At 42.1% G+C, this 72,089-nt stretch overlaps 4 protein-coding genes and 2 long non-coding RNA genes across 8 annotated transcripts in view; 3 read left to right on the plus strand and 3 right to left on the minus strand.

Annotated features, from left to right (window-relative positions):
* Positions 1-1,705: 1,705 nt before the first annotated feature.
* Positions 1,706-16,016, minus strand: LOC131687494 (uncharacterized). The gene is made up of 4 exons (XM_058971586.1): positions 15,638-16,016; positions 14,660-14,857; positions 2,429-3,907; positions 1,706-1,809 (listed from the first exon to the last, which is right to left on the minus strand). The coding sequence occupies exons 1-4, from the start codon at positions 16,014-16,016 to the stop codon at positions 1,706-1,708; spliced, it is 2,160 nt and encodes a 719-aa protein (XP_058827569.1).
* Positions 16,017-16,214: 198 nt separating this feature from the next.
* LOC131687495 (uncharacterized) lies at positions 16,215-18,594 on the minus strand. Its single transcript, XM_058971588.1, has 3 exons — positions 18,234-18,594; positions 16,578-18,169; positions 16,215-16,523 (listed from the first exon to the last, which is right to left on the minus strand). The coding sequence occupies exons 1-3, from the start codon at positions 18,592-18,594 to the stop codon at positions 16,215-16,217; spliced, it is 2,262 nt and encodes a 753-aa protein (XP_058827571.1).
* Positions 18,595-19,264: 670 nt separating this feature from the next.
* Positions 19,265-21,568, plus strand: LOC131691109 (uncharacterized). The gene is made up of 4 exons (XR_009305702.1): positions 19,265-19,841; positions 19,922-20,047; positions 20,109-20,518; positions 20,581-21,568. It is a non-coding gene; the product is annotated as an uncharacterized LOC131691109 (long non-coding RNA).
* A 14,265-nt stretch (positions 21,569-35,833) lies between these two features.
* On the minus strand, positions 35,834-36,532 carry LOC131691120 (uncharacterized). Its single transcript, XR_009305714.1, has 2 exons — positions 36,333-36,532; positions 35,834-36,131 (listed from the first exon to the last, which is right to left on the minus strand). It is a non-coding gene; the product is annotated as an uncharacterized LOC131691120 (long non-coding RNA).
* Positions 36,533-45,437: 8,905 nt separating this feature from the next.
* On the plus strand, positions 45,438-46,901 carry LOC131687496 (uncharacterized protein K02A2.6-like). Its single transcript, XM_058971589.1, has one exon. It carries the CDS (start codon positions 45,438-45,440, stop codon positions 46,899-46,901), a length of 1,464 nt encoding a protein of 487 aa, XP_058827572.1.
* Positions 46,902-54,495: 7,594 nt separating this feature from the next.
* Positions 54,496-72,089, plus strand: part of LOC131691081 (uncharacterized) — a 251,201-nt gene continuing 233,607 nt past the window's right edge. The window contains exons 1-4 of one of the 3 annotated variants that reach the window (XM_058977269.1): positions 54,496-54,707; positions 54,810-54,878; positions 54,981-55,103; positions 55,350-55,509. In XM_058977269.1, the coding sequence (XP_058833252.1) occupies positions 54,611-54,707; positions 54,810-54,878; positions 54,981-55,103; positions 55,350-55,509 (449 nt within the window). In that variant the 5' untranslated portion in view covers positions 54,496-54,610. Of the gene's footprint in view, positions 54,708-54,809; positions 54,879-54,967; positions 55,104-55,257; positions 55,510-72,089 lie in introns of all 3 variants that reach the window. The other 2 variants (XM_058977271.1, XM_058977270.1) reach the window with 2 other exon arrangements.

The following is a 72,089-nucleotide window of genomic DNA, read 5'->3' on the forward strand; positions in this document are numbered from 1 at the left end:
ACCGGCTGATACCTAGCATATCGAGCTGGGTGGGAAGACCCCATGGGGAAGTTCACTTCCACCTGACACAATTCCTGTCAGGCCATGGCTGTTTCCGTCAGTACCTCCACAGGTTCGGACACGCGGAGGTCCCAGTATGCCCGGACTGCCCAGGTGTAGATGAAACTGCCGAGCACATACTGTTCGTATGTCATCGGTTCGACGTCGAAAGAAGAGCAATGCTTGACGTCTGTGGCTGGGACACAACCCCGGATACCCTTATTCAGCGGATGTGTCAAACGGTGGAGAAGTGGAACGCAGTCTCGGCTGCTACCATCCAGATTGCCAGTAGGCTACAGGTAATCTGGCGAACCGAGCAACAGACGGCGGGCACGGCTAACTAGTGATTGGTTAGTTGGAGCGAAAAAGGCCAAGCGCAAAATAAGAGAGTGAATGGTCTGTTCATGCCGAGGTAGGTTGGCGCAGCGAATGGCAACCGCGTAAGGGGTAAACCCAGCCACCCCGAAGCAAGACAGAAGAGTGAGTGTATAGGCGTATAAGTGGACTGCCTCATGCCAAGACGGGAGGGTCGTAGCGTAGTATGTTGGAACTAAGCTATCGATGCCTCATGGCGTGGCAGAGGAGTGAAAGGGTGAGCATCCAAGTCAGTCTCACACTGCATGTTAAGGGTGAGCATAAAAGTCAGCCTCACAGGTTGGTAGAGGCTAGCACAAAAGTCAGCCTAGCAAGGAATGAAAAAGGTGAGCACAAAAGTCAGCCTCGCATGGTATGTCAGAAGTGGGGCCTAAGAAAAATGTCCCACATGGGATGCCAGAGGGAGTGACAAAGGTACAATAGAGTGGCACGATTGAGAGTGAATCAGGTGATAGGGTGAGCACCCAAGTCAGCCTCACATGGATGGGTAGGGCGAGCACAAAAGTAAGCCTAGCAAGGAATGAGTAAGGTGAGCACACAAGTCAGCCTCGCATGGAACGTAAAAGGTGAGCACAAAAGTCAGCCTCATGTGGGAGTGTTTGAGAGTGAATCAAAGTGTGATTGAGAGAGCACCCAAGTAAGCCTCATACAGGATGTATGATCGCGCGAGTGAGAGTGAATGAGTACATTCAGTACAGCCATCCCCCCAGAAGTAATACCGAGAGGTAGTTCCTGGGAGGAATGATGGCGGAGCCCAATGGAGTTTAGTCGGTATTAATGGCTGGTCACCATTTGAGTCCGACACGCCCCCAGTGCACCCCGTGTGGTAGATTGGACCCTACCGTTAGCACGTGTACTGGGCTAGGACATAAAGGTCTTCTCCATTGTAAAAAAAAAAAAAGTGTGTTGCGAGAGTGAGTTCCTCTGGCGATCATGTCTGAGAGCTATGATCATTGCAGGGTGGGTTCGCTAGTCGAACATATCAGATTAAATTAATCAAAGTATTTTACACCGGCCGCCTTGAAATACAACCGGGATTTCAAACTATTTGTCGAGTAATTGCTATGCCTTAATTACTATTATAGAATAATGTGTACATTGGAATTTTAAATTTGGTATAATCTGCTGCATTCGGCTTCCCTGGGTTGAAGCGACTCCAGCGCTGGCTTGTTGCAAATAATGTCCGATTGGTGGATGTCGACGGCTTGACTCCCTGGTGAAATGCTGCTATACGTGAACTCGTTGCTGATGCTGTATTTCGGATAATCTTGTGGGCATGTCCTAAATCGTGTTAATCGGCCTTGTACCGATATTCGTGTGTGGTCTTGAAGTAACGTGTCGAAGAGGCGATCCTTATGGGGGTGCACTCCCCGGCCGCCGTGGTGGGATTCATTACTGAAATAAAGAAGGGCGATTTTTTACATGAATTTAACAATTTAACAATTGCTTCCCTGGAGCGGAGGCTAGCGCGCCTCCGCGGGCGCCTTCACGCCGATGATGATAACGGTGGCTTCATTTCTCTTGACGTAAGTGATGATGTGACAGGAGCTGTCCTATGCCTTACATGGCTGGTTGATGTTTGTGATTCTTTTGATGACATGATGACGAATTTCGGATTTTCATGTGACGATGCACGTGCTGATGAGAATTTCGGATTCGCGAATGCGTAACGGTGCGGTCTGCTGATCCCAATCAAGCAGCATGGAAGCACGTAGTGACGACAGCGAGTTCCTCGTGTAGATGATTCTGTCCTGACGATTATGAATAGCAAACCAAACGCAGTAATTCGGCTAGACCCAGTGATGTGGCCATCATCACAAGGACGATCCGAGGTGAACCGGAGGGATGGTAATTGCTGAGTTGAATGAAGGACAGTCATCTAGACATTCGGAACAGGGATGAGCAGCAGCCTTTCTGGTAGTGTCCAAGGGAGCCAGCGGCTACCCAGGGACGGACGACAACTATGGGAGACGAACATTCCATGATATTTTTGATAATTTAGTACAAAACAAACACTTCACTGGTTCGCGGGAGCCAGATGGCTCGTTGTCGCAGATGGGCAGGATGCAAATTTTTGATATTCCCCGAGTAAAGCTACCATCCTTTGTTTTTACCGTAACAACACGGATATTTCCGTCGCTGCCCGATGTGATATGCGTTATACGTCCAAGTGCCCACTTGAGTGGGGGAAGGTTATCTTCCTTAACCAAAACCATCGTCCCCACGAACAAATTGTTTCGTTGCCTTGTCCATTTGGTTCTGTTATGTAGATTGGACAAGTATTCCGTTGACCATTTGGCCCAGATGTGCTGTAGAAACTCTTGTGCTTGTTGCCATCGAGATAGCCGGGTTGCTGGAACCTCCTTCAGTGCTGGCTCGGGTACTGCCGTCAGCGGCCGTTGTATTAAAAAATGCCCCGGTGTTAATGCCTCGAAATCTGACGGGTCGTTGCTCAGCGGAGTGAGAGGCCTTGAGTTTAAACATGACTCTATTTGCACAAATACCGTTTGCAGTTCATCCGGAGTCAAAATCATCAATCCGATCGTCCTTCGGAGATGCTGTTTCATCGATTTGACGGCAGCCTCCCACAAGCCGCCAAAGTTAGGAGTTTTTGCTGGAATGAACCGGAATTCCATGCCGGAATCTGCAGCTTCGGAGATGATCGACTGTTGTGATTGTTGCGACAGAAAGGTTTGGCGGAGCTCGTCTAGTTCACGTTTTGCCCCCACGAAGTTACTGCCGTTATCACACATGATGATCGTTGGTTTGCCACGTCTGCCAACAAATCGTTTCAGAGCGGCTAAAAATCCTGGCGTCGTCAGATCTGCGACCATTTCGATATGGACCGCCTTGGTCACCAAACACACAAATATGGCAGCGTAATATTTCACAGGAACTCGTTGGCGATTAGGGTATTTGATGAAGAACGGACCACAGTAGTCTACCCCCACACGGAGAAAAGGCGGTGCTGGGGTCACACGTTCAGAAGGCAGGTCTGCCATCAGTTGTTCGTGAACCGTCGGTTTGTTGCGAAAGCAGGTTACACAACGGTGTATTGTCTGCCGGGCAAGACTACGTATGCTGAGCGGCCAAAATCGGTCACGAACGCTGCCAATGAGCAGTTGCTGACCGGCATGTAACAATTTGTAGTGATAATGAAGCATTACTAGTGACGTGAACGGATGATTTTTATCCAACACTATCGGATGCTTTCTCTCGGTTGAAACTAGAGCATTCACCAGTCTACCACCGACGCGAACTATACCATCCAGCATTATCGGATGAAGAGTGTTAATGCGAGACGTCGATTTGACTTGGCCCTTTCGTTGCAAATCCAGTAGTTCCTGTTCGAAGCACTCCCGTTGAGCGAGTCTCACAAGATGAAGTAGAGCTGATTCTCGTTCTGCATAGGTTAGAATCCCAGACCTTCGATTGTTGTGAGTCCTCTGTTGCGCGTTGTGCTTCCATCTGAGAAGCCAGGCAGTGATTCTCACTAGACTTTGTAACCCGTCAGGGTAACAATTTAGCACTGGGTGGAAATATACCTATTTGTGCGTACTCTCTCCGTAGAGTGTATTGTTATTGCAACATAACTCACCGCTGTTCCTTATGATCGTTCACTTTTTCTCGTAAATTTTGTTTGTTTTAGCTTTTGTGAACGATTTTGTTGGTCTAGATAGGTGTAGAAAATTTTGTTTCATATTTCTGTATAAATAACATAGGGCTTAGGTAGGCCACCGCTCTCCTCTTGCTGCAATAAGTGTGCTGGATATGCTGCACATAGCGATGACAGCTATGCGGCGGTACTGTTTTTTGGTGCTGGTTTTGGTGTTTGTTTTGGGTGAGTGAAAAAGGCGGCCATCGAGCTAGTTAGAAAGTGACGGACCACGGCGATATACAGACATCTGCCAGATTACGTTTTTTTGTTTTCGGGACAGTTTCCCGCCACGATAGCAAGTGTAGCGAAGTGCGCGAGTGCGACGGTAAAATCACCCGTCGAGATTGCCGGCCTGTGGTTCGGGCACAGTGAAACCTACGGTGTCGGTTCGCCAACAGGGGTAAGCTAACAGCAAAGGAGTTCTTTCGCTACCCCGGCTAATTCACAAGGAACCGAACATCGACCGTTCTCGCTATAGAGGATAAGTCGAACGAGCCAAGCTCTCCTCTATAGCTAATAGCTAAGGAGAACGAAGCAGGGCGGACAAAGGTTCCCCCTGGGAAGTTTACTGCGGTAACTTCCGGGATCGTTTACGGCGAGTAGACGATCCGGCGATTCGTCGCCAACGTCGCTAGGGAGGTTCCAACAAAGGAGCCAAGCTCACCTCCCTAGCTAAACGCCAAGGACCGCTGCCGGAGCAGCCAGCTGGGATACCAGTAGACAGACCAGGCCGTTGTTGTCCCGGCCGTACGGAGAAACCCGTCCGCCAGCAGTTACAAACGAAGCAGCGTAGTATGCAGTGAAGGGGATCGGTGGAATAAAAATTGGTAAATTTAGTTTGTTTACTTTTTTTCTTGTGAAACGAAAATCCGAAATTCTGTAGGAGCACCTAGGCCGCCCTGAAAAGAAGGGTTCGCCGGGCAAACAAGAACCCGAGTAGTGGGCAAACCCCTACTTACATTTGACGCCCAACGTGGGGCACACTGAAAAAAATATTTTCCTATTTTGGAAAATATTTTTTTCTTCCGGAGTGTGGGGTGCTTCTACTAAATAGAGGATTTTCGTAGAACAGTGGTGAGGTTTCTTCCGCAATATTGTTCCGCGGTCGTATTATTTATTTATTTACATTTTTGGTATTGTTTTTTGATTTTTGCATTTTCTTTTTTGTCCGAATTTGTGGATTGCGTTGTTTGTGTTTGGTCTGCCGGACGAGTAGTTTGAAGGTTGTTGTTATTATTCGGTTGCGGTGGCCAATCGCCTTGAATTCTCAATCCGGTTTGAGACATTTTTGGAACAGCTTGATTTCCTGAAATTTTAAGGGAATCGTTAGTGGGCGAAAAATCGAAAATAATACCGTGTCAGTACTTACATGCTTTGTGTCTTGGTGATTTCTTCCAATATAGCGCAAGTTATGATGGCGTTGGAGAAATTCAACCAAGCGTGTGTGCTCATGCGCGTCGATCATTTGCATTTCGATGAGCTGGATTTTGAGTTGCTATCTCGAAGCATTTTTATCTCTCCTGATTCGGATCTTTCGGGTGTCCAGCGGCAGCGGCGTCTTCGGGGAATTTTGTCGCATGAGCGGTTGTCTCGGAGGGAATTAGTACGCAATTTCCGGGGTGACGTGGGTGAAGAAAAGGAGATCTGCCTTGGTAAATTACTAACAATCAAGGAAGATCTCCAGTACCGGTGCCCAAACAAGGAGATTTACCGAACACGGTTGCTTCATTTGGGATCTAGGCTCCAGGTTATCCGAAATTATGCGGCAGGGGAGGTCAACTAGGAAATTTCGGGGTTGCTGGGGGAAGTTCTAGCAGTTTATGCCAGTCATTTTAACGACGAACAGGCAGCACTTCCTCCCGACAACCAAGAAGGGGAGGATGGAGAAATTTTGGGAGATTTGCTGAGTACAGACGTACCTGCAATTCCACAGGGATCCAATCCTTCCGATAACGAAGGATCTCTTTCTAAACAGCTCGTAGGAGACGACCTGTTGCGTGTCTTGTGCGAGATGAGGGACGAGATTCGACAATTGCGACAGCAATCCGACGATAATAGAGCCCTAGCGTCTCAGGGGTCTGATGCTTTTTCAAAAGCTACTGAAACGCTAATGGGTGGGATTGCTTCACTGACAACAATTTTGTCAGTTTTGAGAAAGACGGTTCAAGAAGTTGTCTCACTTCGTGAATCCGTCAGTGAACTTCGGGCACTAGTACATCAGAAGGAAAGTGCTTCCGAGAAGGATCTGCAGACCGATCTGGAAGATTTGCGTTTGATGGACGTACCCGATTCATTTGATGCACCAGAGATTCCTCGCCCAACACTGGCGCCCAGTCCCGATCAATTTGTGTTGAAGCGAGGATTCTCGGGTCAACAAAATCTATGTCCATCACTTCCTATCGAGAAACCGAAACAGAATACTGGATTCACAGCCCCGTACCAAACGCAGAACCAGCCTTACGTTCCTGAATTGACCGAACAGCTGGCGGGACCATCATATCCGAACTTTTCGATATCCACCCATGCGGGAAACGGATCGATGGTGGCCCCCAGGAATTACTCGCGAAACCCGCAACGCGTCGCTGATTGGAAGATTCGGAAGTATGCTGGAACTGATGAAGGAGCTGGACTTGCGGACTGGAGTTTTTGGACACCGTAGCAAATTACGCTGCGTGTGAACAAATGTGCGAAGAAGAACTTTTCAATTCTGCGATGCATCTGTTCACTGGCAATGCTTTGACCTGGTATCAGGCTATGCGTGCGCAAAACCGGTTGTTTAACTGGAACCATCTTGTTTGCGAGCTCAAGGTAAATTTCGTACATCCTGAACTTGATGCTACGCTCAAAATGAAGGCTCTCCAGCGCCGGCAGATGCGTAACGAATCTTTCCAGGAATACTTCCTGGAAATGGAAAAAATATTTCGTGCTATGACGGTTCCAATGGCACCGAGCGAAAAACTCGACGTGCTCAAGCGGAACCTGAAAGCCGATTATAAACAAATGCTGATTCTCAGGCCAGTGAACACGCTTTCAGAATTGATGAGTCTTGGTAAATCGATCGACGCCTCCAAGACGCCGATTTATCAGAAAGTTTTCGGTTCTTCTCGGGACGTTGCTGCTTATTCTGATAATCCACCACAAAACAAACAAAAACAAAATAATCAAAACCAAAAGGGAGGTGGACAGAATAACGGCAACGCAAAATCCAAAACGTTTTGGAACAAGAATGCCAAACCGGCAGGTCTTGATTCAAGCATGCCTCCTGACAACCAGAAAAAGAAACAGCAAGGGAATCAGGACGGCAAGAATCTCGAAGGAAACAATCAAAAACCGATCGAACCACCGCAGAAACCTATAATGTGTCTGGAGTATTTGGTGGAAAAGCATCGTCCTCCCGTGCTCGGCGTCTGCTACAACTGTGGAGACAAAGGACATGAATTTGAGGAATGCCGGAAACCAAATCGGGTCTTCTGCATCGTGTGTGGTTTTAAAGGATTTGATGTTTCTCGTTGCCCTTACTGCCTAAAAAACGGGATCAGAACCAACTGAAGTCGCAGTTGGCAGTAAAGCAGCGCTCCAAAGAACAACTAACAATCCAGCCCCAGATTTACGACAGTTTTCGACCGGCTCGTGATGAGGACTATGATAATTCGTTGTCTGTCGAAACCATCGTCCTTGACGACCCGTTCGATAACCGTCCATTTGCAATAGTCGCTGTGTACGGCAAATCCTTCAAAGCCTTGCTCGACAGTGGTAGTAACGCCACAATTATAACTAAAAAGCTATACCGAAAGTTTTCGAAAAGTCCCTTGAAAAGGTTGGAACGACCATTCGAACTACGTTCTGCAAATGGTCAATCCTTACCAATCATTGGACAAGCGTATCTCCCGTATACTTTTCAAAATTTGACAAAGGTCCTATGCACTCTTGTAGTAGAGCATCTGACCGTCAACTCCATTCTAGGTATGGACTTTTGGCGCGCCTTTGGGATTTCTCCTGAGATACAAAACTGTGCTCTGTTGAACTCAGGTCAGGAATCAGAAGACGATGAAGAAGATGAAGTACCGCGTGAGTCGATACTCACTTCGGAACAGTTAGCGCGCGTAGAAGAAGTAAAGAAGTGTTTCCAGGCAGTAGAGCCCGGAAAGCTAAGCCCAACCTCATTCACAGAGCACAGGATTGTCATCAAAGATGAATTCCAAGGTGCGGCACCCGTTTGCCGATATCCTTATCACATGAGCCCAAAGAAACTGTCAAAGGTCTGGGAAGAGGTTGACCGATGGCGGTCTATGGGAATTATCGAGGAGTCTGATTCGGATTGGTCGCTTAATATTGTGGCGGTCACGAAACCAGACGACTCAATCCGCCTTTGTCTAGACGCTAGGCCTCTCAATGAGCGTACTGTACGGGATGCATACCCTCTGCCCCACCCTGGGCGAATATTGGGCGGCTTACCCAAGGCGAAGTACCTGTCTACCATAGACTTGAAGGAGGCCTTTCTCCAGGTACCCCTGGCTAAGGATAGTCGCAAATATACCGCTTTCAGTGTTCCCGGCAGGGGTATGTTCCAATTTACCCGTCTACCATTTGGTCTCGTCAACAGCCCCGCTACTCTGGCGCGACTGATGGACCAGGTTCTAGGACGAGGTAAATGGGAACCTTACGTTTTCGTCTACCTAGATGACATCATCGTGGTAAGCGAAACGTTCGAGCATCACATACAGTTGCTCAAAGCAGTGGCCGATTGTCTAGCAAGAGCCAATCTAACCATCAATTTGGAAAAATCCCGTTTTGGAGTCCCCGAACTAAAGTTTCTTGGTTATTTGTTGAATCGGGACGGACTCAAGGTCAATCCTGACAAAATTCAGCCGATTCTCGACTACGAGAGACCGGTTACCGTGACGAAACTTCGTCGTTTTCTCGGGATGTGCGGTTATTACCGCCGTTTCATTGATCGGTTCAGTGAGGTCACTGCTCCCTTGACCGATCTGCTCAAAACGAAAACCAAGAGCTTAGTTTGGAACTCCGAGGCAGAACTCGCGTTCCTTAAAATTAAGGAACTTCTAGTCACTCCTCCAGTTTTAGTCCCACCAGACTTCTCCAAAGAATTCATTCTTCAGACAGACGCTAGTGACGTAGCAGTCGCTGCTGTTCTGGTGCAGGAGTATCCCGAGGGTGAGAAAGTAGTTGCTTACTTTTCGCACAAACTGACCACTCCCCAAAGGAACTATCATGCAACTGAAAAGGAAGGTCTGGCGGTGATAATGGCGGTTGAACACTTTCGAGGTTACTTGGAAGGTTATCATTTTCGACTGGTCACTGATTCGTCAGCGATTACATGGATACTGAAGACTAAATGGAAAACCAGTTCACGTTTGAGTCGTTGGAGTTTAGAATTGCAACTCTACGACATGTCTATTGAGCACCGGAAAGGCAAGGACAATGTCGTTCCAGATGCGTTATCCCGGGACGTAGCAGCCGTTTCCGCTTTGTCCACCTCAGACTGGTACTGTTCCATGAAGTCCAAAGTTATCCAAAATCCTGACGACTATGCCGACTTCAAAGTAGAAAATGATCAACTTTTCAAGTATGTAAACTCGAAAGTTGTTCCGTGCGACTCGCGGTTCAGTTGGAAACTCGTCCCAGCACCCGAGTTCCGTCAAGATTTGATTCAACGTACCCACGAAAATTTGCTTCACGTGGGATACGATAAAACGATCCACGAAGTGCAGTTACGATATTACTGGCCTCGTATGGGATCTGAAGTACGAAAGTTTATTCGAGAATGTGGGACGTGCAAGGAAATCAAAGCTCCTTTCGTCCCAGTCCAGCCCGAAATGGGTAAGTCGCGTGCGACTAATGCACCATGGCGAATGGTTTCTGTGGACTATATTGGTCCTCTTCCAAAAAGCAAACGTGGCAATCAACACTTGCTTGTCGTCCTCGACGTCTTCAGTAAGTACGTCATGTTAACCCCCGTTCGCAAAATCGCTGGTACGTCACTCTGTACGATACTGCGCGAACAGTGGTTCAATCGCCATGGCAGCCCGGAAATTCTGCTAAGCGACAATGCCTCCACTTTCACCTCGAAGGAGTTCAGTCAATTCATAAAAGAAACCAACGTCAAACATTGGCTGAACTCCCGCTATCATTCGCAGGCTAACCCAGTGGAGCGAACAAATCGCTCGATAAACACCGCAATCCGGGTATATGCTCGAACCGAGCAGCGCAACTGGGATGTCCACATCAGTGATGTGGAGCGCATCCTAAATACTACCGTTCATTCCTCCACTGGGTTTAGTCCACATTTCATTATACACGGGTGTGAAATGGCATCTGCCGATGACTTCAGCAGGATTTCCGGTGAGGGTGACCTAGAAACAAGACACCAACAGATAGACAAAATCCGGGAGATTGTGGTCAAAAATTTGGCAAAGGCAAGCGAGGGCATTCGACATCAGTACAACTTGCGTCATCGAAAGTTCTCCAAACCTTTTGAAACAGGACAAATGGTATACCGTCGAAACATGAAGTTGTCGAATGCACTCGAGTCTTACAATGCTAAACTTGGACCACAATACTTACCGGCAAAAATTGTCTCAAAAAAAGGTGTATCCTCCTACGAGCTGAAGGATTTAGCAGGTAAAAATCTCGGAGTTTGGCCAGCAAATCTCCTTAAACCAGCATAAAAACTTTTCCGTGCCGTCTGTGGACTGACGGTATGCTTTTATATGGATTACTCACTTGGGAGTTTTCCAAAAGCAGCCGTCAGTTCCCGACGGCAACAACACGGACTTTGGTCCGAATAAAAAAAAAACAATAAACATTTCTCCGTCTTCTCTATTTTTATTGTGGAAGACCAACTCTGCCGCGAGAAGGTTCTTCAACACCTTCTTGCAATTTTTCAGAGCCACACTCTCGCAGTGTGGTAAACAAACACTCGCACGAAATATATGCTCCGGCCCCGATGACGACTACGGTAGGGTGGAATACTCTATTAAAAAAAACACTAATCTTATACCGTGCCGTTCTCCCGGGCACCGGACGCATCTAAATACACTACCTGCCGTGTTCGGCAAACAAATCGATCGTGAACCGACAAATGGGCGAAACTAACAAATGTACACAAACAGAGATTTGATTAATATCTGAAAGAGGAGTAAAAATACTTTATAAAAAATATAAAAACTCATTTATAAATATTTCACACTTCATAAAAATCAATGAAAAACAAAACGGCGGATCCGACTTTCGACTGTAAACAAAAAGCCAGGCGGGTTACGCCTCTGCATTTCTAAGGTAGTGTATACAGGCGAAATTGACAGCATCATTGTTTACAAGGTCCGTAAACAGAATCGCCCTAAACAAAAACCAAGTGCTTGTTACGCCCAGGAAGAATAACAAATTTTCCCCTCCAGCGAGCACGGCGAAAGCCACATTTGATTTTTGTTTTTTGGCGACACTGCAGGGCGAAATTGAGAGTCGTCAAAACAAGAGGGCGACTCAAAAATGGCCTAATCAACATTTCATAACAACACTCGGCGAAATAATCAATTATTTTAATTTTCAATTTTATCAACGAAAACGTTATTATATAAAACATTTTAGTTATGCTTCCGAAAACTAGTATTGTTTCAAAGTGTTTCAATACATTTGAAGGCGCAGTATGCAAACACTGTTAAAATACGATTTAATTTTCTGAACCGAATTTTCAAAGCTATTTTTCTCGATTCGATATCATTGCGACTTCGGCCCTTTGGTCGATTCATGATCGAAATACAAAAAAATTCTTTTGCGCCCCACTCGCGCAGTGAGGTAACCAAATTATCCACTAATTTGCTTTGCTCCGGCGGTCGAGACGGTTACGGTAAACAAAACTTTCTTACCAAACCAGTACCAGTGTTTGGAAGAAACAAAACGAACCTATCGTACCGTCTTTTCACCGCCGGATGCATACACATCATTCTTCTGCCGTGTTCGGCAACATAAAATTTTTCAAAAACCCCTTTCTGTGGGGAACACTCGCACCTACGGGTGCACTAAATTATATAAAATTTCTCCTTATTTGGGTCACTATATAAAAAAAACCACCTTTCCCCTCTTCGCCGGGGACACTTCGTTCGCGTGAGTGGTTCCACTACTCCGGGACCGACCGTAAACGGAATAATAAAAACAGTTTGCGAACCGATTTCGCGAACTGTTTTGTTTTTATTTATATTTTGAGGATGATTCATTCATCCATTCAGATTAGGTTCTTTACTGGCACAGTTAACCTCACTTTTCTTGACAGTTCGCTTGTACTGTTTACATGGACTTAGAAAAATTTGTGGACGACTAGATTCGCTCGAAGAAAATCGTAAAGATTTTTTCTAAGTCCATGTAAACAGTACAAGCGAACTGTCAAAAATGAACACTGAGTTCATTTGTGACGTCAGCGTAAAGTATACAATGGATGAAAATATCATCATCAATTTTGACAGTTTCCCCGATGTTCGCATCAATGCTCTGCATCATGCAGGTGTAGCCCGATTTGGATCAGAGTAGTGTGAGTGGAAGAGCGAATGGGGTAAAACGATACCGCGTCTTCGATTTCGAATCAAATAATAAAATTTTATTTCGCATAATTTTGGGTTTGTGGTTAAACCTGGGATGGTTCGTTTGATTCCAGCGGGAATCATTTCGAGATTTTTAAATTATGCGAAAGACATTCTTTGGTCCCTCTCAAACGTTTCTTTTCCAATGTACGAAGCGTTTTGAGGCGAAAAGGGACGAATATACAAACTTTTGTCCGGAATGTCTGTGAGTGGGAGAAATGATGACGTGTTAAGCGGTATTGTATGAGTGAATGTATGAGTGTGGAATCGAACAGAGTGAATGAGTGCATGTGTGATCAATAAGATAACATTGCTTTGGGGTTAATTCGAAGTGCTTATCGGAATGTGAATGATCGCCAGTGATTGAGGATGAATGAATGGGATAATTGTATGAATGTATTTGGATTGAAACCCCAACACAAGCGTGTAGTACTGGTACCGTAAGAACACGAGGCATTTCTGGACAGTCGAGGAAAAAAAACGAACAAAATAATGCCGACAACCGTTCCCCTGCAAGTTGGAAGATTGAAAATTGTCAATGTCACTTGCAGAATTTTAGGAATATCGAGTTGTTACCGATCTTGTATTCGGATTGGATTTAGGGTTCAACCCATAACCGAATAATGACGATGGCTGATAGCCTCTCGCTTCGCGTATGCTGTCAGTATTATCAGACCAAACACAGGCAAACTTTTCACCAATGAGGACATCCGGTCGATTATTTTTTTGATGAATTTTGATAAATTGCGGAAGAAATAATTAGGTGTAGTTAGTTTTTCTTTGTTTATTGATTTATTTATTCATTGCGTATTATTATTGTATCGGTGTTAGGTTAGAAAAAAATTGTCAATTTTTTTCCACCCGGTGTGGGCGAGATTGTAACCCGTCAGGGTAACAATTTAGCACTGGGTGGAAATATACTTATTTGTGCGTACTCTCTCCGTAGAGTGTATTGTTATTGCAACATAACTCACCGCTGTTCCTTATGATCGTTCACTTTTTCTCGTAAATTTTGTTTGTTTTAGCTTTTGTGAACGATTTTGTTGGTCTAGATAGGTGTAGAAAATTTTGTTTCATATTTCTGTATAAATAACATAGGGCTTAGGTAGGCCACCGCTCTCCTCTTGCTGCAATAAGTGTGCTGGATATGCTGCACACAGCGATGACAGCTATGCGGCGGTACTGTTTTTTGGTGCTGGTTTTGGTGTTTGTTTTGGGTGAGTGAAAAAGGCGGCCATCGAGCTAGTTAGAAAGTGACGGACCACGGCGATATACAGACGTCTGCCAGATTACGTTTTTTTGTTTTCGGGACAGTTTCCCGCCACGATAGCAAGTGTAGCGAAGTGCGCGAGTGCGACGGTAAAATCACCCGTCGAGATTGCCGGCCTGTGGTTCGGGCACAGTGAAACCTACGGTGTCGGTTCGCCAACAGGGGTAAGCTAACAGCAAAGGAGTTCTTTCGCTACCCCGGCTAATTCACAAGGAACCGAACATCGACCGTTCTCGCTATAGAGGATAAGTCGAACGAGCCAAGCTCTCCTCTATAGCTAATAGCCAAGGAGAACGAAGCAGGGCGGACAAAGGTTCCCCCTGGGAAGTTTACTGCGGTAACTTCCGGGATCGTTTACGGTGAGTAGACGATCCGGCGATTCGTCGCCAACGTCGCTAGGGAGGTTCCAACAAAGGAGCCAAGCTCACCTCCCTAGCTAAACGCCAAGGACCGCTGCCGGAGCAGCCAGCTGGGATACCAGTAGACAGACCAGGCCGTTGTTGTCCCGGCCGTACGGAGAAACCCGTCCGCCAGCAGTTACAAACGAAGCAGCGTAGTATGCAGTGAAGGGGATCGGTGGAATAAAAATTGGTAAATTTAGTTTGTTTACTTTTTTTCTTGTGAAACGAAAATCCGAAATTCTGTAGGAGCACCTAGGCCGCCCTGAAAAGAAGGGTTCGCCGGGCAAACAAGAACCCGAGTAGTGGGCAAACCCCTACTTACAACTTGTCAGCGATGATCTGAGGCTGAAGATTTCGTTCGGCGGAGACATATTGACTACCACGGACACAGCCGAATTTTCTTCCAGCACAGTTGGGTCGACACCTGCCACGGTTAGGTGAACATTTTCTGGCCAATTGTCTTCGTTTCCTCGCATCCACGGTGCTCCATTCCACCGTAGGGGATCTTCGTTCAGCTGATCTGCAGTAATGCCACGAGATAGTACATCTGCTGGGTTTTCTGTGCCTGGTACATGACTCCACACGCCACCTCTAGTAGCATGTTGTATTTCCGATACTCTGTTCGCAATGAATTGCTGCCACCGTGATGGACTCGATGACAACCAATATCGGACTATCATAGAGTCGGTCCAGAAGTATGGTCGAGCAGTTATTTTCAGACTGGTAACCATCTTTTCATAAAGATGAGCGAGTAATAGTGCGGACGACAGTTCTAATCGCGGAATCGACTGTTTCCTTTTCCGTTTCTTTAAGTCTTCAAGCGGTGCAACCCTTGATTTTGCCACTAGCAAGTGGGACGTGACACTTTCGTCAAAATGCTTGCAGTTCAGGTATATACATGCTCCGTACGCCTTAATAGAGGCATCACAAAACCCGTGCAATTGCAATGACAGACAATCCTTGCTGAAAGCGACCCAACGTGGAACTTGCAGATTCACTAAGCTATCCAGACTTCTCCGAAAGTTGCTCCATTGCTTTTGCAAGTCTTCAGCAAGAGCATCGTCCCAAGATGCCTTCTGTCTCTAGGGGGATTGGACGAATATTTTTGCTGTGGTGACTACTGGGCTGACTAGTCCAAGCGGGTCGAATATTCGGGCCAAATCTGATAGAACAGTTCGTTTACAAATTTCAGAGTGATTCCAGGTAGGAACCTTGAATTTGAAGCTGTCTACCCTAGGCTCCCATACAAGCCCTAATGTCTTTATTGTAGCACTGGAGTCGTCTAACTCGAATGATGTACGATCATCTTTACAGTCGTCGGGTATTTGCTGCAGAATGACAGCACAGTTTGAGCTCCACTTTCGAAGCGCCAATCCACCTCCGCTGAGAAGCGTTTGAATATCAGCACACAGTTGAACACCTTCATCGATGCTGTCAACGCCAGACATCATGTCGTCGACATAAAAATCTTCTGCCAACACCTTTGACGCCTCCGGGAACCTATCTCCATCAAGTTCCGCAAATGGTCGCAAACACTTCGTTGCGAGGTAGGGAGCAGATGCTGTCCCATAAGTAACGGTTTGTAGCTCAAAAACACGAATGAACTCATTCGGAGTGTTTCTCGAGAAGATGCGTTGTAACTGACAGTCGTTGGGTTGGACTTGTACCATTCGATACATTTTCTCAATGTCTGCGACTACTGCATATCGGTGAAGCCGGAACCGCATGACTATTGAAACGAGATCATCCTGTACAGTCGGTCCTACCATTAGCGCATCGTTTAAGGAAATTCCGCTACTAGTCGAGCCCGACGCATCGAACACCACGCGCAACTTGGTGGTCGTAGTGTCAGGTTTGAGTACACAATGATGTGGAATTTAGTACTGCTGCGTTGTAGACTCCTCGTCGTCTAGTACTTCCCTCATGTGGCCGAGGCGATGATACTCCTCGATGAACTGGGTATACATCAATTTGGTATCAGCATCACCTACTAGGCGCCTTTCCAAAGCAAGGAAACGCTTGAGCGCTGTGTTTTTTGAATCACCAAGCCGAGCAATAAGGTAATCTTTCTTGGGCAACGAAACGGCGAACCGCCCGCTAGAATCACGCACAGTTGTGCGGTCGAAGTAGACTTCACAGGCGGATTCCTCAACGGAATGGATACTATTAGAACGGCAGGTTTCTAGCTACCAGAATTTGGTTAACAAGTCATCAACTCGTTCGCTACATGCACTTGCTACCACTGGCCTGAAATGGTTCGATAGATTTGGAATTCTACCACAGATTATCCATCCGAATCCATGCATAGCAGGACCGTCTTCTCCGAGCTTAAATTTATCCGCTGTCAACACGTCGAATAATAATCCAACCCCGATTATTATATCGATTGATCCTGGCTCAAAGTAATTCGGATCGGCTAAAATCACTCCTTGGGGAAGTGCCAAACTGCTAGTATTGATCTTCGTGGTTGGAAGGTCCTGAGTGACTTGTGGTAGCACGTAGAAAGTCTCCTCCTCCACAAAAGCAGATACTCGGGATCGAATACGAGCAACGACAGACTGTTTACATTTCTTCGTGGCTTGTCCAATTCCACTTATCGAAAGAATTTCTCGAGACCGTCTGAACCTAAGCTGCTGCGACAGATTTTCTGATATGAAACATAACTGAGAGCCGCTATCAAGCAAAGCTCTAGCTAGGGTAGAATTTCCATAATGGTCTTCAAGTATCACGAGTGCGGTTGCAAGCAAGACCGTTCGTGATGCCTTGGTTTCACTAGCGGAGAGGACAGCGTTGTGGCTTGTGGTTGTGTCTGTATTGGGTGGCGTTTGAACTTGTCTACTTGAAGTAGCAACTGAGAAGGAATTTGTGTTGGGTTGATTGGATGGTTGTTGAAGAGTTTGTGTTGGTTTCTGTGTGTATGAGGTTGAGGGTGTCTGGGTCGAATGTGGGTTTTGCGAGTTCGGCTGCGATTGCGGTAGCTTATTCGATTGTGCAGTTGATGAATTGCTTCCAGTCTGGGTTGAACCTTGATGCAGCATCGTGTGGTGTCGTTGTCCACACAATCGACAGGAACTGCGAGAGCATGATTTGGAAATGTGACCTCGAGATAGACAGTTAAAGCACAGTCGACCAGTTTTCACCGCGTTTCTTCTCTCCTCCATCTTCATGGATTTGAACTTCTTACACTGGAAACTTTGATGTTGAGGCTCGCCGCAGAATGGACACGTTGTTTGAGTTGACCCCGCATAGCTATTGAACGCCCGTGATGTCTTCTTGGAATCATGTTGCTGGGAACTGAATCGTTCGGGAGTAACGGATTGTAGAACAATACAGTGGTTTTTAAGAAATTCCAACATGGCGGTATATCTGGGCACTTCTCGTGATCGGTGTTCTGTTTCCCACAAGCGTAGTGTTGTTGTGTCCAGCTTACTCGCTAGTATATGTGCCAATATTGTACTCCATTCAAAGGTATTTTCACCCAACTTGTGCAGCATCTGCAAATGCTTATCGAAATCATTTATCACATGGTTCAAGGATTCAAAACTCTCCCTTTTCATAGGTTCGATCGATAACAGCGCGTCGAGATGAGATTTTACAAGAAGTTTTTTGTTTTCATACCGGGACTCCAACGACTTCCAAGCTATCGAATAGTTCGCCGCTGACAGTTTTATCGATCCAATTTCTTGCAGAGCTTCCCCTGACAACGACGTACGAAGGTAGGTGAACTTGTCAATCTCAGTGAGCTGTGCGTTGTCTGAAATCAGATTCTTAAAGGTGTCCCTGAAGGTGATCCAATCTCTCAAGTGTCCACCGAATGTTGGAAGCTTCAGCTCTGGGAGTTTTACACGCATCATTGATAGAGAAGAGCCCTGCTGGTTGGTTGATTTGACAGGCACCACACTGGAACTCGATCCGGAGGGAATCATTTATTGCGAAGTACTCGTTGATGAAGTCTTTTAGAACCTTTTCATTCTCCTTCTTTGCCTTCGTTCTCGCCGTCCTAACCGCATGATCTTCTTCAGATTCATCAGGATCCACGAAATCTTCGTCAAAGTCTGTATCCTCCAATATCAGGTCGATGCGCATTCGAACTTCACAGAATAAATCGTAGATTTCATCCAGTTTCTGAATTCGTGCTGCCAAAGATCCCTTATCGAGGTGTTCTTGGTAGTTTCGAACGAAGTCCTTCATCACGTCCATCACATTTCGCAATTGCCGTTCTTGCTTGGACAGTCGTCGCAGCTCGTCATTAGACATTTTGCACCTTTCTAATCACACCGCACTATTCACAATTTGACCGACCGACTGATATAACCGAAAACCGCTCGCAAATTGACAGAACCCACCGACTGACAGACAATCACAGAATTGAAAAAAACTCTCAAAATAATCCAACCAACAATAGAAACTTAACTCAGATAATCATCACACCCAATATTTCCTTTCATCAATGAAACGCATAACGTGCAATTTACATTCATTTATTTGTCACAAGAGCAAATTATCACCATGTGTGAATCTCACCTTTGCAATGGCGGACGTCTGACCATGCTTTCAGGACGCCACCCAGACAAACCTTTTTCCCTTGCTACTTATCTGCAGTTTTAGGTGATGATGATCCTCTTCATGCGACGAAGTTCGAATTGTCAATTCCCGATGATGAATGTCCTCAGCAACTTGCCCTTCAACGATACATGCACTTAACCGTCGATCAGCAACAGTAGCACAATAAGCCGTATGAATAAAAACTAGCATTTGCTCAGAACAAGTTTACTCTGCTCGATTCTGAGCAAAGTAAACTCTCAGAGTATTTGCTCAACTTGGTATGAATAAAAGCTTACTTTGCTCAGTTTAGACTGAAGCAAGTTCGAAATTCGAACATACCTTTTACTCCATCATTCACCTGTCACAAACGTGGTGAATTCAAGATTAAAAACAGTCTTGGTGCAATGAAAATATAGGAAAATAAATAAATTAACGAATATTCAATAGTGCTTTTTTACTAATAAAACGTCTAATATACGTAGAGCTCTATCATGACTCTACCAGTCGTAGTGTGATAAGAACAAATCTAAAGTGATTAGAACAAATCTAAAGTTTATCAAAGAAGAAACACAACTACCTATCCTCTAATGGTAGTAACCAGTCACATCGCAAGGACTGTTAACTATGAAGTTTTAAGCAAAAGTTTGCGTTACTAGTAACAATTCCTGTTGTAAGACGAGCCCGCTTGATTTTACCAATTCGCCTTATGATGATGCCGCCGTATTGATTTTTTCACACGTCAAGAAGCGTCACGTAAAAATGCTTAAATGGATTCATCTATTCTTCCTCTGATGATGCCGTCGATGCAATGCAACACTGTTGTTGATCTCTAAAAAAGCGGATTCTCCGGTTTCGCAAGCAGTTATGTGGAAGTGGTACCAATGAACAAACAGGGTAAAGAAGGCAATCCGAAATAACATAGTACAGGAATGTAAACAAAAAACTGTCTAGAGACAAAGGTATGTATTTACTGTTAGGTTATCAATGGAGGAAATAATGCTGAATTACATTTGTTTTGCATATTCTAAATAACCCACAGGTAAAATGTCAGTGATCGAGCCAGTTACTCTTAAGCAACCCATTGAACATGATTGTCCCCTATCGCACCGTCATAGTAAAACCGAGATTCTGGTTACTCAGCCATCGTTGATTAAAAATGGCACCGGTAAGTACCAGTGCATTATTTGCAATCTTAAAAAACATGTAGCTTTGAACCGTTTTAACAGGGATACTGGTTACATAGAAGTATAAAAGGATGATGTAACAGTGATTAGGAAACTAAGCCGCTCTTGGAATTTGGCAGTTCAAACAAAGAAGATGTATGATGATTAAGTGCTACTTAGAAACGAGCTAACCGCTTATATGTGACTGTGCATCGAACTTTTCCATCCTGTACACACTATTCCAAAAATTTCGTCGCTATACATGATACTGTGGTCGTATTCACCTTAGAGTTGTAAGCCACGGCACTAATTAAAAAACGAACATGTTACTGTATCGCGGACAAGTATTGAAAAGTTCGAATACTTCGCATGACATCCGGATTGAAGTCGTCTTCAGATGCGAGATGCCTGTCTCAATTCCTCACGCTTGAGTACGAATTAATCAGACGCCGGAGCCTGCTTTCCATACTGTAGTAATATTACTGCCATATAGCAGAAACGATAAAATATTCAAAAGATTTTTTAAAATTTTCAGATGGCAACGGCATTTATACCACGGATGATAACAGGAAATGAAAGGAATTCGTCGGAGTTCGAGTGTTATGGATCCTGCTGCTAGTTTGCATAAATTTGCTCGTTACGACTTTGTTGCTGACAAATATATGAAAACTACAATTTCATACTGAGAGACTAAATGTGAAAGAATAATGAACTGTAACACAATTTGCATGCTTAGTCAAATTTGGCCAAAGGTAGTATCTGTGGTAGTAGTATAACTTGAACTCGTAAAATAGGTACAGAAACATTTTTATGTGCTTCTATACGTTAAGAAGATTACAGCCCATAATCGCAAGGGAGTCTCACGTAGACAGGAAATCCCATAGGAAATAAATATGCGATTATGGGCAGATTAGAGATCTATTTAAAAGGTGATGATTTTATGTTAATTTTCAGATAGGGCAGATAAAAAATATAGTAATAATGTAGCATGAGTTGCACTAATGGGTTATGTACCTATTTTCGATGCCAACCGTAATTTTTGCTTAGTAGTTAGTTGAAATTTTCTCAATAAATAATTGAAGTAATTATTTTTTCTAAACTTGAATAGTTCTTTTCCGCCCATAATCGCAGGTCTGTTCCATGCGATTATAGGATTATCTATCTACATATGACTGACTTACGTTTATGGGCAGTTTTATACCGGTACAGTTTAAACGGGGAGCACTGCGTTTGGCACAAGTTCCTATGGTATAAGTTCATTTGGCATAAACTGCCGTTAATTGACATTTCCATGGGATTCCCTATGTACATGGGACAATTATGCGTAGAACGGCAGTAAACTAGTTTGGCACAATTATCACTTGGTATAACAACGAGTGACAAATGCTTTCACATAATGGACGTTTGACATGAACAATACATTTGTTTTGAAACTGAAAACAATATTGTAAAATTAACTAGTTTTTAAAGCAGGAATAATTTGTACTTTTGAAAATAAATGCGCCGCTTCGGTTCCTTCACCATGGTTACGCGTTTAAGTCGTGTCACACTACTTTCGTCACACAATAAATCTAACTAACGGTTGATAATCATCTAGAGCAACCGTACCGGAGCGTAACTAAACCTGATTTGGCAACGCATCACCATAACATAATCCCACACCGGTCGCTACTAAACGCGCTCTTAAAATAGCCACTGATCGCTCGGGAAGCATCGTGTGCATAAATATAACAACGCGATAGCAGCGCGAGAGAAGGTTGCTATTCTCGAGAAATTGCCTCGACTTGTTTAATTGCCTTGACTGTGCTTGTTGTTTCGACTGCGTTGAAAATAAAACAGGTCCGTTTTCTCCTGTTTCCGGTAGTTAAAAGTGTTCGGATTGCGGAAGTGCCCGAGTTGTATTGACTTTTTCAACACAGTGTTTTGAATCTGGAAACGAATGAACATAGGTGAGTCATTGTCCATTTTAAATTATTCTATGCATCGTCTGACTGAGCATTAATAGCGAATGAAAAACATTTACTTGGGACTTGAATTTGAATATTTTTGACCAACTGTTATTGACGTAAAGTTAATTTCGTTTTCCAATCCAGCTCAGGGTAGTTTCTCCAGAAACGGTCATTTTGTGCCGCAGAGGAAACGTGGAGAAAATTGGAGTGGTTATATTAATCCTCATTAGTTTTCAAAAAAAAAAATCAAAATTTTCTCATAATTCGTATTCATTTTGGAAATTTTGACTCATTATAGCTAAATATCTGTATTTCATGGGTTTTTCATTAGTTTTATTTTTTTATTTTTCATATAGAACATGAGTGTTTCCAAAGCTAGAGGCAGAAATTGGACTGCTGAGGAAGATAAGGCTTTATGCAATGCTTGGCTCAATACATCTCAAGATCCGGTCACAGGGATAAACCAAAAGATTGACTCACTGTACGATCGCGTATACGAATCCTTTATAGAGATTTGCACGGAGAAAAATTTGAGCTGTAACCCAGAGCTCCGCGCACCAAGCGGATTAAAAGCCAGGTGGTTGTTGATAAGCAAGGCTTGCAGTAAGTTCGCAGGCTGTCTCGCTCAAATTTTGGGTCGCCAGCAAAGTGGAGCGTCGCCTGCAGATTTTTTTAAACAGGCTCTGACATTGTACAACACATCCACAAAAACGCCGTTCACGCTTGTACATGCTTATAAGCTTTTGGAGAATGCACCAAAATGGAAATTATACCAGGATGGAAAGGTAATAAGTCCAAACCCTCTATTAACTATCACCCCAATCGTAAACGAAGCAAATAAACATTTATGCAAAACATTATACATTTATTGTTTTGATTACTAACTTTTTTTTTGTTTTGATATCAAATTTCAGGTCTTGCCATGTAAACGTAGGCGGTCTGTGGATGAAACTTCCACAGAAGAAAGTGAACCCACAACTTCAACCCCATCTGTACGTCCAAAAGGTCAAAAAAGCTGCAAGCTGGAACAGCAAGCGCATGGAAGTGTTGCTCATGCGAGCTTGAAAGTGGCTAGGACGGGTGAACTTTTGGTGGAGGCGTCGAAAGAAAAGGCCGCTTTGAACAGAGACAGGACAGTAGCAATAAACCGGTTGGTCAATCACTCTATCATGTCAGTGGATTTTTCTGTGTTGAGTGCTACCGCCAAAACATATTATGAAGTTGAACAAAAAAGAATTTTACAACAAATTCTGACCGATTCTGAACAACCTGTTTCTGAATCTGTTCAGTCCACTGATGATAACAACGGTGAAGATTTTTATGAGGAAGATGTCTACATTGAGGAACTCATGGAGAGCGATGACGATTTGTAGGTTCCACTGTTTCTTTTATAAAAGCAAATAAATTTTGAACTCGGTAATCTGAAAACTTCCATCTATCATTGGAATTGTTAAATTTTTAAACATCCATCTACTAGATACGTTCACGGGAATGCGTAATGTTTCTATAAATGGATAAAGAGCGCGCAGTTCCGTAATCCTGAACAATATAATATAGAAAAAGAGTACAAGTTATCTTAGTCTAAGTACCACTGACACATTTTCAGCACATTTTATTCTCAGTTCTTAAAATCTATCCTACAGTAGATCAAACCTAAATACTTGTGACTATGAGATTACAATTGAAATACTAAAATCGACTAATTGAAAAATGTCGAAAGTGTAAGAGTGGTGATTAGAATAACGTAACACAGATTCTTCAAGGTTTTTCGGAATCTGTCCATTGGAAACAGACAGAAAGAATGAACCGGAAACGGTGAAAATTCACCTTGTCATTGGACACGCTGGGAAAAGATATGCCCTCAAGCAGGAATCGATTCATTTGAATCGAGCGATTTCCAAGTCTCTAGTTGGGTGCGTTAACTACTCCGCCATCGAGGAACTGTGATGATGTCCTCACAGATTCCTAACAGTGGACCATTCTAACTCCAATGCCTCTCATGAGCCTCGCTGTTTTCAAAAAAATTGCTTGATTTTTTCTGTTCCTTGGCACACTGATTGTCTGGTCCTCGACTTGGGGATACGTTTGCGTCCTAGGATACTCTTTATTTACGCAGTTTATAATGCAAACCGAAATTTTTCCTTATTTGTGCGAAGGAACAGGCGACAATGAACGCTTGAAAGGCTTTCTTCTGAAGCATACCATGTAACGAGGCCCATCATGAGATAAAAAAAACAGGAGCACAAAGTAAAGCTTAGCTGATTCTCTGCAAATATGGCAAACCAAAGTATAAAATTGTGTATCGTATTGTCCCTCTTCCGATATTTTTAAGCATCCGTGGCACTAACCTATTACACTTTTGTTGATAACAGGATGTATAATATTCGTGTTTTTGTGTGTTCCTCCAAGCTCAATTCGCATAAAAACATCAATTGAATTTTTTTTGATTGAGTTGAAACTAAAACCAAATACAAATTATACATATTTGTATGCGCTGAAACGTTAATCCGTTAGTAAAAACAAAATTGGCGATAAATTTTTTCAGTTCTATTGTAACTTACATCTGAGGGAACAAACTTCTTGAATACTATTATTCGATTCTTTTAAACAGATGCAAGCACATTTCAAAAATTATAACTGATATTTTCTTAGCTTTTTCATAAATCATAAATAGTTTCTATGGATACAATTTTTTAAAATGTCTCTAGCTCCAGCAATGCCAATTTTAGCAAAATTTCATCAAAGTACACTGTTACTTTGACACTGTATCTTTTCCAGGTACAGAGTAGCGTAAAACGCGTCCTCGAAAAATCATGAGAGCATTCCGTATTAACATATTTGAATTTGATCACACTTTAAAAGCATTTTTCCGTCTGCAGTATACAAACGAAACAAAATAGTATCAATTTTCTAAATAGGATTATAATAAATCTGATGTAACCTTCTTTTGCAATTTTCTCAATGTTTACGTTTTGCAGATAGGTCCTTTTTAAATGTTAGGCTAGATTGCATATACTTTGTGCTTTAATATATGTATTCTTTTTTGCATAAAAAGTAAACCATGAAACTATTTACAGTTGTAACCGTCACAGCACAGGTAATTTAATATTCATTCTTTAACATACCAGCTGTTTTCCCACACATCTCCGATTGAATGCGTGCGATTTAAATTCCGGAAAATAATAGCCTATTTGTCGGTTATTTTGTTCCCGAAGCAATGACCACTGAAATAATTCAAATATATTTTCTCTTTTTCTGCAAGAAGTTTAAACTAGGAGAATTTTTCTACAAAGAAGTCCACATGAGCATGCATATTCATATATAAACGTATACGCACAGATGTACATACAGTTGTAATTGCAGGTGTACATAACAGATGCACACACAAGTATCGTACCACCAAACGACACGTTAAAATAACGTAAACTAACTTCCACATTTTTCAGATATCGCTGCTGAACTGGTATTCAGCAATAAACCTTCGAGAATATCTAATAAAATTTGGACACGACGGTAGTCACTATCAAACAAAATTTAAGGTTCGACTCGAAGCTAACGTGTTGTAAACCTGCATCAAATATCATCGTCAGCAGAATCCACTTTAAGCTCCAATTATTCGAAGGGCGTGAAGTGCTACCGATAGCTAGTTTACTATGGGCAAATTAATGGTTAGGTAACCGATGAAATCATCATCAGAGAATCGTACAAGAAAAAAGAAATGCAACCGTTCACAGACGATTGAAAGCAACTCTGTCGAACTAATGAAAAACTTGCACAGAGTGAGAATGAATAGCATCCCAAGAAAGAATTTTCTTGGATCTTTCTCGAAATGTCTGTTATAATGTTCCATCATGAAGCTTTTGACACGCTCCAGATGCATGGATTTAAACTAACGTTCAATTTGTAATACACGCACAGACAATTTTAATCAGTATATATTGACAATACACCTTTCGGATTATGTGAAGCCACAGAATGATAAAGATGCAGACGTACATGCAAGTGTACACACAGATGCTTACACAGTACAAACAGATTCAGATTCATATATTGCTGGATATGCCCACACATGTGAATGCATGCAGATACAGTAACAGTTGCAGGTGCAAATGCACAGACATGTGAACGCACCTAGATATAGATTCACATGTATTAATTTACATGCAGGTACATAAAAATTGCGTTGCACATGCAGATGCATATACTGATACATATGGACCAAACGCAGACTGTTACGTTTCATTCAGGCGAACATTGAATTTGAACACGCACAGATGTGCACAGATACAGATGCAGATTCACTCACAGGTAAATTGCACACAGGTTCATGCACTGGACTGCATCTATGTAAAATAAGAATATATGACGGTTTCGGTGGCCTAAGAAGTACCAGGTACTCTGATGGAACTCATATTTTTAAATTAAATTCGTCTGTTGCATAGCAGTTTCATTGGTTTCTTTTTTATAGTTAGCGTATCCACAGGGAGGGATACCTAAGGCCCCCTACGAGGCAGTCTAGGGGAGGAAAGATTTGTCCTCACCCATAACACCTGGTTTAATAAAAGAATCAGGCTTAAAAGGAAACAAGTATAGAATTTTCCGAAAGCACAAGAGGTGTAACACTCTAGCTTTTCTTCGAAATAGTGCTTCGAGCGTTCTTTCAGTTTGTTGCATGCAGGACATGAAGTTAGATTATGTTGTCTCACTCCGCAGAAAAGGCACTGTAAATTTGATGTGATGGTGTGTGTCCTGAGACAGTTATTGACCCTCGGCACAAACGGACGATCAGTTAGACAAACATTATCCAGGATCCAGTATCGATCGTTGCAAGCAATCTTGTCTGCCTGTTCGAAGATATTTACTAATTACTCGTATACTTGCCTGAACCCATATTAATTAGCACTTAGCCGAGGAGCGTGCACTCAGGTTTCGATAAATTCATACACCAACCTGCTGATATGAGATATGTTTTATTGATAACTAGAACAATCAATCTTGTATGGACATGTTGAGAAATTTATTCATTGAGAATTATGTGCATAACGTTTCGATAATATATGAAGTTTCCTCTTGAATTCTGTGTTGTTTAGTGTGCTTTTTCACTCCTCTTCTCCCTTTACTTTCCATAAATGCTCTATCAAATCCGCTTGTAGTTGGTAATGAAGCGTAGCATTATGTACTTGGTCGTATCGCTCAAGAAAAGCCTGGAAGCCATCAGCAGAACCCATGTTGACATCGCTATTCCGACAGTTGAAAGGTCCATCAGTCTCGGATGCATCATTTCTCCGATCCTCGATGATCATGTTATGCAAAATAATGCATGCACGCATTATTGTTGCCAAATCTTCTTTCCGCCACAATCTCACAAACTTTCCGGGCTGCTTCTTGCATTTTCGTGAAGTGCTGAAAATAATTTGGGAAACAACAAACAGTCACCTCATCGGACTGTTGACCCATTTTGATAATGAATTGCAAGCAATATGAGTTACCTTGCGCTTTTGTCCAACTGGTGACGTAATCGTCTAAACCAATGTATAAAGTGGAGGATAGACACCATCCGCTAGATAATATCCAGTAGTGTAAACTCTATCGTTTATGATGCATTCTGCTTCAGGGTTCCTACCACTATATAAATCAGAGAACAGGGGCGATCGCTCTAACACGTTCAGGTCGTTGTTGGATCCTGGCATACCGAAGAATGCATGCCAAATCCATAAATCTTGTGATGCCACTGCTTCTACAATAATCGTCGGTTTTTTTCCTTTCCCTTTATACTGAGCAGCACTGGCAGTGGGACAATTCTTCCACTCCCAGTGACAACAATCAAGGGAGCCCAACATTCCAGGAAACCCGCGCTTTTGGCCTTCATCCAATAAACGTTTTATGTCTTCGCTGTTTGGTGATCGCAAATACTGACTAGCAAAGCGGTCTACAACTGTACGACAGTATTCTAACATGCAGTTCCGAGCCGATGATTCTGACATTCGTGTATACTCATCTATAGCATCAGCTGGAGATCCGTAGGCTAACTGTCGAATTGCTGCAGTACATTTCTGGAGTGTTGACAACCCAATTTTGCCAGTCGCATCTGCTCGCTGGACAAAATACACATTGGTGAATTTAACTTCGTTTGCTATACGTGTAAAAAGATTATGGTTCATTCTAAATCTCCTTCGAAATTGCTCGTCTGTATACGTCGGTTCGACGCTGAAACAGTCGGATACCAAACGCTGAGCACCCTCTTGAGCGTTCGATATTGGGCCTTTTTCCTTCACGAGTTTTTCGTTCGCATGCATTCTTCTTCCGATCCTGCGTTTCGGCTAATGCAGCCTGTGCCTGGTTCAACATTTGGCTCATGAAATCAAGGTCATCATCACTAGAATCCGACAAAAGGGAGGAGTAATCCATAGTGTTTTCTGATTTCACTATTTTCAATGTTTTATACGCTTAATTATACGTCAAATTCTAAGAAATATCAATAACCGGTGTGGAGGTAAGTAACTAAATTGATGACCGTGATAGCAACGACCGGTGTTCCGAAGAAAGACTAAGCTAAAATGGCCACGCTGCCTGTAACTAAAATGGTCACCCGAGTAGCAACGCACCGGTACGGTTGCTCTAAGAAACGCAAAGCTACATAACTAGGTAACAAATACTATCACAGTATATCAATCCAACCCACGGCACGGATTATCAAATTCAATCCTTATTTGAAATTTTGCCAAATGACACTTATGCTAAACAGTGTGCTGCCTTTTAAATGTGCCTATGGTCGCAGTGATTGCTTAACTACTGCTATATGTGTACCTATTATAGGTAACAAATCAAGTGGTAACAATTACAAAAACAACGCTAGTTTGAATATTTTTTATAATAGTGGGTTTAAAAGCATTCGACTGAGATAGAACCATTGCTCCTTTTCAAGGAGGTTGCCAAGTCCAACAACAACAATTATAGTCAATTACTGCTTTAAGAAATTGTCGTTTTGTAATAAAAAAAACTGGTTTGTAGCCACCTACGGGTGCAACTGTGCCTTTCTCAATTATCTACTCTAGTATTCCATTCTTAGTTATATTAGCATAAACATGAAAATTTAATTGCAATGTTACTGCACTTGACAATAATATGAATTTATGTTGAATTTGGTTACTTTCTCTGGCGCTTCCAGAATTTCAGATGGTGGCCAAAAGTTTTTATTGGCATGATATGTCATTTGGTTTGCTGTATTTTCCACTGTTTATGTTTTATTTCTTTAGGTTAGGAATCGGCGCTTTAGTCTGTTTTTAATAAAGAACTCCTGCATGTTCTCTTTTTCTGACACTTCGGTCCTTATTGGACCTATCTCAAGAAATCAAAAGTTTGGTTTTCTCTTGTCGGTTAGCATCACACAATTCGTTAAATCGACTGATTCAAACAGTTGTAACCGATAGGTTCCAATTTACAACTTGTGTGCTCCACCACAAGTCAACACAAACCCCGATGTACCCTATCGTACTCGGTTGCAAGGTTCCCTCTCTTTTTATGCTCTTGCGGTCTCTCGCTCTCATAAGATATAAATGAGCGAACTGACAGCATCTTGTGAGTGCCGGGTGTATTGGATAAGAGCAGTGTCGTATCCTCTATTCAGACCGGTGCGTTCTCGCGCTACAGAATGTGCTCGATTATAGCAGTGTGACAACTGAGGTGTTCTCGTCACTCCACCGATGGAGCCACTAGCGTCATGGTTGCCAAACTGAATGGACCTGCCAAATCTACATTTGTCGTAGATATTCGGATGTGTTCGGTCTTTCTCGCAATTTCTACGCACATAAATAGCTTGGCTCGGCTGAAATCGATCTCTTTCGTTCCGTGGCTTATTACCAGTTTCGTAGTGCGCGACGGTGATTAAATTCGTTTAATTAGGTTAGCAAAGTGTGGCTAAAAACGTGGTGTGGATTGTGATAATGAGAGTCAGTAATTATTGTTTAATTTTAGGGAGGAGTAGCTGACTCTTAGTACAATTGAAACATTCTAAACAAGATTGTTCTTAAAAAAAAACTTTAACGATAGGTTCGTTTGGCGAAAAATCAGTTTAGTAAACTTTTTGTTAATTATTAAAATGTTACCCCACAGATACAAACACGTTAAAATTTAATAGATATAACTAAAATACGCGCATCAAGTGTTCAGGATACGTCCAAGAAAAAGGTAAAATTATACTGAATAAAAATACGGAAATATATGTAGAGGTTTAGATTAGCGTGACGTTGCCGGTACTGATATTCTCGGTATAGGTCCAGCCTGGGCCTTTTTCTTTTTGTTCATTTGGAACAGTGTTCCAAAGTATCATCCACAGACTCGACAACCAATAAAACCTCGATCGTCACCCGCCAGGTGGGGATCGAGTAAGCACGGATCGACAGAAGAAATCACGGGTTAAAGCGAATAGCCGCCATTGCAGCAATATTTCGGCGTTGGAAAGCGGTATTCCACCAGAAAAACCGCGCGCTGAAGCGAATAGCCGCCATTGCAGCAATATTTCGGCGTTGGAAAGCGGTATTCCACCAGAAAAACCGCGCGCTGAAGCGAATAGCCGCCATTGCAGCAATATTTCGGCGTTGGAAAGCGGTATTCCACCAGAAAAACAGCGTGCTGACGCGAATAACCGCCATTGCAGAACCGTTGCAGAAGGTACACTACCGTCAGCAGTCGTCTAGTACAGCGTTCAAACTTGCATCATCCGGAGCTCCGGATGGGTATTGTGCCCCTTACAACAGCATTCAACATCAGGAACAACAGTGACTGTTCGCCGAAGGAAAGAGATTTGCCCGGTCGACCGGGAAACAAACGGACAACAGCATTGCCGGATGAAACAGGTACCTGTGTAACGTCACGGAGAAATTATGGTGTGTATACAATTGTAAATATAGAGTATAGGGATAGAAAAGTACAAATAGGTAATAGTAATAGATACAAGCCATAAAATTAGGATAGGTTTATATGAGTATAATTACAGAGATAGATGGTAGTTTCAGGGAATAAATTCAGAATTTTGGCAATCTGAAGAGTGAAAGCATTGTCGGAGTTGGTACGAACTTTCTCTATCGGGCCTGCTCTCTCTCGGAGTACCTTTGTGGGTGTGTGATTCGGTCTGCGTAGCGGTAAAACGACCCTGTGAATCTTCGCGAGTGGGTGAGCCCCACACACCGCGGTTAACACGCAAGAGAGTATCAATTGGCGCCCAACTAAAGTGTTTGCGCAACCGAGTTTGAAATTTTCTTCCGCTCCCAGTAGGGGGAAGAAAAATCTTTTCCGATTTTGTAAATTAATCATCGTTCTCCTAACGAACGAGTTTTGATAAAGTTAATCCTAGGCAGGGTTACAGGAAATGGATTTGGAATTTAATTTACTATACAAAAACCTTCTGGTGCACCATTTGGAACGACCAGAAATGGAGTATGAACTTTGCATACGGGCTGTGCAATTTGAGCAGACAGACAGTCGATCGGCTTTGCAGAGGAGGTTGAGGGATCGGCTAAGAGAAGAAAAGGAAAAACAGGTAGTAGATATTGAGTTTTGGAGGTGTGACAGAAGCGTAGATGATGAAATTAAAATTATCGATGAGCAGTTGGAGTCGATTAGAAACTACTTGGAGGGTAGAGTTCGGTTTGAAGGTATAAAGGACAGTTTGAAAACTCGGTTAGTCCACTACTTTTCCAGGGCTAGACGAGCTCAGGAAGTTGCAGAGCGAGAAGAAGAGTTATTGGACTTAGACAAAATACTGGGAATCACTCGGAAAATGATGAATATTTATTTTTCACCATTTTCTCCAGTAAACTCTATTCGCGATGAAGTGGTTCAGCAAATTGCGAAGACTTTATCGAATCTGAACGTTACCTCTCCTTCCCATTCGAGGTCGAATATTACGAAAAACACTACTGGTCAGCATTCTCGTTCAGAAAATGTTGAACCCGATGATGAGCCGGTAGAGTCAGAAGGGGATGAACAACAGGCAAGATCTTCAGAAGCTTCGGGGCGGAGAAAACTAAAATCGGTGCGTGATCGTAATTTTGAAAGTAAACGCTACAATCATCCATTCGCGAATTGGTATCCTTACGCGTGTCCATTTCCTCCGGTTCCGTACGGCTGGAATCCACAATACCCTACCGCGAACGATCTATGCGAAGAAAAATTCATTAGGAAATTTTCATTGGAATCGAAGAAAGGTGGTAAGCCTATACCGCAAAACGAATCGTCGGACACAGTTACGAATGAAGAACTTCATGAATTGGAAGGAACTCGTACACGAATTGAAACGAGAATTCCTTAGTCGTGATCATGACCACGTCAATGAAATCCGCGCAATCTCGCGCAAGCAAGGCCCCAAAGAGCGATTTCAAGACTATTTATCGGAAATTCAAAAGATTTTCAATTCATTAACTAAGCCCATTTCAGAGAGTAAGAAATTCGAGATAGTGTATCGTAACTTACGGTCCGATTACAAAGGACATGCGGTCGCGTCTAATATTGATAATCTCGCGGATCTCAAAAAGTTTGGTCGGCAACTCGATGCGACCTTTTGGTATAAATACTCGGGTAATACAAACGAGCCAAACCCCACGCGGAATCGATCTCAAGTTAACGAGGTAGCCGTCGGTAGCAAACACAAGCAAAAACCCCTCGCGGTCGACGAGAAGAAAGCTTTCAAGTCGAGAAACTTTTATCGATCTCAGAAAACAGAAGCGTCTGACGAGGAGCCGTCAGTTAAGAAATCGCAGGGCGAACCATCTAATATCGCGAACCAGAATAGTAAAAAAATGAAGATTCGAGAGGGATGAAGGTCTTGCTGGAGAATTATGTCCCCCCGAAGGACGGTATATGCTTTAATTGTCGTCTGAAAGGTCATCATCAATCAGAATGCAGGATACCTAAACACAAGTTTTGCTATAGGTGTGGGTTTCATGATGTTGATACAAAAACCTGCCCGTGGTGTGAAAAAAACTCACGAGAGACAGCTTGAAGGGGCAAGTCTGTCCTAACGATTTACAAAAACCTCAAACCTTTGATTTGTCTCAATATGGCTACCGTCAGTTCAATGATGCTGAATATTTCCAATTATCTCAGACGCAGCTAGAAGAATTATTCATTCATCTCAATGAAGATGAACGCCCTTTTGCAAAAGTAACTATTTATGACATCCCCGTGATTGGTTTATTGGACAGTGGGGCACATCGCAGCATATTGGGAGTCGGGGCCAAAAACTTAATAAAACAATGCAAATTAAAAATTAACCCTTCGGATGTAGAATTAGTTACAGCCAGTGGACAAAAATTACACACGGCAGGATGTGTAGATCTGCCAATGACCTTTAATGGAACGACCAAGTTAATATCGACTTTAGTAGTTCCCGAACTTAAGAGACGCTTGATTTTGGGCACGGATTTTTGGAAATCATTCCACATAGTGCCTTCCATTCGATCGGAGTATGTAGACGAAAAAGAGCTTGCTTCGGAGTTCGACGAGCTGACTGAATCTCAGTTACACAAACTCGACCAAGTGAAGCAACAATTCAAAGCAGCGGAGGAAGGGCAATTGGATACGACGCCTCTTATTACTCATCGCATCGAACTGACAGACGAAGCCAGAAAGAACCCACCAGTACGCATAAACCCCTTTCCAACATCACCCAAACGTCAGGAACAAATTAATAAAGAACTCGATAAGATGCTAGAAGAAGGCATTATTGAGAGATCGTATAGCGATTGGACTCTGCGTTTGGTCCCAGTCGATAAACCTGATGATACCGTCCGCTTGTGCTTAGATGCGCGCAAATTAAACGAGCGAACGATCCGGGATTCTTATCCATTGCCCCACGCCGATCGTATACTGAGTCGACTCGGTCCATGCAAGTACATTTCGACAATTGATTTGTCGAAGGCGTTCCTTCAAATTCCACTTCATCCTAAGTCGAAAAAGTACACTGCATTTTCTGTGTTAAGCAGGGGATTATTCCAGTTCACCCGGATGCCCTTCGGCTTGGTAAACAGCCCGGCAACATTGTCCAGGCTGATGGATCGAGTGTTGGGCGCAGGTGAGCTGGAACCCAAAGTTTTTGTATATCTTGATGATATAATCATCGTAAGTGATACGTTCGAGGAACACCTCATGTTATTGCGCGAGGTGGTCTCACGACTCCGCAGGGCAAACCTATCCATTAATTTACAAAAATCTAAATTTTGTGTTCAGGAAGTTCCCTATTTGGGATATATCTTGTCCCGTAGTGGGATGCGACCGAACCCTGACCGCGTAGAAGCGATTGTGAACTTTGAACGTCCCCGCACTCTTCGAGCCGTACGTAGATTTCTGGGGATGTGCAATTATTATCGTAGGTTCATATCCAACTACAGCCAGGCCGTCCTCCCTCTTACAGACCTACTGAAAGATAAACCCAAGCAGGTGCGCTGGAATGAGCTTGCGGAAAAGCCTTTATTAACATTAAGGAACGATTAATTACTGCCCCAATATTAACGAACCCTGAATTCAGCAAGCCGTTTGATATTCACTGCGATGCGAGCGATACCGCTATCGCAGCTGTATTAACGCAAAACTACGATGGGGTAGACAAACCGATTGCATATTATTCGCAAAAATTGAGCGGGGCACAACAGCGCTACTTTGCGACTGAAAAAGAAGCATTAGCTGTCCTTAACTCAATCGAAAAATTTCGGGGCTACTTAGAAGGTACTGCGTTCACGGTTTATACAGATGCCTCTGCCCTTACGTATATTCTGCGGAGCAGCTGGCGTACTTCTTCGAGACTGTGTCGGTGGAGCATAGAACTCCAAAGACATGATATGGTCATCAAACATCGTCGAGGAATCGACAATGTAATACCAGATGCCTTATCCCGGGCCGTAGAAGTCCTGACACTCGACGCAAATAACCCCGACTGGTACCACAGTATATTTACACGCGTTCAAGAAGACCCAGAGAGATACAAAGATTTTCGGATCGATCAAGGCATTCTCCGCAAACTGGTATCTACCAAAGAAGATACGGTAGATTACCGATTCGAGTGGAAGGCGTGCATTCCTTCGGACGTCATTGAAACACTTCTGAAAGAAGAGCATGATGATACCTTGCATTTAGGGGTAGATAAAACGCTGTCTCGCATGAGAAAAAAATATTACTGGCCCAGAATGTCGGAGGATGTCCGCACTTACATTCAGAAATGTTCCATCTGCAAACAAAATAAACCCTCAAATCACTCGCAACATCCCGAAATGGGTTTGCAAAGAATAACGAACAAGCCATTCCAAATAATAGCGTTAGATTTCATCCAATCCCTCCCCAGAAGCAAACATGGCAATTCACATTTGCTCGTAATAATGGACCTATTTTCCAAATATTGTCTAATATTCCCTCTTCGTCGGATTTTCGCTCCCCAAGTTTGCCAAATAGTGGAAGAGAACTGGTTTCGTAGATATTCCACTCCAGAGTACATTATTACTGATAATGCTACTACCTTTCTTTCGCACCAGTTCAAAAGACTATTAGAAAGATACCGTACCCAGCATTGGACCAATTCTCGCCATCACTCTCAATCAAATCCAGTCGAGCGTCTGAATCGGACTATTAATGCCTGCATAAGGACTTACGTTCGTAACGACCAAAAATTGTGGGACACTCGCGTGTCGGAAATAGAGCACGTTCTGAACAATTCACCGCATAGTGTCACGGGGTTTAGTCCGTACAGGGTTCTTTTCGGACATGAAATTGGTCAAAAGGGTGATGAACGCAAAATGGATAGGGATGAGGAGGAGGTGTCAGAGGAAGATAGGTTAGGAAGAAAAAAGGAAATTGATAAATCTATTTATGACATTGTATACAAAAATCTTCGAAAGCATTATGAGAAAAATAAGAATTATTATAATTTACGGAGCAAAGTCAAAGCTCCATCGTATACGGTTGGTCAAAATGTTCTAAAAAGGAACTTCCGCCAATCATCTGTTCCTCAAAATTACAATGCCAAGCTAGGTCCATTGTATACGCCATGCACAGTACGAGCCCGTATTGGAACGAGTTCCTACGAGCTGGCTGACAAAACCGGAAAATTACTCGGGGTGTTCTCAGCAGCTGATATGAAACTCGACGTATCCTAAAATGAACAAGAGAGAAATCAGAATAGCTGAATACATAAAATAAGCATAGTAGATGTATGAAATCAGAATCTTATCTCAGGGTAGCCTTGGTATAGCTGCGGCCGAAGTTATAATAGGAAAAATAGCGGTAAACACAAGTCAAATGAGTCGTGCAACCAAACACTCCAAAACTATTACCGATATCGATATGTACTTACCTCCTTTCCGTAAATCCAAAACGGCTCGATTTTTTTGAATTTTTTCCTGCAAATTCCAATGCAACCGATTATTCAAACAAAACCTATTAGTGGAATAAGGAGTTTGCTCAAAAGTGCGCACTTTTCTTCGGAAACTTTCGGAAAAAGGACCTGTTGAGGGAACTAATATCATAGGTAAACAAACATGGACAGTCGATAAACGTCAGAGTAATATGGGATTACGAGCGACCTTATCTGTCTTTCACTCATGAGTGAATGAGTATCGTGGAAACTGAGTTGAATGGAGGGCTGCAACTCAGGTAGTTTTGAAATAAGTCAAAATTAACCTGATGTTAAGAAATCCCAGTTTTTGAATATAATTTTAAAGGTCTCCTCGTCCTTCAAAATGCTTGAACTTACAATCATTTTGAACTCGGACGGTGGGGTAATGTAACCGATAGGTTCCAATTTACAACTTGTGTGCTCCACCACAAGTCAACACAAACCCCGATGTACCCTATCGTACTCGGTTGCAAGGTTCCCTCTCTTTTTATGCTCTTGCGGTCTCTCGCTCTCATAAGATATAAATGAGCGAACTGACAGCATCTTGTGAGTGCCGGGTGTATTGGATAAGAGCAGTGTCGTATCCTCTATTCAGACCGGTGCGTTCTCGCGCTACAGAATGTGCTCGATTATAGCAGTGTGACAACTGAGGTGTTCTCGTCACTCCACCGATGGAGCCACTAGCGTCATGGTTGCCAAACTGAATGGACCTGCCAAATCTACATTTGTCGTAGATATTCGGATGTGTTCGGTCTTTCTCGCAATTTCTACGCACATAAATAGCTTGGCTCGGCTGAAATCGATCTCTTTCGTTCCGTGGCTTATTACCAGTTTCGTAGTGCGCGACGGTGATTAAATTCGTTTAATTAGGTTAGCAAAGTGTGGCTAAAAACGTGGTGTGGATTGTGATAATGAGAGTCAGTAATTATTGTTTAATTTTAGGGAGGAGTAGCTGACTCTTAGTACAATTGAAACATTCTAAACAAGATTGTTCTTAAAAAAAAACTTTAACGATAGGTTCGTTTGGCGAAAAATCAGTTTAGTAAACTTTTTGTTAATTATTAAAATGTTACCCCACAGATACAAACACGTTAAAATTTAATAGATATAACTAAAATACGCGCATCAAGTGTTCAGGATACGTCCAAGAAAAAGGTAAAATTATACTGAATAAAAATACGGAAATATATGTAGAGGTTTAGATTAGCGTGACGTTGCCGGTACTGATATTCTCGGTATAGGTCCAGCCTGGGCCTTTTTCTTTTTGTTCATTTGGAACAGTGTTCCAAAGTATCATCCACAGACTCGACAACCAATAAAACCTCGATCGTCACCCGCCAGGTGGGGATCGAGTAAGCACGGATCGACAGAAGAAATCACGGGTTAAAGCGAATAGCCGCCATTGCAGCAATATTTCGGCGTTGGAAAGCGGTATTCCACCAGAAAAACCGCGAGCTGAAGCGAATAGCCGCCATTGCAGCAATATTTCGGCGTTGGAAAGCGGTATTCCACCAGAAAAACCGCGCGCTGAAGCGAATAGCCGCCATTGCAGCAATATTTCGGCGTTGGAAAGCGGTATTCCACCAGAAAAACAGCGTGCTGACGCGAATAACCGCCATTGCAGAACCGTTGCAGAAGGTACACTACCGTCAGCAGTCGTCTAGTACAGCGTTTAAACTTGCATCATCCGGAGCTCCGGATGGGTATTGTGCCCCTTACAACAGCATTCAACATCAGGAACAACAGTGACTGTTCGCCGAAGGAAAGAGATTTGCCCGGTCGACCGGGAAACAAACGGACAACAGCATTGCCGGATGAAACAGGTACCTGTGTAACGTCACGGAGAAATTATGGTGTGTATACAATTGTAAATATAGAGTATAGGGATAGAAAAGTACAAATAGGTAATAGTAATAGATACAAGCCATAAAATTAGGATAGGTTTATATGAGTATAATTACAGAGATAGATGGTAGTTTCAGGGAATAAATTCAGAATTTTGGCAATCTGAAGAGTGAAAGCATTGTCGGAGTTGGTACGAACTTTCTCTATCGGGCCTGCTCTCTCTCGGAGTACCTTTGTGTGAGTGTGTGATTCGGTCTGCGTAGCGGTAAAACGACCCTGTGAATCTTCGCGAGTGGGTGAGCCCCACACACCGCGGTTAACACGCAAGAGAGTATCACAGTTTTCATGTGACGAGTGGTTTCATGGACCGAAACCAGAACCTTAGGCAGAACTTGACAGCTATGCGTTTAGCAAGAACTAACCGATAAGAGAACACCAAAATTTCGATTCCTTGAGAAAGGTCCAATAAGGACCGGAGCGTCGGAAGAAGAGAACATACAGGAGTTCTTTATTAAAACAGACTGAACACCGATTCCTAACCTAAAAGAGTATATCATTTGCAAGAAAGTTCATTCATTAGGAGTAGGAAGGTAATTGGGGATCAATATTCTGGATGAGGATTATATTATCAATGGCAGAAATGGAATTAGTCCACCTAGTAGTACAATTGTACCTTTTTGATTCGTGATCACTGAGACTTCATAGTTAGGTTACGTTCAATATATGTTTGAAAATGTCAATTACATTATTATTATATATTGTCCCTATATATAAAAATCAAAATCAGTATTCTACCGTTATAAGCATATTTGTCCACTATTCTATAGGATTCCCTATATACATAGGGCAGTTATGCGTAGGCAGTATTGGAGTCTTGGAAAATTTTGTGAAAAAGTAAGCGGTTTGAGACTTGCCTAGTTTTCATGGTATACTAGTACAAGAAGAAAGGCGCCGTTGGTATCACAGTCAAGAAAGATTCATAACGCCTATAAGGTCTTTGTATAATGATTGCTCTAAACATGAAATAACCGCTCAATGTCTCGGATAGGGTTAATTCTAGTATGAAAAACTGTCTTAATCCACCTGGTGGTGAAAATATTTTATTTTTCCAAACTCTGATTTCATGGCTTATTTTTTTATATAAATTGTTAGCTTGACTGGGCCGTGGGTCTACTATATATTTACAAGATGTAAAAAAAGATAGAATATTAGTGGGTTTGTCTGTCCGATTCCGCACCCATGGGTCATTCGTATCTCTCTCGTCGTTCACGCCTGTATCATCTTTGTGGTAACGGCTTTGATGTGAGCGGTCCGATGTTTCTTACTTCTCGTCTTCACGGGTCACGAGTGCAAACCTTTTGTCCTTGGTAGCAGCTACCTTGCTGGTGGCATTGGCGGTTGAGATTGAGGTACTTGATACAGCTTTTGTAGTTTTTATTATAGCTTGAATAGCCTTCACAAATATGTCAACCATTTGTGGTTTAGGTTATGGTATTGGAGAATGCGTGTTGGAATTTATTTCCGCAGATGAGCTTTCCTCGACGGTTCCAGGGCACCACTGTGACCTATTAGTTTGTCCTTGATGCATGCAAAGAGTTCTCTGTGTAATAGTACTACCACATAGTGTATTGCACCGCAGGATAAGGTAGGAGTGAATAGGTCGGTTCACACGCATTCTCACTACAAAAACGCTATTTGAAATGAAATACTATGTATTTGAAATCAAGTAACTAGTAACATTGCCTTTAGTGGTTGAAAATACTGTTCATGGCTTGTTGCTCAACAATCTAAAAACATCGATGTGAAAAGCCTGTTTGAATCCACCTAGTGCACTATAGTGGTGAAACTGTGCCTTTCTCATTCATTTTTATTATAAACTTTCAAATGTTACTTTGTTATTATACAGGAAAACTATACACACGAATGAAATTCAATATTAGAATTAAAAAATGTTGTTAGCGTGAGGAGGGAGGATGCGTCGGAAACCTCCTAACTTATTCTGGTATGCGGGGGTTGAAGGGAATGTGGGTGAGAGGTACTCTGAGAAAGGTGATGCAGAGAACAGGTTAGCGGCGAACCTTCGCACCTACCGGCTGGCCTGTCGAGAAGGGCGGGTCAACCAGTAGGTGCAAAGGTCCGCCGCTGGCTGTTTGACATGACCTACTCACTCTAGTCCACGGTGGTGAGCCGACTCTACTCAGGAGTTACCCGGTAGGGTGTAGGGTTCGGCCATTCCAACTGAAGCGCAACGACTTGCTCACATTTCCGTAAATAATATGTTAAAAATTTAAGTTTCTAGAGTTGGTGAAACAAATTTTTACATTTATAAAGTTGAGTTCAATTGAGTTATGCATTTTTTATTAATTTAATGGATTTATCGAAAACTGCAAAAGGTTCATTGACAAAGCCAAACATGATATCTGGTAACATATCGTTCGTCTAAAGCAAAGTATCTAAACTTTTGACGAAAGTTTTCTCCGACAGATTCTGGATATAGAAAACTCTTGCAATCGTTCGATACGAATTGTGTTCGCAGGCTGTTTTTAAAATTGTGATTACTCTCGAGTTCGGCGAGACAGTTGCGTTCTTGTAGAAGACTTCTAACCTTTTAGTATAGAGGGTTTCAACAATGACAATCGTATATTTTTGAACTTTAATAACTTCCATTGTACTGAACTTAACGTCTTACTATTCGATCGAAGATGGGAACAGGATATACGATAATATTTGCATTATATGAAAGTCAAATTTTTATTGAAATCCAAGAAATAGATTGAAGTGCTTCAAACAAAAAAAAATTATAGAAGTTAGTATCACTTAACAGTGGAAAGATTCGCAGAAAGCAATTCATACTTGAACGTGCCTACCAAGCTAGATACAAAGAGCACCGGTAAAATTTATATTTTTACAAATTCATTGAATATACAGCCCATTCTACATCACCCCAGCAATCCTCTCGATTTTAATCAACCACCTTTTTTCTCGAAAAAAGGCGAATGATGACACATTCTACTAATGAGATGAATAAGAAACGATATACTCTATTTTACCAATTGCACTCAAAAGTCGACGATAAAGTAGAGAAAGGAACTGGAAATGTAGCACGACTGCCAGTTTAAGTAATCTTCGATTTCGGGGTAGATTCTGCACACCATAGTTATGTGTGCGCATAGCAAGTGTATGAGAAGATTGTAGAGTGTGGCCTAAGACTGTGCTACCTACAAATCTGCAATGTCGTACTGATTCGAAGAAACCTCCTAATCCAATTCATATGCTTTTAATACTATTATATATTGGTTTAATGGATAGTTAGGAATAATCATATAGTTATTGTTTTGAAACATTGTAGTCAAAAAATTAAATTACAATTATAAACTTTTTATTAGCTTATGAAACTCTCAACGTTAGTACAAATTATGCCAGGTTGTTATCTCACTGTTCGCAGTCTCATGCATTATGCCTGGGTTACAAGAACTACCTTTGACACAGCAGTTCCTGTTCTCCCCTATGATCATATTGCTATCAACGTCGATTTCTCAATTCATCCTTGAGTTACTGAGACCCTAATTACTGAGACCCTAATTACAGTAAGGCATGGTTCTCCGCTAGATGATCCATACAGGAATCGTTCCAAATTCCTGCCAAGCTTCTCTATACGGAGGAAACATCTCTGCCATCCGTTGACACAAACAGCAGCCAACAAGCACTATTCGCAGATTTTTTTTTATCAAAAATAAACCTTATTCAAATTGTGAAAAGATCTTGAATATGTTGTGTATCCGATTTACCTGTTACTCGTAGGCAACGATTGCTGTAAGTTTTTCTCTGTACTCAATCTAAATTTTTGTGAATAAAAAAAATTCTAGCATGTAACCGAGCATACTCAGAAATATCGACCATTTGCTTAGCATTTGCTGAGCATTTACTCACGATTTGTAACTTTATTCATGCCAAATCAGATGTTCGAAAAGCAAATGCTCAAACTGAGAAAGCAGCTGTCAAAGCAAAGTTTTATTCATACCAACTTGAGTAAATGCTCAACGCGGCTGCTCGACTGCTCGAATCTCAAGAAGCTGAGCAAATGCTAGTTTTTATTCATACGGCTTAATGCCGCCTTTGTTAGCGATTTTCTTCCCGAATTGATCGCGTTTTTCACGGTCTTCTTGCGATCATCCGGCTCGAAGGACCAGAAATGTTTCTTCTTCGATTGAACACTGGTTACGATGAAACCTCCTGTTCTTCTTAATCGAACAACACGTGACGGTTCTATGTTGAATTTACACGGACACTTTCTTTCTTCAGTGAAAGATCGCGGGTACATTAAAAACAGGACCGATCAAGGTGATAATTTTATTGCAACTGATTCTGGTATACTCATGTGCGCTATCATATATTCCTTCGGTTATCACCGTTCTTATTTCACTACTACTGTACAGTGTATACAGTACAAGTGTGTTGCGAGAGTGAGTTCCTCTGGCGATCATGTCTGAGAGCTATGATCATTGCAGGGTGGGTTCGCTAGTCGAACATATCAGATTAAATTAATCAAAGTATTTTACACTATGTCCTAGTAGCATTATTAGATGCACATTGCATTAATTTCATTTAATGAATAAGAGTCGCAAATTACTGAGCATGCTGTAGCAGTAAGCAGTGAAATAAAACAATAAAAAAAATATATTTATATAAATACAAGCTATTCTAGAATCCTGAAAGATTGTTCCCAACGTATGAATATCCCGGTTCGTAATTGACTCTTCAGCCTTGTAAATTCACTTGAGAAAGCGTCGCCTACTGTCCCCAGCGATAACAAGTTGCCATTAGCAACAGCAGCAATCCATTGCCTCCCAACAGCGTAACAGCGCGGAGAAAGCCATTCCAACATCGAACGCCTTAGTGGACGGACAACCCAGCAGCAGCAGTACACCATCCAACCAACCCAGCAGGAGCAGAGGCGAAGCAGTACGCCACCCAGCCAATCCAACAGAAGGCAAACGAACGGGCCGATTCGCGCGTAGCAAGCGCGTCAACGGGTTGCCCTTAGCAACGCGATACCTCACCCACCATCCCTCGAACGGCAAGCGCGAGTCCGCGCATGTATAAAGCTGTTTGTAACAGCGCGGAGAAAGCCATTCCAACATCGAAAATCATATTCTTATTCTTAATTGTATCGCTTGGATGTTGGTTTTCTTTTCGCTTCGTTTCTCAAAGTCCTGTATTTGAAATTTTATTCGTTGCTCTAGCTGGGATTCGGATGCACTTCACCCATCTTTTAGAACCTAATTCAACGTAGTTCAGCCAAAAAAAAAGACAGTTTACATCGACAACAAGTGTAAATATATAGCGAGAAATAGTTCTTGTACTCAAAACTGTTTCAAGGAAAATTCGATAAGATAGCTTTTCTCTTGAAGAAACTTAAACAAGCTTAAGCTGAATGTACAAAACAAAACAAAACATTTTTTCCAGGCGATAGATGATTCATTGCTTAAATGTTCATCTACTGATTGTTTTACTGACCCGTTCATAAATGCAGTGCCTGATTATGATCCACCAACAGAGGAGGATGCTTTTGTTGTTGGACGCGTAGCTGGTAAACGTGTAGTATTTTTCATTGACTCAGGGGCTCAAGTAAATACCATCACGAAAAACACATTGAATGCGATACTCTCTGAAAACTCTAAAGCTGGAACATCTGACAAAACACTGCGCGCATATGCTTCACAAGGGGAGATCAGCGTTGTAGCAACGTTTTCGGCAAAATTGCACGTGTCTAAGGACAGGCCGACATGCTTGGAAAAATTTTATGTTGTTGAAGAGAGTAGATCATTGTTGGGCTTCAACACAGCTGCTCGGTACAGTCTATTGGACGTAGGGTTGAGAGTACCTGTTGGAGGTCATGTCAACATTTGGAAATGCGAGCTGGCTATGATGAATTCAATTACAAGCTCACCAGGAATTTCCGAAATTCAACGTACCACCCGTACTACTGCATTATGATAAAGAGATGCCTCCTGCTAGGAATGTATATACACACATACCAGCAGGCTTCAAAAGATTGGCACAACAAAAGCTTAGCGAGCTTTTAGCAACAGGAATCATCGAACCAGTTACTGAAGACATGAATCGCTCCTTCTGTTCTTCATTGTTAGTTGTACCGAAAGTTAAAAATGATATTCGTCTTGTTGTTGACTTGCGAGGCCCAAATAAATGTATTCACAGAACGCCATTTAAGTTGCCTACTTTTGAAGCCATACTGATGGAACTGCATGGAGCAAGATGGTTTTCAACCATAGATCTCAAAAATGCCTTCTTTCACGTGGTACTTGATGAGCGATGTCGACATTTGACTAACTTTTTCTCTGGAGACGCACTATATAGATGCCGGAGACTCCCGTTTGGTCTATGTAATGCTCCCGATATATTTCAAGAGATTATGCAGTCAGTCATTCTCTTAGGATGTAAGGGTACTATCAATTACTTGGACGATGTGTTAGTATTCGGAACAACGAAGGCGGAACATGATGCAAACCTCAAGGAAGTATTCAGGCGATTAGAGGATCATAACGTCAGGATCAATGAAAACAAATGCTTGCTAAACCAGAAAGAAGTACCGTTTTTAGGGTTCCAGCTCTCTGCCGCTGGATGGAGTGTGGAAGATGAAAAAATTAGAGCCATCCAAAATTTTCGCAGACCGCAGACTCAAGACGAAGTCAGAAGCTTTCTTGGTTTGATCAATTACATTGATCGATTTATCCACAATCGAGCTGACAAAACATGGCGTTTGAGAGAATTAGCTAGAGCAGATCATTTTTACTGGTCGAAAGATTTGGATCTAGAGTTTGAGCATCTGACATGCACTGCTTGGACGAAGATCAAGACTCTTGGCTATTACAATCCAGCAGACGAAACTGAGCTTTATGTTGATGCCTCACCGCATGGGCTAGGGGCAGTACTAGTCCAATTCGATAACAGTTCTAACCCAAGGGTAATCGCATGCGCTTCACGAGCATTGTCTTCGGCAGAACAGAAATATCCTCACACACAAAAAGAGGTTCTAGCAATGGTTTGGGGGGTTGAAAGATTTTCCAACTATCTGATGAGCAAGACATTTAAGATTCGAACAGATGCCAAATCAAATGATTTTATTTTTGCAGAGCAGAAGCGTGGGCACTCCGTCTATAGTCATACGATTTTTCCGTTGAAAGTATCCCAGGGAATATGAACATCGCGGATGCGCTTTCCAGATTGGTGATTGCCAGTGAACCGATCGAATCATTCGATGATTCCTCTGAAGGACATCTACTTTTCGTCTTGGATTCAGGAAATATGGGAATGAACTGGAATGAAATTGAGTTAGAAGCGGAAAAGGACAAGGAACAGAATGAGATTCGAGAATCTCTGAAGCAAGGAATATGGAAAGAAGAACTGAGGGCATACGAATGCCATGCTAAGTATTTCCGTTTAATGGGTGCTTTAATTTTCAAAAATGATCGGGTTTTATTACCACATAAATTGCGATCAAGAGCACTTGAACTAGCACATCAAGGTCACATGGGAGCAGCGTCAATGAAACGGATTTTGAGGAATCACTTCTGGTGGCCGCGATTAAACGCGGAGGTTCAGAAGTACATAGAATGCTGCGAAACATGTTTAAGACTTTCAAAGAAAAATGCTCCACTTCCGTTGACGACTAGAGAGTTACCGGAAGGCCCGTGGGAAATCCTACAAATAGATTTTTTCTCAGATAATGATTTTGGCTACGGAGAATTTCTGGTGGTAGTAGATACCTACTCGAGGTACACCCATGTTATTGAAGTAAAAAAGATCGACGCAGATACAACAAACGCTGCTCTGGCCAAAATATTCGAAGTTTGGGGGTACCCTCTTGCGATACAGAGTGACAACGGGCCACCATTCCAGAGCGACACATTCATTAAGACGTGGGAAAATAAGGGCATCAAGATTCGCAAATCCATACCCTTGAGTGCTCAATCCAATGGTGCGGTAGAAAGGCAGAATAGCGGCATTAAAAAGGCTTTGGCGGCTGCTCGATTGGACAATGTGCATTGGAGAACTGCGCTGAAGAATTATGTCCATGCACATAATAAAGTACGCCCCCTATCTCGTCTGGGAGTTACCCCATTTGAATTGTTAGTAGGCTGGAAATGTCGCGGTACCTTTCCTTGTTTTTGGGAAACTAAATCTTCCGACTCATTAGACCGCATCGACATTCGAGAAAAGGACGCGGTCTCGAAATTGCAAAGTAAGAAGTATGCCGACATACGTAGAGGAGCTAAGGATTCTCACATCAAAGCAGGGGACACGGTCTTAGTGGCAACACATAAGAAACATAAATCAGACCCAACATTTTCGGAGGAAAGATTCACAATACTGGCTAGAGATGGAGCCAAAGTTGTCGTTCGAAGCGAGCGTGGTGTTCAGTATTCCCGCAATGTCCAAGACGTTAAAAAAGTGCCTGAACATCTGGAAGAGTTTGCTGATAACATTACTCAAGGAGGACATGTTGTGAGAACAAATAACACTGAATTTGACGATGAGCTTGAGCATTCAGAACTTGATAATGCTGTAAAAGTAGGGGATGATAAAATTAATCGCCCAAGACGTAAAATAAGGAAACCATGTAGGTTTGAAGATATGGTTCTTTATAGTATCTTCGAATAAGAGAGTTTCATTGCACAAGAACAGAACAAGCTGTAGAATGTAAATATATTCTGGGAATTTTACTCAAGATGTGTGCATGATCAGCAAATGGAGATCAGGTAAAAATATTTTTATTTAATTAACCAAAAACTTCTATCATTATAGTAAAGTTATTCAACAGGTCCTTGTAGCTGACCGGAACAGAAAAGGATATCTATAGGAACCTCGGGGCACTCAAAAATCACACAGAAGTTGTCGCTGAATAACAATTAAATGAATTGATATAAATATAGCAAAAAAAATAAGAATATCAGAAAATATGCTGTGTGAAATATTGTATTAAGAGTAGTAGACAGGAGTATTGTAGCAGTAAGCAGTGAAATAAAACAATAAAAAAATATATTTATATAAATACAAGCTATTCTAGAATCCTGAAAGATTGTTCCCAACGTATGAATATCCCGGTTCGTAATTGACTCTTCAGCCTTGTGAATTGAGAAAGCGTCGCCTACTGTCTCCAGCGATAACAAGTTGCCATTAGCAACAACAGCAATCCATTGCCTCCCCACCAACAGCGTAACAGCGCGGAGAAAGCCATTCCAACATCGAACGCCTTAGTGGACGGACAACCCAGCAGCAGCAGTACACCATCCAACCAACCCAGCAGGAGCAGAGGCGAAGCAGTACGCCACCCAGCCAATCCAACAGAAGGCAAACGAACGGGCCGATTCGCGCGTAGCAAGCGCGTTGCCCTTAGCAACGCGATACCTCACCCACCATCCCTCGAACGGCAAGCGCGAGTCCGCGCATGTATAAAGCTGTTTGTAACAGCGCGGAGAAAGCCATTCCAACATCGAACGCCTTAGTGGACGGACAACCCAGCAGCAGCAGTACACCATCCTTTACTAATCTAATTTATTAATTATAAAAAGGAGGATTTCTTTTTATGTTTAGTGTGAAAGAACACATGCGTTCCTGTTGGTAGTTCAACTAAAAGTGAGTTGACTGCTGAGCAGCCAATACTTTTTATTTTGCCTTTCTCTTCATGCTCACGCATACAATCGAACGAGATACACAGAAGGTGAATCTCTCTACTGGGTCATTTCACGAAGGTATAACAATTCTTATCCCTTTTTTTTGTTAATTCAATTTTACTTAAATACTAACTTTGCTTATCAAATAGATTAAAATTTATTATTCACAATTCATTTATACTTATATATAAAGTTCTTCTCGATATTGGCCTTCTTTAACCGTTTCGATCTCCTTAGCGTAGGAGCTTGTATCTTAGCAGTTTTCCTTCGAGCATCACATTGTAATTCGGAAAATTTCCGACGCTTAGAGATAGCTTCGGGAAAACCTCGAAATACCTCCTCTTCATCACCACTGGCCATTCCATCGAAAGCTCGCTTACGCTCATCCTTCTTTCCGACTCGATCATCACTGCTAGCGAAAGGAAGTATAATCCCGCACGTCTTAGCGGATGAAAACTTCGGAACCTTCAGCTGGTTACGATGAGCCGTTACGAGAATAAGTTTTTCGAAAGTTTTCGTAAGTATTGAGCTTTCAACCATCGTGTAATATCATGGGAGTTGTGGTTTTTATAGTAAACCACATCACTCATTGTCAGCCTATCTAGCGGTTCATTGAACGGAATCTTCACATGCTCAACTCTTTTTGTATGCTTTGGTTCATCAATAAGGGGTGGTGGTTCAGCTAATTGCTGTTTGTAATTAGACCTTGGGTTCAACAAATCAATCAACATTTTGGGTTTATAGCAGAAAATATTTTCAGCTGGGAATTTCCCATCTGACGATAAACAGGTATTTCTGTAGTTCATCAGAAATACATTTATCTGGTCTTCAATATCTAATTGTTTGATATTTGGCTCTATCATGAAACGTTTTAAAACATCTTTTACAATCCTAACCGAACGTTCAGCTTGTCCATTACTGGATGGATTGTATGGTGGACTTTTTAAGACCTTGATACCTTGCCTTTCTAAAAAGGTAACAAAATCACAAGAATTAAAAGGAGGACCCCCATCTGTAACCACCACATCAGGCAACCCAAATCTAGCAAATATACTTATAAATTTCTTTAAAACTTTCTTCGCATCAGTCCCATGTTTCATCCATTCAATTTCAATCCATTTCGAGTAACTATCGACAATAAGTAAGAAAGTTTTATGATCTAAGTGAAAGAAATCAGCGTGAATTCTGCTGAATGGTCGTTTAGTAGGAATCCAAGCGGAATTAATTTTTGTTTTAGGAACAATTGCCATTCTCCTGCAAGATTCGCAAGCATCAACATATTTTTCAATGTCTAAATTAATCCCAAACCAAAAAACTACTCGACGAGCTAATTTCTTCATTTTTACAACCCCAGAATGATTAGCATGTAATAACTTCAAAATCCCGCTATGCATGGATTTTGGAATCACAACCCTGTCCTGGTATAGTAAACAATCTCCCACAATTTCCAAATCCACTCGATTCGCGAAAATGTGCGCGTAACGTTTATCTACTCTGTTTGGCCAACCATTCTGCATATAATGTACAATTCGTTGTAAAAATTCGTCTGCTCTCGTCTCATTGGCAACCTGGGAATAATCTATGGGAAATTCCTGACTAAAATTAATACTTTTGACAACTTCCCTATCAAATTGTTCTGGTACTTCCTGGTTCAATGGGAATCGCGAGCAAAAGTCAGCGTTTCCCATCTTTTCAGACGGTCTATATATAATATCAAAATCATAAATAGCCATCTCCAAAACATATCTTTGTAGCCTAGTTACAAAAATAGCATTCTTCCCAGCCTTCCCGAAAATTCCTACCAAAGGTTTGTGATCAGTGTAAACCACAAACCTTTGACCATATAAAAACTTATGAAATTTCTTCACAGTGCAAACTAATGCTAAAGCTTCTAAATGAAGTATGGGGTACTTCATTTGAGCTTTATTTAAAGAGAAAGAAGTAAAAGAAATAGGTTTTTCTGTACCTTGAACCTCATGTGCAATTACGCCTCCTAAACCATAACCTGAAGCGTCAGAAACAACCACAATAGGTTTCATAGGATCGTAAAACTCGAGAATATTAGCATTCAGAAACTCGTTTTTACACCTAATGAAAGCTTTATCACAATGTTCATCCCACACATACTTCATGTCCTTCTTCAACAACCTATATAAACAGCTAATCTTTGAAGACAGACGGGGAACAAATTTACCATAAAAATTCACAAGTCCAAGAAACGACTTCAGTTCCGTCACATTCTTCGGTACAGCGGCATCCCGTATTGTAGCTAATTTATCTGGGCAAGGAAGCAAACCCTTTTCAGAAATAATATGTCCCAAATATGGCAAAGATGATACAAAAAATTTGCACTTGCCCCAGTTAACCTTGATATTTGCTTGAGCTAATCTATCTAAAACCATACAAAGCTTACTACGACAGTCATTCAAGTCCTTTCCTGCAATAAGTACATCATCTAAACAACATCGTACATGCTTCAAACCAGCCAAAACTTGGTCCATCACCTGCTGGAAGATCGCTGCACTCGATGATGCTCCTTGGGGTAACCTGTTGTAAATAAAAAGTCCCTTGATCGTGTTGATCACCACAAACTTTCTAGATTTTTCTGATAGCATAAGCTGTGTATAAGCACCTTCCAAATCAAGGGCACAAAAGACTTTACTACCCGCTAAATCTGCAAAAATATCTTGAGCCAAAGGAAGAGGATAACTGTTGGGAATAATTAATTGATTGATGGACACTTTACAATCTATCACCAACCTAATCTCTCCATTCTTCTTAGGGACCACAACGACTGGAGAAGCCCATTCACTGGTTTTAATAGGAGTTATCACATTTTCTCTTTCCAGTTTTTCTAAATATTCAGTAACTCTCTCTCTAAGTCTGAAAGGAACCTCATATGCTCGTTTAAAAATGGGAGAATCTTTCTTCAACATCTGCTTCAAACCCCACAATTGGCGAAGAAAGATCCTTTGAAAAGACGCATATTGTTGATCTGTGAAACCCCTGTAAAATATTGTCTCCACTCAGGATAAAATACATCCAACCAATAACGACCCAATAATGGTACAAAATCGTACTCACAGTCCAATACAAACAATGGTAATAATCTTACAATGGTCCTAAAACGCACCATCAAGTCAATTTTTCCTAAAACGTTCAATTTCGAACCATTCACCACCACCAATTCTTTTTTGCTACTCTGTAATGGCATGTCGAAAAGTTTCCTATATAGTTTAACACCAATTACAGTAACCGCTGAACCACAGTCCACCTCCATTTTCAAACTTTTATCATTAACCATCAAAGTTAGAAAACATGGATCGCTATTTATGGACGACACTTGCATGCACAAATATTCACCTGAATCGCTGTTATCATCAGAATCGTCTAAATCCGTTCTCAACCGATTAAAAAGCTCGCCAATCTTTTCATCTCCGAAGCTCACATCTTTTTTTTCATCAACAAATTTAACTGAATTTCCTTGCATACGCTTGCGCTTGAAGCAAGAACGCTTGATGTGGCCCTTCACGCCACAAAAATCGCAAATCATATCTGCATAACGTCCTGTCCTACTTCTTCCACCACTTCTGCTGCGCCATTGCCGCTTATGTGCATTACTACTACGGCCTCTACTGTTACTTCGTTTGCGACTGACATTACCTTCAAACTGATCCTTTCTCCCAAGACGACTTCTGACAGAACCAACCTGGCCGCCATTTTTATCGCTAATTATTCTAGCCCTTGAACCCGCCAGTTCCCAATTGACAATGACTCTCTCAACCATAGCCAAACTAGGATTTTCTTCATTCAGAAGTTTTTCTTGCAAGGATTTGTCAAAAACTCCCATAACGAGTTTATCCCGAATGGCAGTTTCTCTAAACTCACCAAAAGCACAGAATTCTGCTTGCAGCTTTACTGCAAGAACAAAATCTTCTGCTTTTTCATTCGGTCCTTGAACTTTGTTATAGAATTTATATCTTTGAATAAGGTCTGAATCGACCTTATCAAAGCGCTCTTTCAATTTTTTAGAAATGTCAGCGTACGTTACATTTTTAAGGTCATCAGAAGAAGGGTATAGAAGCTTTAGTTCCTCATAAACAGTAGGACCGCTCAAGGTAACAAAAAGTGCCTTTTGTCTAACGAGATCTACTATGCCATTTACTTGAAACAAATACTCGAGCCTCTCAGAGTAGTTGGTAAAAGAAGATCCAACTACATAGGGTTCAATAGAACCAATCAACACTTTATTGTATGTACTTTCGCTCCCCTGAGCCATGCCTTAGAAATGCACAAACAGCGATGTAAATATGAAATGTGAAAAAGGAGAAATGAAATCGCTTACCAGATCAATCCGATTTTCACTACTCACCACCCACGTCTCGTAGTGAGAGACTGGTAGTGTTGCAGAAACTTTCCGCCACTTGCTTCGGAATTTCTGAACCGCTCGCTTCGACGATCCTGCCAAGCAGCAATCAAGCCAGCAGCACCGAACAAAAAATACAGAAAACTCTGCGCACTAATAAACTGCTCGAATTCCAATGGCAGCAAATCGTGGATAATGCCACTAAAAGCTCGTCAAATCTTGCGCTGAAAGAAACAAAAAGAAATTATTAGTTCCTTTGTTTTAGTCGTTTTTTTCTTTTTCTGATGAATAGGTTCAATTTCTAAAAATTTTTTTAGACGTTTTATAATCACAAAATGGCTTCCAATCTTTTGTCGGAAAACAAAGTTTGATTTGCACGACACAAAAGATACAAAAGAAAGCTTGGAATACTAAAAAAAATGAAACCGTCGCAACAGTAGTTTAGCAAACTACTTACGCGGACACCAGTTTTTCCGAAAAGCAAACTTTTCTCGGGCGCAAATCGCGACTTTTCTCCCCGGAAACACAGCTGCCTTTCCCAAACAAATTTCACTAACGACTCTACTACGGCCGCGGAAAAACTCAATAAATTTCACTACACTTTACACTCCAATAAACTACAAAAAAAATTATCCTCGTCGCCACTTTACTAATCTAATTTATTAATTATAAAAAGGAGGATTTCTTTTTATGTTTAGTGTGAAAGAACACACGCGTTCCTGTTGGTAGTTCAACTAAAAGTGAGTTGACTGCTGAGCAGCCAATACTTTTTATTTTGCCTTTCTCTTCATGCTCACGCATACAATCGAACGAGATACACAGAAGGTGAATCTCTCTACTGGGTCATTTCACGAAGGTATAACACATCCAACCAACCCAGCAGGAGCAGAGGCGAAGCAGTACGCCACCCAGCCAATCCAACAGAAGGCAAACGAACGGGCCGATTCGCGCGTAGCAAGCGCGTCAACGGGTTGCCCTTAGCAACGCGATACCTCACCCACCATCCCTCGAACGGCAAGCGCGAGTCCGCGCATGTAACAGCGCGAAGAAAGCCATTCCAACATCGAACGCCTTAGTGGACGGACAACCCAGCAGCAGCAGTACACCATCCAACCAACCCAGCAGGAGCAGAGGCGAAGCAGTACGCCACCCAGCCAATCCAACAGAAGGCAAGCGGGCCGATTCGCGCGTAGCAAGCGCGTCAACGGGTTGCCACTAGCAACCACAGCGAAGCAGTACACCATCCTACCTACCCAGCAGCAGCAGAGGCGAAGCAGTACACCATTCAACCTACCCAGCAGCAGCAGAGGCGAAGCAGTACACCACCTAGCCAATCTAGCGGAAGGCGAGTGAACGAGCCGATTCGCGCGTAGTGTGCGCGTCAACTGGTTGCCACTACAGGAGGACCGAAAAAAGTACACCGTGCCCAGCGAGCGACCGGATTAGCGTGATCAATTGCTATGGAAGGCCAGCAATCTCGTGCTCCGCTTCCACCGCAGCACATAAGGGGCCCTTACACGCGCAATAAAAGTGTCATTACTAAGTAGTGTCATTACTAGAATTGTATGGGAATTCCGTCATTACTCACCTTACACGATCATTAAAAGTGACATTACTGCTCAGTAATGACATTACTAGCGCCTCGTGTAAGGGGCCCTATAGAACTAACCAGAAATCACGACACATGCATCAAAACGAAATTGCAACTTCGGATTGTCATAGGAAAACGAAAGTCGCTGCTTCTACTCGTTTTCATAAGGGGCCCTTACATGCACAATAAAAGTGTCATTACTAAGTAATGACATTACTGAAATTGTATGGAAATTCCGTCATTACTCGCCTTACACGTTCATTAAAAGTGACATTACTGCTCAGTAATGACACTACTAGCGCCTCGTGTAAGGGGCCCTATAGAATCGAGAGAGGAGGGGACATCGCCTTTATTGTTTTATTTTTTCATGCAGTTAGCGACGAAAGAGGCAGGGAAAGGACGAAAATGAATTCTCTGAATTTCGTCGTTCATTGAATAGGTTTGAGAATTTTAGGCTCTGTACAGTATTGGCAAATGTCATTTATAGTGATCACGTAAAGTCTGTTGAAAGATGGAAAATATCCATCTACCTGAAAATTCACATACAGTCAAAGTGATTAATTTTTTGAGTGTGGTAATGCAAGTTCTCCGTGTATTAGCACCCTAATACGCAAGCGCGTGCAATTTTTGTTCATGGACAAATGAATGAACCATTGAGTGAAACTTTTCAATCCAATCTTCGATTATTGTGACAGAAAACCCAATTTCCCTCGTATCATAAGTAACTGTTATTAAAATTATGTATCAAGTTGGAAAACGAATAGAGAACCTGCAAAGTTTTAGTGTATGGCTAACGCAATGCATTTGGATTTTTGGTTTTCTAGATATGGCTGAAGGTATAGATGTGTTTGAATAATATAGTAGTTAGAAATGTTTTCTTATTCGAGCAAAGTACTTAAAACAGTAAATAATATTTTTGAAATCTGTTTCCGATAAAGGAGCGTATGGGAATGTTGTTGCCTTGCCTGGAGAATGTCGTGATGTTAATGGCAAAAAAGTAGAACAAGGTATGTACATTTGTTTATTGTAATTTATCAATGCTAGACAAATACTTCAATCATATTAACTTACATATCAGTACATATGATTGAAATAGATTATTTTTTCAGATGCTCATTACGTTCCTCCAGGTTCTGATGCTTGTCGATTATGTCTGTGCGATAATGGCCATCCTAAAGCATGCAAAGCAGTGTTATGCACTCCTCCTCACGACTGTAAATCGTTTCAGATTGGTAACTCTTGCTGTGAATTTATTTGCCTAGACGATACTCTAGGGAACACATCAGAAAAAAATTATGATTTTGGAATGTGACTGGTTGCTAGTGGTGTAACCGCAACACTTTCATTAACCTTGCTTTTTTTCCTCATCAATCGACTGCGACAAAGGAAAACACAAGTTAGAGAAGTACGTCAGGCGATTGATGATCAAAGAAATATGGGAAATATCGGTTACATCGGTGGCAACATCGGCTATATAGGTTCAGGATCGCTGAATATGGATTATCCTTATGATCACGGAACACATTATCAGCTTTGGAAACCGCCAGGAAACTATTTCGCTAGAGGAGAAGCCCCCCCGCCATACGAAGAAGCAATCGCATTGGCTCAAGCAGAGTCTCTCAATACCTGCACAGTTAGGTAAGTACACCATATACCTTGCCTACTCAAGTATCAAATATATACTTACTAGAAGGTTATATTTGCTGGGAGTTGACCTTTAAAGGACATCTAGTATGTATATTGTACATCATGTGCTAGCGCAAAACACCTGTTAGCGCTTTTAACCGCTTAGGGTCGAGAGATTCGATAACTACGCCTTTTTAATTATAATGATGTTTTGATGAAAATCATTTGATTTTACCAAAATGCTCAAATTTTGTATAAGTTTAATAAATTATTGATTATTAAGTTCAGTATCAAAAATAGCTTAACAGATGCCTTTTCTAATTTCTTTTATAATCAGTTAAGTCAAAATATGAAAATCTGTGGGCTTGTCGGTGGACTCCAGACTAAAATTCTTTATTCTTAGAGATTTGTAGCTTAGAGGCCTTGGATTCTGGTGGTCCACAGAATTTAGTAGCAACATGGCGCCTGCTTCAGGTGGTGGATAGAAGCGAAGATATACCCTGACGACTGGTAGATTGAATTAGTTTTGCTGTCAATCCAACTAGATCCAGACTGATGCAGTATCCTATGGTTGTTGGTTCATTACACATAATCGAAATTAAATATTCAATTTGCACAATGTTTCAAAACTTAAGTTAATTAGCCAAAGTATTGGGATTATACCAATTTAAACCCATATCCAAAGTAAACATCATTCAATTGCACAATATATTAAATTTAAAATTTAGGTGACCTTTCCAAAGTATTGGGACCATATAAATGTTTTAAATCTGCCTAGTAATCTTGAAAAACCATCATCCACACGAACCAAACCGTCAAATAAAGTGGCTATGTTTCCAAATATAAGCAACTTTAAATACATCCCTTTCGTTCTTTTTTCTACTTCATTGGTCTGTTTTTGTTTTACTTCTATTAGGTATGCTACTTTTCCACTACTCATGCATACCAAAAAATATGAGTCTTTTACACTTCTACTTAATCTTTTATCATATTTTTACATTTCTTACAAAAGAAATGTATAGGATTCGCTCAAACTTTGAAAACTTTTTCCGAGGCCCGGAGGGCCGAGTCTCATATTCCAATCGACTAAGCTCGACAAATTGGGACAATGCCTGTATGTGTTTGTGTGTGTGTGATGGTATGTATTTATGTGCACTAATACCATGTAATTATCTCAGCAACCGCTAAACCGATCTTAACGATATTAGTTTCAAATGAAAGGCCTAACGTTGCCATTTTACACTATTTTTTTGTTATTCGATATGTTGTTTACTTTATGAGATATGGAAAATTTTGTCAAAACTCGTAGAGTAACCTTCGTTTGACGTGTTATGTGCACCTTATTAGAATGCTTATAAAAATACTTTTCGAACAAGCTATAGACTCAAAATCCGTTCACGAACGGCGGAGATATTAAACATTTTGTATTTTTATTCCTCGCTTACCAATTTCCACGAACTAAAAATGAGATCGTTAGATACAGAGTATTGCTTCACGGGTGTTTTAGGGGCAAAACCTATTTTGAATATCGGGGTATGAAAACACATCTACGTTATTCAAGGAATTCGTGAAAATTTGTCTGGAGTTGATGTATTTATCCGTTGGGTTAAGGCGTCATCAGATAGACGTTGGATGGTATATGAATGCACAGATCACCAAGTAATCCACTTAGTAGTGAGAAAATAGATTTCTAACATAATTCATATTCATATTATACTCGTAGTATCACCGAGAGCAATTGTGTTTTTGAATAACAAAATTCTAGTGAAAGTTTATCTTCTTTAAGATTTATGTTTTACTAATTATGGCGCAAAAATTATCAGTAGCATATAATAAAGATGTAAGGAATCGCCCTATACACAAAAATAATGTCACAGCACTAACCATCAACCAATCGTGTCCGTGGCAACTGTTACGACTCAGATCTACCCTGATATTTCCTAATCCATTTCTAAGATGTGTGTTCAACCTATCTGAAATATTTGTTAGTATCCAAGCCAATTTAGTCTTGCGACGTATTTGTTCAGGTTAAAGAAAACAAACCTAATTTTGTCTTCCGTTTCCCTGTAAATAGTTTTCCATTTTAGTGTAGAACACAGACACTTGCGGAAGCAAACTAAATATTACATTCTACTTGAAAAAGAAAATATATGTGGTCCTGGCAAAATTTGCAAAATATTTGTATTATGAGAAAACTATAACTAATTTATGTTCAAACCCTGCTTTCCTCTGAAAATGAGGGGCTATTCTCCGAAACGTTGCACTAAAGAGAGTCATATGACCAAAACCGAAGAATTGATCAACTCTTATTTAATTCAATTCTATACTGAGCGTTTGAATATACTATAATTACGGAAATCCTTGGGTATTTCAAATTGGGTAATATGGTTGTTTCAAGACAAAAATGTTTAAAAGAGACATCGTACGGGCATTTTATCGTAACTTTTCGTATCTCTACTGAATTTTGAATGAAACATATGCTAAAATGTGTCATTTGAAAATTGAGAACACCTGTTTTGGGTTGATATTATTGAAAATGCAGATTCATTCTATTGGAATGCACTTTTATGAAAAATTTCGGATCATATTCCAAAAATATCCACAAATTAAATCCGGGAAAAATGGCGCTTAAATACCCCTGAACTATCGAACTATGAGAACGCTTCAATTGAAGCTTTATTGCCAGAATTAGTACAGGCATTGGACAATTCAATAGACGTTTCGTTTGAGTGCTCCATATTCTACACGTAAATTAGCGAGAATTACAATCACAGTTTATGCATTGGACAGATAGTAGATCTCACTGATTTTATGCCATACACTTTACTGTGTAACTACAACTGACTTTAAATTGTACATTTTTCATGATCAACGTGACTAAAAGCATATTTATTTGCGAAAAAATACGACTTGTAATTTCAAGAATGTTCGTGTCTCAAAAGCAGGCCAGGGACACTTTCAATGGCCACTGGCTTTTCGATTAAGATAAAATATTAAATACTTATTTTGTACATTCCTTGTTTTGACGTGAGTCTTTGGTTTTTTTCCTTTTTCAAGGATTTTTATGAACGTGTCCTCTGGAAAACAGGCAGAAAGAATGACCACCGTTCCGAGAATGAAGAAACGGTGAAAATTCACCTTTTTATTGGAAACACTGAGAAAAGATATGTCCTCAAGCAGGAATCGAACCTGCGTTCGCCCAGTGTCTAGTTGGATGTGTTAACCACTCCGCCATCGAGGAACTGTGATGATGTCATCACATATTCCCAACAGTATCGTGATCACCGCCGCAGCCTCCAATTCCTCCCAATTGACCCATCGATCCCCAATGTCTCCAATAAGCAGATCGTCACCTCTCCCTCTCATCAATCGGGCCAAATTTCTCTCGTTATCTATTTTTAGGTAGTTTGAACTATTCCTTTATCATGGTATTGTTTTGTATACGACTCATAAATCCATATCTCCATAACGAGAATTCCGAACGAAACAATTCGCAAGTAAAAAAGAAACAAGTAGAAAGAGACTGCATTGTAATCGACTGAATGTACGGTTTTTGTGCTATCGACAATAATATCATTGCCAACATTACCTTGAAACTTGACACTCTTTTCTATATCCTTCAATGCAAATAAATACTATTTACAGGTGGCCTTATCTCAGTTTACAATTACGCGTTGAAATACTGGACCTGAAAATTCTATTCTGTACAAAAATGATTTTTCAGATATCTGTGACCAAAAAGACATCTTTTAATTCTAAGACAAATTCCTGATTTCTGGATTTCCTGATGACTAATTAAGGCCCATCAGTAAAGTAGAAACACCAGATAATCTTAAAAAACGCCGCGCCGTCAAGAAAAGAAGAACGAAAAGGTACTCTTTGCAATGGGATCTTCACAAACACTTTAGCATATTCTAAAACCATGGTATTGGGATTCGTGAAATTAGTTTTATTCATTTACTTCATTTGACTAACTTTTTTAAATTTTATTCTAAGAACTCATTTTTTCCAGATCGTTCATTTCAAGGATTATATTCGTTTTGTTTATTTTTTTCATTTTGAATATTTGACTTATTTCAAATATATGATCATTTCATTTTAATGATTTTTTTTTTCATTTAGCATTCTTTTGATTCATTTTATTTATTTGACCTCATTTTATCTTTTTTTTATCCCTTTGTGGGCAGCTAGGGCCGAGGGTGGTGGCTAGCGGGTTTCATACATCCTTGACCTGACGGACAAAGCTATGGTGCCTAGGTTCGATTCTAAAGGCACATGGGGAGGCCACATTAGGTATCTAATAACGAAATGCCAACAAAGGATAAATTTTCTGCGAACAATAACTGGATCATGGTGGGGTTCTCATCCAAGTGACATGATAAGATTGTATCAAACAAAGCTATGGTGCCTTGAACACAGGCAACGCAGATCCAAGGCCATCATTGAAATGATAAGTTCTGCGTTTGAGATGTACTTCCCCCGGTTGCCAGACGAATACCTGTAATTATTACTTGTTGCTTTGTATGTATGAATCTAATGTTCAGTCCTGGGTGGTGTATGCGTGGAAGGTGTGGTTTTTAGCGTTCGAGTCCAGGAGTGCATATCTGTCTGGGTTAGCGTGGGCGTTTACTCATTGTGTAATAGTGTGATCGCTAAAGGCTCGAGCATATGAATGCCAGCGTGTCTCCAACTTTGCGTGCATAAATCCGGTTTTAGATCCGTGTTGCCATTTGCACATTCACGTGTATTCTCGAACGATCGCGCGCGGACCGTGAATCTAATAATTAATTTTCAGTGTATGGTAGAGAAACGTGTTGTCTAGTGAATATGAGCATCATTCCCGATCGGTCCAACTGAAGGCATGAGTCTAGGCTGATCGAGAGTAGAGAATTCCGAACGTAGCCGGTCTATGATCGCGCGAGTGGTGGGTTAATGCTTGAGACCGCGGTTGTAAAGTTATAGGTGCTGAAAAGTTCACTTAAGTAAAGGGGTGTTGGCGAAATTGCGAGCGTAGGTGTGTGTGGATGATTGAAATTGTAATGTAAGTTCGCGTTTTTGACCAGGTTTGTGTTATCGCGAAAGTTAGGGGCGTTTGCACGTTTTGGATGTGAATGCATATGGGAGAATATGCAATTGACTGTGCTAGTGAATATCAGTATGAACCCAACTCAAGATACAGTAATAAAAGGAAAAATAACATGCCGAATGCTTCTTTTTTTAGGTCAATAACCGTGCATTGAAGAATGCTCAAAAACTCTGAACTAGGCCCCGTCGAGTCCAGTCTGTCCGTCTCGTCCTGTCGTGTCTGGGGTTTCCAGGTTACATGCATTCACCAGATGAGACTAGCTTATGTCAGCTTACTTGTGCACTGGTTTCGTAGAATCGAGGCGATCATCGAAATGATAGATCCTACGAGTGAATGCACTTGGCCCAGTCACCTGTCAAGCATTTGTGTATTTGTGTGTGTTGAGATATGTGTGGAGCCTGTAAATAATATTTTAATACGAATATTTTATACTTCAAAACAAGAAATGTGTAATATACTACTTGCAGTTTGTTGATCGTTCCTACTTATCTGATACCATCGAGTATGAGAATACATATCCATTGTTTTAAAACCTGGCGACGTCCGATGGCAGAGAAGAATCATTGTTGGCAGCAATGTTGCTCTTCTTGAATGTATGAGCTCAAAAAGGTCATCACAAGAAAATAACGCATGAGACCGAAAATAAATAAAAAAATAAAATAAAGGGAAGAGTTAGTATTGTTATTGAGTATTAATAATATGCCGATTTTTTTCGAGAGTTGTCCTACTGGAACTGTAGAGCTAATTGATTTAATTAAGGCATGGACCTAGACTTCTGGAATCGGGGATAGAGACTTCCGGACGCGAACGATTCATGAATGCGCGAGTGCGGGGGACTGTAGGTTCACGCTTGAGACTGCGTTTGAGTGATTACAAGTGCCGAGACGTTCATATTATCACCGGGATGTTATAATGTCTGGAAGAGCGCGAGTATAGGTTGCGTGGATGGTCGCGAAGGGCTCAATCATTTTGTTATTTTTTTTATCACGTGTATGTGACTTTGCATTCGATTTTTATGTAGTTTCGCGCGAACACGGGCATTTGGAGGTTCACTCTTGAGACCGGGATTGTTAATTTATAAGTGCTAAACCATTCACTAATTCACCAGGGTGTTATACTTTTTACGAGATCGTGGGTGTAGTCGTGCGTGGATGATCGAGAGGGACTCGAGCGTTTGTATGTGGACGTTTTTGTCGCGTGTGCTAGTATGTAACTTCGCGTGGACACATTATTTTTATAAGCGTGTGGCCATTCGCATGTTCGCGCATTCTTCAACGATCGCACATGGACGTCTTGTCTAGTTTTTATTTCTATTGGTCCAACTAAAGGCATGAATTTGGGCTGCTATGATCAAGGGCGGAGACTTCCGGACGTGACCGATTCATGATTGCGCGAGCTTAGGTTCTTAGGTTCCAACGTTCACCTAATCAATCGGGGTGTTTGAATATTGGCGAGATCGCGGGCGTTCGTATTTGTGACCAGGTTTGTGTTATCGCGTAGGCCACGTTTGTACGTTTGGAATGAGGTGCCTGCAGAGAGAATTGGGCCCTAAACCCACATTGTATATTATTTGACCATGGCAGTGGATAATAAAGGTCGCCAAGTTAAGTACTAAAATTGATCACAATGTAGCTTAACTAAAAAGAAAATAATCGTATCCCAAGTTTATGTGATATAATCACTGTAATACTGCTTTGGTGGAAAAGCCCCCGGACCACATCAAGGTACAGTATCATGCCGAGGGATTTATTTGACCTCATTTTATCTATTGTATTAATTTCATTCTTTGTATGCATTCCGATCAGTTTATTATATCATGCATCTTATTCATATCATTCATTTTATATATTTTTTCGCTTTTTTCGTGTTATGCAATTTTCAGGTTCACATATTTTATTCACTTTAATAATCTGACTAAGGTTGTTCAGTCATTCATTTTATATATTTCATCTAGAACATTAATTGGACATAATTCAATTTATTATATTAATTCTATTATTTTTTAATATCGCTGATTTTTTCCATTTCAATCATTTTATTGTTAAAAAGCAAACAAAATGAAAAAACCTGTTTTAATCCACCTAGTGGTGCAATTGTGCCTTTCTCATTTGCCAAAACTACGATTCCATGGCTGGTTATGTTCAATACAACGGTGGAAATGTATATTACATATTCAGTACGATTTGCACATAAATACAATTGACCGACAGCCACGATCTTGAGATGCTATGTGTCGACACTGAAACATCGCTTAAAACTAACGGCGGATCAAGGAAGAGGATCCGGGGGGTCCGGACACTGCCGAAAATTTTCAACTTGTTAAGAAATTTTAAACTAGTTTCAATTTTAAAGTAGCAACCCCTCACTGGATACTCCTACCTACGCCTAAAAAAGTCAAAAGAAATCGGTTGGGATTAGGTTGACGATTTTTAGAGTGATTGCATAACCTTTCTATATGAGAAAGGCAAAAAGGTACCTGTTCTGGTAGCACTGCAGCACTCGCCATAGAGGGAACAGATGGGCACCCCCGCGGACCGGAATGTCAAGACGATATAGGTTGGCACCCCCTGGACCGGATGGCCAAGAAACGTCAGTGCGAACAGTTAGTGTTAACGTCATCGCAGGTTAAGTAGTAGAAACCAAATTATCAAAAAAGTTAGCTGCTATTTAAACGTTATTAGCCTTAGTGAAAGCTCATTTATATTGATTATTATTTCTTTTGCCCGTTGGCATAATTATTGAATTTGATAAAATACGGAAGACTAATTACCTCAATAAGCGTGACCGAACCGGTGAGCATCTACTACTAGTTTAGGTTAGGTTTGCCTTCCCTGATGTAGTAAAATTACCGTATATTATCGCATACAGGGTCCCTTGACCACATCGAGCATCTACAAGAGCCATCACTGTGGCAAATGTTTGACGGATAAGAACTCGGTTGTCGTACCAAACAGAAGTACGAGGGAAAAAGAGTCCGTAAACGAACTAACCTGTAAGCTAAAGGTATGATCCATGCTGAAACCATGATATGATGATAAACCCATCAATTACTTACCTTGTGTCCACGTGTATTGCATACTTACCTGTTTAATTTACTCAAAAACTTACCTCTAGAGCAAACCTCAATCGGTTTATCTACCTGTTCTGCTACGATCGATAGGAATTGATTGTTTCGGATACTTTGATAGGGCAAGACCTAATGTAAGTAAAGGTTAAATTTATATACTAAATCAAGTTATTTACGAAATAAAATAATTTCAGCTTTGAGCTGCTACACCGAGAGTGAGGCTGCTTCAGGGAACTTCCGCACATCCGAACAATCTTCCAAACATCCTCAAAGATTATATCCAACGATGTCGCAGGAAGAAGAAGGATTCGACTGCAAGAAATGCGAAAGGTCAAATTCAATTGACAACATGGTTGAGTGTGACGCATGTCTAGGTTGGTACCACCTGAGCTGCGCAAATGTTTCGCCAGGAGTGGAGAATCGTCCGTGGCATTGTTCGACTTGCCCTCCACTTCCTTCTAAACATTCGAAGTCGGACTTGGTAAAGGACGGTGCAACTTCGGACAACAACGAGTCGAAGAAGCGCTCAGAAAAACTTAAACAAGCTGGAACTTTGGATGGAACATCCAGTTCTCGAGCTTTAGTGCAGAAGGCACTGCTGCGACTGAAGGAGAAACAGAAACTGGAAGAGCAAAAACTGGAAAGCCAGCAGCGAGAGCTGGAGAAAGCACGGGAACGCCTGCGGAGGGAAAAAGAGCTGGAAGAGCAGGAAAATGCCATAATCACGAGACGACTAGAGATGCTGGAAGAGTTCTTGGAAGAGAAACATGATCTGGAAGAACAACTTGCTGATAACGAAGCCTTCTCCATGCGAACGTCCCATAGCGGAAGATCATTCACGCGCAGATGGCTGAAAGACCAACAGTCACGTAGCGATCCCGAGCAACACAACTCGATCAAAAAGGTAGTAGAAAATGAAAATAGCTCGGCTGATGAATCAGTAGACAATGACGGAGAACTCGGGTATGAACAGGAAGCGCCAAAACAAACTTCGGTGGCTAAACTTCCGGAGGTTCAAGCAAAAAAGGCGGCGGGTAAAAAAGGGAAAATCCCTTTAGGATATGGGACTCCCAATCATGAAGAAATCGAATCACCTTGTACGCCGTTGAGTACAAACCAGATTGCTGCGAGACAACTTTGGCCGAAAAAACTGCCGACGTTTTCCGGTGACCCCGAAGAGTGGCCCATATTTTATAGCAGCTACCTAGATTCAAACACTGCGTGTGGATTCGCGCCGGTCGAAAACGTCATTCGACTAAGGGAATGCCTCAAGGGTCCGGCACGAGATGCGGTGGTGACTAAGCTGATGTTCCCGCAGGCTGTGACATCGATAATAAAAACCCTCCGGAGGTTGTACGGAAGGTCGTAATTACTTGTGAAAAATTTGCTTGGGAAAGTTCGACGCTTGGAAGCGCCGAAGCCAGAGCGACTAGACAGCCTTATCAATTTTGGAATGGCAGTTCAACAATTATGTGACCATCTCGAAGCGGCAAACCTACGAGGGCACCTGACAAATCCGACGCTGCTAGAAGAACTGGTGGATAAATTGCCGGCCGCGATCAAGCTCGATTGGGTCCGGTACAGGCGGACGTACAGTACTCCGCCACTGAAGGAGTTCGGCGAATTCATGGATAGATTGGTGGTAGATGCTAGCGAGGTCACAACACTCGTACATACAAAGAATGAGAGTGGTTACTTCGATAGAGTGAAACTGAACCAAAAGGCTCACATCCACACACACGACGGTAGTTTCGGTATGGATAATTCTCCACCCCGGAAGCCATGCCCGATTTGCTCGAAGCTGGACCATCGAGTACGCAACTGCGATGAGTTCAAGCAAATGAGCCTTGCAGCGCGTTTGAGAATGGTGGAAGAAAACAGGCTTTGCGGTGTGTGCCTTTTCGACCACGGTAACTGGCCGTGCAAATCAAGGTTTTACTGCAATATTGGGAATTGCCGTGGGCGGCATCATCCATTGCTACACCGCGAAGAAGCAGAGATTGTGGTGAAAGCTGGCTGTAAGGCGCATCAGATTTCGATGGCGAACGTCCTATTCCGTGTTGTACCAATCACGTTGTTCAACGGTTTGAGACGCGTTGACACCTTTACGTTCCTCGACGAGGGTACTCTGGTCGATTCCAGTGTGACACGCAGTCTCGGAGCTGTGGGTGTTCTAGAGCCGTTGGAGTTGATGTGGACTTCGAACGTGATTCGCAAAGAGAGTTCGTCAGAGCGAGTCGACTTAATGATTTCAGCCAGAGGAGGAGTTGAGCGGCACAAGCTTTTAGCCGTGCGCACAGTTGGTGCATTAAATTTACCGAAGCAAAGCTTGCGGCTAAATGAAATAACCAAGCAATTCAAACACCTTAAGGACGTCCCCGTGATGTCGTTTCAGGACGCGGAACCAAAAATACTAATAGGTTTGCGTAATATTGATCTGTTTGCACCTGTCGAAAGCCGTGTAGGACAACCTGGCGAGCCAATTGCCGTAAAGAATGCTCTTGGCTGGACTATCTATGGACCGTGCGGAGAAAGAAATGACTCATGTATGTTCCTGGGACATCACAGTCATAATTCCAAACATGAGCATGAGCTGGACGAAATGATCCGTCAACAATTTATCCTGGAAGATGCCGGAATCGCACCGGTTTCGTTGCCAGAGTCGACGGAAGTCACAAGAGCCAGAAAAATTTTGAAAAGAACCACGATCCGCAGGAATGGAAGATTCATTACCGGACTGCTATGGAAGGACGATGAAACATGCTTCCCGGACAGTCTGTCGATGGCGACGAAGAGACTCAAGAACCAAGAGTCCAAACTGGCGAAAGACCCAGAACTGCGCCGTAACGTAGACCAGCAAATTCGCGAATACATCGAGAACAACTACGCTCACAAAGCGACGCAAGAAGAGTTAAGCACGGCCAACCACAACCGAGTGTGGTATCTGCCGCTTAACGTGGTAGCTCACCCAAGAAAACCACACAAAAGACGGCTTGTGTGGGATGCAGCCGCAAAGGTTGATGGAGTGTCGCTGAACTCTCAACTGTTAAAAGGACCAGATTTACTTGTATTGCTACCGGTTGTCATCTGCAAGTTTCGCGAAAAACGCATTGGTTTCGGGGGTGACATCGAGAAAATGTTTCATCAAATTCGGATAAAGCCTGAAGATACTCATTCACAACGATTCTTGTTTCGTTTCAATGTGAGTCAACCTCCAGACGTTTACATCATGGACGTTGCAACGTTTGGTGCTACTTGCTCGCCATGTTCGGCGCAATATGTAATGCATCGAAATGCAGACGAAAGCGCGTCGGAGTTTCCAGAGGCGGCGGCAGCGATCAAGGAAAAAACGTACATGGACGACTATTTTGACAGTACCGACACTCCAGAAGAAGCCCTGGAACGTGCGCGACAAGTGCAACTGATCCATTCGAGAGGAGGATTTAACATGCGCAATTGGGTCAGCAATAGTACCGAAGTTTTGCGATGTCTGGGTGACGCGTCCGAGCAGAAGCTGCTTTCTATTGATTGCAGCAATGAGGAGAAACAACAACGAATTCTTGGGATAGCGTGGGTCCAGAAAAGGATACCTTTGTATTTTCGACTACCTGGCACAGTGATCTGACTCCACTGGAAAGCCAGCGGCCGACTAAGCGGATTGCTCTGCGCATAATCATGAGTCTCTTTGACCCGTTAGGGTTGCTTGAACCGTTTTTAATTCATGGACGAATGTTGATCCAAGATCTCTGGCGGCTCAACTTTGGCTGGGACGCCAAAGTAGGCGATAAAGAGAACGGAAAGTGGCGAAGATGGATTAATCTGCTTCCCAGTATCAATAGTTTGGAGATACCTCGGTGTTATTTTGGCAATGTTCATTCCAGTTCCTACGAGTCGTTTCAGTTGCACATCTTCACCGATGCAAGCGAATTAGGATACGGTTGTGCCGCATATTTCCGTGTCGTGATAAACCAAGAAGTACGAGTAGCGCTAGTTATGGCTCGAAGCAAAGTAGCCCCTGTTAAGTACCAATCCATTCCGCGGATAGAACTTCAGGCAGCCCTTTTGGGGGCAAGAATGATGCATACTGTTTGCGACAACCATACACTGCAAATCGAAGAAAAGTACATGCACACTGACTCCGAAGTGGTTCTGGCCTGGATTCGTTCGGCACATCGAAACTATAAACAATTTGTAGCGTATCGAGTTGGAGAAATTTTGTCCTTGACCGAACCGGTGAACTGGCGACATGTGCCTTCGAAGGAGAACTTAGCTGACTGTTTGACGAAGTGGGGTAAGGACACTGCATCCGATTCGGACGGAAGGTGGCTCAATGGTAGCAAATCGTTTCTTTACCATGACAAGAACTGGCCGAAACAGAAGCAAATAAAGGAGACCACAGAGGAATTAATGTTGTTGGGCGATTCTCAAAGTGGAACGTATTGCTTCGAACCGTGGCACTGGTGTATCGGTTTGTATCGAACTGTCGCCGGAAAATCAAGGGGCTTTCTATTGAGGTCATCAAGGCTAGCAAAAGTCAATCTTGGATATTACGGCGATCGATCTCCGCTGAAATCGTTCCATTGCGCCAGTGCGAGTACCTAATGGCCGAACAGTACCTATGGCGAGTAGCACAGAATGACTTCTATCCGGACGAAACCAGGACTCTGGTGCACAACCGAGATGAACCACAACCATCCAAATGGCTGAATCTCGAAAAATCTAGCCCATTGTACAAGTTATCTCCCTTTGCCGATCAGTTCGGTGTTATCAGAGTTGAGGGCAGGACGGCCAATGCAAGTTACGCTTCGTTCGACTCCCGTTTCCCGGTAATATTACCGAAAAGTCATCTAATTACCATTTTGTTGTTGAACGATTACCACAGCCGGTACGGCCACGCTAATCGTGAGACAGTAGTAAACGAAGTTCGTCAGCGATTCCACATCTCCAACTTGCGAGCGACAGTGAGTAAGGTGAAGAGAGGATGCCAGCACTGCAAGATAACACAGTGCCGTCCGCAGTACCCGCGAATGGCTCCTCTTCCCGAATCACGTTTGACACCATTTGTGCGGTCGTTCTGTTATGTGGGTGTGGACTACTTAGGACCACTTGAAGTGTCAGTTGGACGTCGGAAGGATAAAAGATACGTAGCCGTTTTTACGTGTTTGGTCACGCGAGCTGTCCATCTGGAAGTGGCCCACAGTCTCTCAACAGACTCGTGCATCATGGCCGTGAGGAGGTTTATTCGCAGAAAAGGCTCGCCGGTGGAGATATGCTCGGATAACGTCACCAATTTTATCGGAGCAAGCAATATGCTGGTCGAGCAGATTAAAAATTTCAACAACGAGTGCGCAAACACGTTTACTGATGCACTGGGTGGCGTGTGGGAACGAATGGTGAGGAGTGTCAAAGAAGCTATGAGGGCGCTCGACGACGGGCGAAAGCTGAACGATGAAATATTGCTAACGGTATTGGCCGAGACGGAATGTTTCATCAACTCCCGGCCACTTACGTACATGCCACAAGAGTCAGCAAATGGCGAAGCAATCACGCCGAACCACTTCATTCTCGGAAGTTCGTCCGGCACCCATGACCCATTAAGGTCTCCGGTCGACTTGGCCGCAGCGTTGAGGAGCAGCTATCAACGGTCACAGTTCTTATCAGACGCTGTTTGGAACCGTTAGCTGAAGGAGTACTTCCCTACATTGAACAAACGATCGAAATGCTTTGAAGAGAGTAAACCGGTCCAGATTGGGGACTTAGTTTACGTAGCGGAAGGGAGCAGGCGAACATGGATACGTGGAAAGGTGCAGCAAGTTATTGCCGGAAGTGATGGTAGAATTCGTCAGGCGATTGTGCGAACAGCGAGCGGGAGAGAGCTGAAGCGACCGGTGGTCAAGTTAGCGGTTATGGAGGTGACTGATGGTGAATTCTGTGAAGGACCCAAAGGTCCTCATCAGGATCCACGGGGTGGGGGATGTTCTGGTAGCACTGCAGCACTCGCCATAGAGGGAACAGATGGGCACCCCCGCGGACCGGAATGTCAAGACGATATAGGTTGGCACCCCCTGGACCGGATGGCCAAGAAACGTCAGTGCGAACAGTTAGTGTTAACTTCATCGCAGGTTAAGGCGTAGAAACCAAATTATCCAAAAAGTTAACTGCTATTTAAACGTTATTAGCCTTAGTGAAAGCTCATTTATATTGATTATTATTTCTTTTGCCCGTTGGCATAATTATTGAATTTGATAAAATACGGAAGACTAATTACCTCAATAAGTGTGACCGAACCGGTGAGCATCTACTACTAGTTTAGGTTAGGTTTGCCTTCCCTGATGTAGTAAAATTACCGTATATTATCGCATACAGGGTCCCTTGAACACATCGAGCATCTACAAGAACCATCACTGTGGCAAATGTTTGACGGATAAGAACTCGGTTGTCGTAACAAACAGAAGTACGAGGGAAAAAGAGTCCGTAAACGAACTAACCTGTAAGCTAAAGGTATGATCCATGCTGAAACCATGATATGATGATAAACCCATCAATTACTTACCTTGTGTCCACGTGTATTGCATACTTACCTGTTTAATTTACTCAAAAACTTACCTCTAGAGCAAACCTCAATCGGTTTATCTACCTGTTCTGCTACGATCGATAGGAATTGATTGTTTCGGATACTTTGATAGGGCAAGACCTAATGTAAGTAAAGGTTAAATTTATATATTAAATCAAGTTATTTACGAAATAAAATAATTTCAGCTTTGAGCTGCTACACCGAGAGTGAGGCTGCTTCAGGGAACTTCCGCACATCCGAACAATCTTCCAAACAGTACCAAAGTCCAAAAAAGTCAATTTTCGCTAATTTTTTTTTTCGAGCTTACATCAAATCTCGACGTTTCATTTTAAAGACATTTGGCATCAAAAATACAAATTCGATTTGGAAATTTTCCCCTACTCCCCTTTGAGAATTTTTTATTTCAGTTTATATGGGAATTTGCTGTGTGGTCTCACTCTTCAACCCGTAATTCCGGAACCAGAAGTCCAATCAACAAAAAATGCAATAGCAGCCGATGGGAAGGTTGTACCTTTCATTTGAGACCAAATCGGCCCAGCCATCTGTGAGAAGCAGAGGTGACATTTTTGACATTAAAAATGTCTTACTCCACTATCTGGGGCTAGGTGTCATTCTAAAATCTAAACTATCTCCCATGTAACGAAACTATGTAAAGTTTGCACTCTTATAACTCCGATATTACTAGATGGATTTTAATCATTCATACACCAACCGATTCAGAAACACCTAACTTAAATATTGGTAATAATTTAATATCTACCCAATAAAAGTAGACTTTTGGAAATTGGTAAAATTAAAAAGTTCACGAAAAACGGGAAAATTACCATTCGTGAGGCTGATTTCTCAGACACAGTCGTCAAGAGAGGGCAGCTTAGTTGCTCAATAAAACACGAAAAGTCATAAATAGAAGCAACGCATGTCCGTTTAAATCAGTTGTTGCTCTTATCCCATACGAGCAACATCGTCTCCGGGCGATGCGATAAGCGCTATCGATTTTCGGTAACGTTGGCATTTGCACACACTCGCACCCAGTGATGCCACAAGTACAGATTTATCTAGAAAGGTACAGATTTTTGAAGCATTTTTGGTACAGATTCTGTACGGTACAGATTACAGATTTTTGTAAAAAAGTGCAGATTGGTACAGATTTTTTTACATGACAGCAAGTTAAAATAATTTAATCCTGTGATTCATCCCAGCAAACAGCAGGTAAACATTGAGTTGGGCAGCGTTGATGGCAAGAATTTGAAGTGAAGCTGTTACTGATTGAGCTTTAACTGAAGCTAACATTAGAATGCGATATGCGAGAAATCTGCTTCCAGCAAATCAAAGGGATGATCTAAGTGAAAGCCGAGAGAATCTCCTCGAAGTGCATACATTTAAGGACGACTCAGACGATACATCAGCTTCCGTCAACGTCAACGGAACGTCACCGTTCCGTCAGGATAAGTTACATGCAGTTAAATGGAGGCATTCACACACAACATCAACGGCACGAAACGTTTTGACGTACGGCACGTGTGAACGAGCGCAAAAGAAACGTATATAACTTATCCTGACGGAACGGTGACGTTCCGTTGACGTTGACGGAAGCTGATGTATCGTCTGAATCGCGCTTTACTCTGACCAGCTCCATTTGAATTCCTGCAAGCAAGCTTCTCGCATCCCATTGATATTACCAGCCCCATATCAGCTTCTTGCCGCCACTCTGTTAGCCACCTTTGGTTGTAAACAAAGTGGCTGCGAGAATCTGAGCTGGAGCTGATATTAACATTTCCCAGTCAACCTCATCCGGAATTCTAACTAGTTTCTTGTGGAATCCCAGATCAAATTAAACAACCGAGTCAGAATGTATGGTTTGATTT

Source organism: Topomyia yanbarensis, chromosome 3, assembly GCF_030247195.1.
Source record: "Topomyia yanbarensis strain Yona2022 chromosome 3, ASM3024719v1, whole genome shotgun sequence".
Classification (NCBI taxonomy): Eukaryota; Metazoa; Arthropoda; class Insecta; order Diptera; family Culicidae; genus Topomyia; species Topomyia yanbarensis.

What these genes read in the sequence shown, in the direction of transcription:
- LOC131687494 (XM_058971586.1), bottom strand. Translation starts at nt 16,016, where the DNA reads ATGTATCGAATGGTACAAGTCCAACCCAACGACTGTCAGTTACAACGC. An exon ending in CAGATCATCGCTGACAAGTT is followed by an intron (nt 3,908 to 14,659) that starts GTAAGTAGGGGT and finishes TACAAAGTCTAG; the next exon opens with TGAGAATCACTGCCTGGCTT. An exon ending in CTCCCGCGAACCAGTGAAGT is followed by an intron (nt 1,810 to 2,428) that starts GTTTGTTTTGTA and finishes TCTTTATTTCAG; the next exon opens with TAATGAATCCCACCACGGCG.
- LOC131687495 (XM_058971588.1), bottom strand. Translation starts at nt 18,594, where the DNA reads ATGTCTAATGACGAGCTGCGACGACTGTCCAAGCAAGAACGGCAATTG. An exon ending in CCGGATCGAGTTCCAGTGTG is followed by an intron (nt 18,170 to 18,233) that starts GTGCCTGTCAAA and finishes TAAAACTCCCAG; the next exon opens with AGCTGAAGCTTCCAACATTC. An exon ending in CGAACCATTTCAGGCCAGTG is followed by an intron (nt 16,524 to 16,577) that starts GTAGCAAGTGCA and finishes AAATTCTGGTAG; the next exon opens with CTAGAAACCTGCCGTTCTAA.
- LOC131687496 (XM_058971589.1), top strand. Translation starts at nt 45,438, where the DNA reads ATGAACATCGCGGATGCGCTTTCCAGATTGGTGATTGCCAGTGAACCG.